This window comes from Hesperophylax consimilis, chromosome 8, assembly GCF_061612785.1.
Source record: "Hesperophylax consimilis isolate HC1 chromosome 8, BYU_Hcon_1.0, whole genome shotgun sequence".
Classification (NCBI taxonomy): Eukaryota; Metazoa; Arthropoda; class Insecta; order Trichoptera; family Limnephilidae; genus Hesperophylax; species Hesperophylax consimilis.
In genome coordinates, this window is record NC_142843.1 from 18,928,993 (window position 1) to 19,001,081 (window position 72,089).

The 72,089-nt window shown below is 33.1% G+C and overlaps 2 protein-coding genes across 2 annotated transcripts; both read left to right on the forward strand.

Moving 5' to 3' along the window:
* Window positions 1-34,951: 34,951 nt before the first annotated feature.
* On the forward strand, window positions 34,952-41,971 carry LOC149421679 (uncharacterized). The gene is made up of 2 exons (XM_089635005.1): window positions 34,952-38,901; window positions 39,878-41,971. Exons 1-2 carry the CDS (start codon window positions 35,769-35,771, stop codon window positions 39,955-39,957), a joined length of 3,213 nt encoding a protein of 1,070 aa, XP_089491131.1. The 5' UTR covers window positions 34,952-35,768; the 3' UTR covers window positions 39,958-41,971.
* A 20,128-nt stretch (window positions 41,972-62,099) lies between these two features.
* LOC149421680 (uncharacterized) lies at window positions 62,100-63,495 on the forward strand. Its single transcript, XM_089634482.1, has 2 exons — window positions 62,100-62,143; window positions 62,438-63,495. Exons 1-2 carry the CDS (start codon window positions 62,126-62,128, stop codon window positions 63,335-63,337), a joined length of 918 nt encoding a protein of 305 aa, XP_089490608.1. The 5' UTR covers window positions 62,100-62,125; the 3' UTR covers window positions 63,338-63,495.
* The last annotated feature ends 8,594 nt before the right edge of the window (window positions 63,496-72,089 follow it).

Below are 72,089 nucleotides of genomic sequence, written 5' to 3' on the forward strand. Positions count from 1 at the left end.
TATTAGTTACATAACAAGGAAGATAATAAAACCATCATTATTATTATATTCCTTATTTTTTAAACATCAATGTACATGTACCATTAAAATAAATATACTTACAACTACATAAGAAAATTAAACCAATACACATAAATACTTGTACCACTTAATCATAACCACGTAAACACCTCAGCACAGGTTCTCCTAGTGAGGCGTTCAAGAAACATATAACATTACCCATCACAGTGTCACCTACTCAAACCTACCTTACACCCAGCATAAAACAAACACCATATTAACAACAGTTTTAAATATATATATTATATACAAATATAAATAATTTGGTAGAAACTGTAATGTATGTATAGAAATAAACAAATATAAATTTATTATCAACAAGCAATAATATCAACATTTGTTTGTATAAATTGCTTAGTGAACTTCCCAGTGGGTTGGCACAATGTCACTAGAGTTCACTGACAAACTGATATTATTGCTTTTTAATTTGCTTCTGAAGTCTATGGCGTGAAATTTTCAAATTCAATGTGTTTTTATGTTGACCTTTTAAAATATTTTAAAGAGAGATCGAACCTGGATGCTAAAATGCCAGATGAAATACTGTCACATAGCTCATGTACCTGAAACATATTACTTTTCTAATATAAGGAAATCAATCGACTCAATATCAGATAAGTAATGAACCAACGAATGATTTATTCCACACGTGTTTTTGTCAGACGCCCACTGAACCTTGTCTATGACAAAATAATTGTGACATCACCGGTTGTGATTTCTCGTTTTGCAAATCATCGCGACGCAAATTCTTTACTAAACTTTCATCTCTCAAGAGGTGTTTGATTCATTAATTACGGCGTTCATTGGTTTATATACTTTACACACACCCACTGGCCATGGCCTTTTGTTTACGCCGCGCCTTGTGCGGTACTTTTGTGAGAGTTTGTATGAAATTTTGATAATAAGGCGATGCCATACGTAGTAATGCAAAATCATGTGTTTTTGGTTTGAAAATTTGGTCGCCTAGAAATGTTTCAGATGCTTTAATTAAATACTGCGAGTAGAATACAAAAAAAATAAAGTAGTTTGTTAAAATTCTTATTATTTGAAAAAATCGAGTATTTTTTAGATAAGTCTTTTTATAAGCCCAGAAAATAATAATAAATAGGCCTATTAAAACTGCTTTTAAGTTCAAAATATCCTACTTACAACCCATTTTCGGTTATGATTTTATTGTATAATGTGGCAAATTAATTTATTTATAAAATTATCGGAAAAAAATTTAATATTTATGCCTGAACATCCACAAAATAAAATAAAAGGCACTATTTGGCCATGTTTTTTTCTTGCATAAATCAAAACAGCTGCATGGTGTTAAGCGGGAATTTATGCCTTATCGTCATCTACGTAAGGGTTGTTATTAATAGCGGCTCAGTTTAAAATATTACACGACGTAGTGCATCGCCATAATACTATTTTGTTGTGACGATCATGTATTTATTTTAAAATGCTTTAGCTATCGTGTTTTTTTTATTATCTTTGAGTTTGAAAAAAGCATTAAGTTGTAATGTTAGATGTACATTTTTGACGAAAGAAAAATATTACACTGATGAAGTTTTGACAAAAATATTTTCCTTTTCTCAGTAAGGAAGTAGTTTTTGACGTTTAATGTGAACTGACTTCTTTGTATTTTTTTAAAACCTGAACATTTTAATAAATGTTTCTAAAACCAAAATGAAAGCATTATCAGCACAAAACTAAGTGTCGATCTTATAATATATTATTGCGCCCTTGAGGTGATTTTTCACAAAAACGATGCTGTACAAGTTATCCAATAATAATAATAATTAAACTAATTTGTGTATGTCATCGTCTCATGGATACTATCAATTATACTAACCCTTGACACGACTGTGTTGGATTTGTTGAACCGTGCTCTATTCACGGGCGTCCTGAAAAATTATATTCAGTTATGCGTCATACACTTCGTAGATAATCATTTCTTTCTTTATTAACTTTACGTGTCTCCGCGATTCTATAATGGTACAAATAACGGGAAAGGAATGAAGCAACTGCAAGCGGCGTTACGCGCCATTTGCGGTTGCTTCGTTTCTTCCCATAAGTTGAGTATCAGTTCGGAAGTTCGGCTCGTGGATGTATACGTAGCATAATACACTTGCATAGGCCTTACATCATTTCCGATATATTTATGCGATACAGTCACTCAGTGTTTTAATGCACATTCTCCTTAGTGATCTAATTTTGATTGCGTTCTACTTTCGCAATTGCTTTCTTATGCATCGATATCATGCATTTTGGTTAAAATCGTAACTTCATTTTGGACTTTAAGCCTCGCTGTTTGTTTCAAAGCGACATCTTTCAAATCTCGATTTTTCAACCAACCTTCAACCACCCTATTGAAGAACAAATTAACTCACTCAATATAAGATAATTCACAACAAAGAAAAATAATTTTAACAAAAATACAAAACAAGAATTGACAAACTGAATTTCAGGGTCTCAGTTTCAATTGCGTCACCGTACTGAATTCCATTCGCGCTTTCTCTTCATTGATACGAAAGCCGAACTGTTATTATTATCTTAATATCGCACATCGATCAAATACTGGTTTCATATGCATATAATTATGGTCACTTTATTGTTTTCTATTAGTTCCTCTGATCACGAACAAAAGATGCTTCTTTATGTGTTTTTACAGGGGGTCCCATCCCATCAATAAATATAAATATGATAAATACTCACATGAAATATATAAATTTAAAGAAAAAAATGTGTGACATTTTAATTTAATATATATGATATTTTTTTAATGTATTTTCATAGTTCTGACACCAACCGACTGTCTGAAAACGGGAGAGTTTTTTTTAGTTAGAAAACCACAAATAATAATATTTTTTAATATTAAAACAATTGATAAATAAATAAAACAAAAATACTCACTTTCGCCTTATCAATTAGAAAACATTTTTTTCTACTGTAATAAATTTTTGGCCACTATATTTTATATTGAAACCATAATATAAAATAATTTGTCCCGATGTTTAAAATAAATTATGCACGGCAGACTATTACATAATAACAGTACATCACAATAATAGATAAAAAAAAGAATGATGCTAAATGCATATTTAAAAAAAAGTAATTTATATAATTCAATAATGTTGTCATTAAGTTCTGCAGTATTTAAAATTTTAACTAAAACTAACCTTATAAACCCCATATTCGATATAATCCATTTATATATGTTTTATGTACTTTACTTTCTTGATTCAATATAATTGTAAAGTTGCTCATCTCGATACAGGAATTCCCTAGTGAGATAAGCGACGGAGGATTCTGTTGTAAATTGTAATGTACCATTTAATGAATTGATAAATAATAATAATAACGTACTTGCGGAGTTTAATAACAAAACTATATTTGCTTTAAATTTAAAAAATCAGTTCAACGAGTTAAAAAAAAATAACAATAAATAAAATAAATATAATAAAAAGCTATTTTTTATCTTCTTCATTCAACAGTACATCCTATAAATAGTAACCAGTGAGACCATTATTTTTGAAGAATTTCATTTCGTGAAGTGATAAAAAAATACAAATCGATAAATTTGTATCGTTTTATTGCAATTCTCGGTATGGATTCAATAAAGGTCAAAGTGTGCAATTATCATTTTATTATCGAACGCAATAGCGTTTCTCTGCAATAAAGGAATCTTGTAAAATTATAACTACGTTCTTTAATTTTAGTTCAACAGCAAAAGAAAAAGTCAAACAGTAATTCTCTTTGAAAAAATAAGTAACAATCATTAAATATTTGATTGTTCGTGTTTTCCGATGAACCTTCTGAAATAATGTATTTTATTCAATTTTTTTATCAGATTTCTTATCTGATCTCGAGTTGAGTGCAATGGAGGTCCTCACTCTTTATAAATTTTTCTTAATCCCCCGTATTACCAATTTCTAACGATTTATAACATGTTCTCTTTAACTCCGAGTTTTTAAGTTTCAAAAAAGTTATTTTTTAAAATAATATCTATACATTATTGATATGCCGAAACTGTAATTATATGAAATTCCCTTGGTACAAAAAAATCGCAAAGCAAGCTCCGAAAATTATTAAAAACACATTTTCTTCTGTTATTAGGACATGTTGTTTCCGAGAATTTGAACAATTCTTCAAATTTCAAGCTTAATTTTAAAGTTCTGTGATAGTTCTTTTCAAGTTCTGTTATTATTTCAATTAGTTCAAGTCACTGGCCTATAATGACTAAAAACAGAACTTGAATAGGACTTTCAAAAAACCCGAAAATGAATGTTGAGATTTGATGAATTGTTAAAATACTAGAAGGTCCTGTGAAGGTTTTTTCCAAGTTAAGTTACTGTTTTAGTTTTGTGAAGTAACTGGTCACTAATGATATAATAATAGAACATGAATAGAACCTTCACAGAACTTGAACATCACCTTTGAAATTTAATCAATTGTGGAAATTCTGTGAAACAACCCATCGTTAATTAGTTATGCATACTTATTATTATTTACCTTAATCGAGATCACACCACTCTTACTCTAAAAAAAATTATAATTTACGGCTCGTTTAAGTTTTATTGTTAAAAGTGAAGAAAAAACGTGTTAAAATTCCTTAAATAACCATCCCGAATTCTAAACGGTGTAAAACATAAAATATGTCCGGAAACTTTTACACGCATCAAATATTCAATGCTCTCCGGCCATAATAATTATGTGTAAAGGATGTCCAAAAATGTTCTCCCATAAAATTGTAAAATTGTAAACTAAGTGGAGGATGGTTAACATCTCCTTAAATAGGGGTGGGGAGGGTTAATAGGTACACGGTGGCTCATAAATATCCTTTCACTTCATACAACACGGTACCGGGTACACCTGAGCATCATTCTCGGCAAGTTTGCTTGAAAGTGTGTTAAGATGTTTTAAGAGCCAAAGTAGCAGAGCTGCGACGTCAGTGGGGTGCCTTATTTTTTTACCTTTTCAAAGTAAATATTCAAATACATTTTTAATAAAGGTTCCCTTATTATTAAATAGTCTTAAGTTGGAAGCTAAACAACTAATGGCGGTTTAGTATGTGTGTAGGTTAGGACAAAATATATTTGCAAATAGTAACATTGATTTTAGCAAATAGTCATTACTTGTAGATGGGAGGTTGTATTGGAGAAGAATTTTGGTTGTGGATTTATTATTTCGGCCATTTGATTTATTGTAAGGCGTCCTAGGGGATATTTTTCATGAAGAACTGCATTTTTTATTCGAACAGTTTATTATTCGGACATACCTATCATTCAATATTTTAAATATATTTTAAAATACCGTCAATACTTTCTGATCCAGAAATAAAATGAGAAAAACGTCTCAATAGATTAAGGAAACATAGTAGGTAATTTTTTTTCGGTGAAAAAAGAAACTATCTAAGAATCAAAAAATAGTAAGAACCACTTCGCAATATACAATTACTAAATGGTGAATTGGTAACAAAAGCCATTATTTTATTGGTTAATTTATCCCAAATTCAAATACTGTTTTTAAACATATCCCAAAATGAAATACGGTTTTTGAAAATATCCTAAAATGAAATACTGTTTTTGAACATATTCCATAAAAAATACTGTTTTTGAACATATCCCAAAATGAAATACTGTTTTTGAAAGTAAAACACATTTAATTAGAAAAACAAATTGATGTTATTGTCACTTCATCTTTTTCGTATTATATAAAAAAATATTATCTAAAAAAAATTGCCTTCATTGGGTAAACGTTTTCTGTTTTATACGGGAGCGTCAATCGTAAACTTTTAAACGCAAAGAAAAAGCTTCGTGTTTGCTTTTTCTAAATCCGTTTATATTTCGGACCATAATAAAAAAGGAGATAGAACGAGTTTAATGAGGATTTGGCATTTGGTGAAAGATTTAGCTCTATTGGTTTTGAATCACATAGGCATTTATTTAATTTATCAACTTGATAGTAAAAGCATCTAGCTTTATGGTATTTGTAACACGAGCCGGTGGCGGCGCGTCACTGGGCTCCAGTGCTGGGAGGCTTGGTTCGGGCGGTGTTAAAACATCGCAGAGGGGAACAAACGCAGACGGTCGCCTGTTAAATAACCAACCACCGCGTCGAGTGCCACCCCTGACGTCCTCACCTGAGGACAGGGGTGCGCAAATTGGGCTTCATTTAGATGTTTAGATGATCGGAACAGTGATTAGAAAAGGGTTTAAACTTGAGTATTATAAGTTAACAAACTTAAAAGTGCTGCAGCACAACGAAGTTAGCTTATCTGTAACAACGAACTCCCTATTTTTTCGATTTCTTTAATGGTTGCATTCAAACAGAAGGAAGGATTTGACTGTGTTGCTTTATTTACCTGTAACCTGAAATCCATCCAATATTTTTACTATTCAGATTGAATTAGAAAAACTTAAATACTTATTTAAAAATATTTATTTTTAAATAGATTACGCATTTGATATGTCAAATTAAGATAGTAAATTTGTTGCTAGCTTGGGCAGGGGAAGGAGAACCAATAAAGGCCAAAGCCATTTCAAACAACGTTTCAATTCTGAATTGTGGTCTTACACCAGGGTAATATGGGCATCTGGAAAATACATACTTATTTAAACATGCTATTGACAACACTCGTTATAATATCTCCGTAGCTTTGCAGGTTATGAATTATCCGTGGAATTATCAGTTGTCGTATTTAGTCAAGTGATAAATGTTTCGTTCTGCTTTCAATGCATAAGAACTAGAATAATTCTTTTATTATTAAAACATCCTTAAACTATATATTATTATTCATGTTCATGTGTAAGCAAAATGCCTATGTAGCAGCCCTCCTTTGCTTACACCACAGCTAAGGGCCCGTTCCCACTTCCGTTTTCAAATCGGAGGCGGGTCCCGTTTTAAAAACGGATGCCCTAGTGGCTGTAGTGGATGTATGGAGCTGTTCACACTTGTCCGACACGATTTGAAAACGGATCCGACATTTTTTGTCGGATGGCTCGCCTACGCAGCGCGTCCGTTTTCAAATCGTGTCGGAACACGCTCGCTCATAGTGCTGTATGGAGCTGTTCACACTTGTCGTCCAGTCGTTCCGGCAGAGTCCCCGCCAAACCCCGACCCCTCCCCGCCCGCTCCCTGTCGCAAGGAAGCAGGCACGCTGCGTGCTTGTATTTGGTTATTTTTTTAAGTAAATAAATCAAAACTACAATAATGGATAAGGAAATAAATCCCGAAAATTTAATACCACTGGTCGAAGAAAGAGTATGGTAATATTTTATCTTTAACCAAATAAAAACAAAACACTTGGTGTACACAACTTTTGTACATCAAAATTTTTATTTTTTTAAATTTTAAAGCTTTAATGAGATGCACGGAAGAGCTTATTATTTTAATAAACACATAATAAAAAATATTTGAGTTGTTATTGTTTTCTTACTTTAAAATATCGATAGCCTTTCTTCAGGACAAATGCACTTTCTCAATTTTGTATTTTGATATGTTAAGTTCTCTGAAACTCATTCCAGTAGATGGTTAAAGGAAGTGATAGACATTCTCTTAAGCCATTAAGCGCCCTTGAGGTGATTTTTCATGGTGAAAACGGCGCTATATAAATAATCCAATCATTATTATTCTAAAATAATTAAAGAACTTTAGTTCATCACTTCTCAACTCACCAATTAACACTTGGAAAATTCCTACAGAAAATCATTCGGCTATGATTGGGTGTACCCAAAATTTTCTTTTCACTTTTTTCCTTCTTTTTAATAAGTACAATATGACAACAAGAGCTTCATCGTCGTCCATTGCGCACCATTACTGAAGAATGAGCAAATAACATGTTTTTGTTGAATCGACAATTATTTTTTTTCGTAGAGTATGGTCCGTTTTTAAAACGGTAGTGTGAACAGGGCCATTGGCCATCCGTTTTTAAAACGGGACCCGCCTCCGATTTGAAAACGGAAGTGGGAACGGGCCCTAACTCCGCCTAACGCGTGCCACTCGTCAAACTAACTCACTTTGTCAGAACATTAGCCGCGTAAGTAACGGGAAGCTGTGCTGTGCCGCTGTATCTCTCTACAGCTGTACCTCTGAACCACCACCACGGAAAGGTGATCCACTCCACTTCTCCCAACAAACACTAGCTGTCTTCTTTTTCAACAACAAACAAACACTGCATACTGAATTACTAGAGTATGTTTGCAGTAGGAGCAGGCGTACCTACTGTATTGTATTGTATCGGAGATCAGAAGAAGACAGATGATGTCAAGTTACTCGAGCGCATTTTAAGTAGATTTTTTTATTAATACTAACCCCACAGAGGAGGTTCTGAGGAAAATGATTTCCCTCAGGGCCTATGTCATCTTTTGGGACCTTATGAAAGATATTAGGTAGAAATTAGGTAGTTTCCTAAATTTTCCGAAAATGAATTTCCTCACTAATTCGAATGAGAATTGAACATAGTTGCGTTCCCTCTCACTTTTTAAAATTCACGTGCATGAGTACTTTCTTTAGTCTAGAACTTTAGATCACATATTTTTTTGATTCACATAGAAAACTTACTGATAAAAAAAAATAGATAATTTATTAAATAATTGGTCGAATTATTCGTATTTCTATTAAAAATGGGCCTGGAGGCCTTTAAAGAATGAATTGACAGGTTTCCTAACAAATTGTTGGTAAAACACGAATGTGTTAAGGGGATGTTGGAACACGTGTTCATAAAAATTCTGATATTTTGTCGTTATATTTTTGGGGATCAGGAGAGAGGCACGAAATGAAAGAAAGTTGTGAAGATCACATGTGTTTATTGGTGAGTCAGTTGCCGTGACGAGGAGATGATGTAGGACAAATGTTGAATACTCCGGTTGCTGCGATGATGTGGTGGTCGAGCGCGGGTCAGTGAGTCGACGCCGGGCGCTGGTGACCGGGACTCGATGAAGGTCAGGCACTGGCGAAGAACGTAGGTCTTCAGGCACTCCAGTGCTGACGAGACGGCCGAAGGTGCGACGGACCTTGTAGGCAGTTGAACGGGAACGGCGTGACCAGTGAGGATGCTGCGTGTCCTCGTGGTGGTCATGGTAGCGTGGAAAAAGCGCTGGTCAGAGACACTGGAACCAGGGCGCTTGTAATCCGAGCAGCGCTTGCCAGGAACGGTGATCTGGACAAGGCGCTAAGATGATGTCCCGATAGAGTCCATGGTGGTACGGGCGAAGCCGGGTATATGTTGTCCTTCGCGGGGGGCGCGGGGGCGCACCGTCACTCGTGAGATTAGTACATCGTTGGCGGCAGGTTGATGAATGACTGACTGACTCGCTGCGTCGGGCATATTTATACTACACGGCCGACGGTAGCAGTAGGTAGATGGATGGCAACTAAATTCTAGGCACTCGCACAGACTGTATGTTTCAGGAACCTTCGATAGCGTGGCAATTATGCATAGGCGGCAGACTCGTTCCTTCTGGCGAGTTCTCGTACTGTGTAAGACGGCTCGTGACGTATTGTCACCTGGTAGACAAGTAGGTACTTGCAGTACGTTGGTTGCTTTGTTTACGTTGCGATTTGAATTGCAGGTACATAATTCGGGAGTAGGTACTAAGTAGGTCGAGCGGTTTATTATTAATTATTCAATGGATTATTCTCGACGCCACATATTTATTAGAATAAGCGAATTAACACGTATTCAGATATATTCAGAATGTACTGATAGTTTGTTAGGAAATGGCCTCCTACCACGTGTTAACAGGATTTTAATAAATCTACCAAACTCATTTTTTTCAGAGTGTCGCTCTCTAAACAAACATCTTCTTAACTACTAACTTAAATATCTTGATTAACTTGGTCGCGCCATGTCTTCCTCGGGCGTCCCCGACTTCTGCTACCATTCACATTTGCATCGTATATTCTTAATAGAAGAAGGTATCAAAACTGAAAATTTATTGTATATTTTGTCTAGCAAAATACCTACTTTATTCATATTTGAGTGTCAGGTGGAATGCTATTTATGCAACAGGCACTGTATCACCACTTTATGCTATAAAAATGTACCGAAAAGGTACTCGACTTCACTTAAGACCCGTATTTTTCCAACCACTATGTCAGGTGGAATGTTGCCTTACGTAATAGTCGTACTGTAAATGTTATCCGTTTGCCTAGCGCAGGGGTAGACGAACTTGGCTGGAGAGCCAAATAATGTACAGAGCAATGTTCTACAAGGTGTTTTTTAAGAGCCGGTAAGTATTGAAATTTGTTCCTCTTATTAAAAAGAATCTGAGATTTTAGTAATACTTTCAACAGAAATAATAAAAATAAACTCAACGCAATGATCAAATTTTCTAGGCCTGCTAGGGCAAATTCAACCGTACGCCCGTCCATTACGTCGGGCCGCGCACCGAATATTGTTTTTACACGACTTCAAAACATATGTCTTTAAGATACCCACTCTATTTTAGAGATTTTCTAGGTCAAAATCAACCGTAGGTGTGTGCAATACACAGGGCCGCGCGTCGGATATTTTTGTGCTTGGCCATTTACGTCGTTGCGTTTCCGACTTTATTTTAGCGTATTGTTTCGTCTTAACTAAATTAAGTGCCTATAAAAATATCAGATGAAGTATATCTCTCGCTATATTTTAAATGTCGACAATTGCCTACAGCTAAAAAAACACTAAATAAAAATAAAACATGACCTTCAATCCATTGTATCAGGTATTTTTAATTTTGCAGTTTTTCTGTAGGAAATAAGTTGTTTTTCAAAGGTTCACGGTTGAAGATGATTGATTGTAGGTTTAATGTATGTTAGCAAGTACCAACTTTCACCTATCGTGTTAATGTCCCGTCTTGATAGGATGAAGCCTCAGATATCTGGGAAGACACGTTGTGGATCCAAAACGGAGGATTATCCAAATGACAACCTCGGTGACCTTTATTAAAGGATCAGGGAAGTAAGATAACCATGGGAGATAGTACAAAGGGCCTGTAATCTGAGTTCTTATGGAAGTTGTGCAGACCGTCTGCGTGTGAACAACAAATGCATAGTAAGTCTTTCGAGATCTATACTTTCAAATGATTACCACATTAATTCAAATATATGTGGTTTGCCGACTCCTGGGATGGCGTATTACGGATACGGAGTTGATCATCTTAATGGTTCTAATGACCAGATGATTAAAATTCTTAGGAAGGAAATTTTAAGATTAGTGCGATTAGTGTGCCGGTACAATTAAGGCAGATTTGTAGGTGATGCAGTGAATTATTCATTACATGTTTTATCATATTCTTAAGTGGATATATTACGCAGTTACCTTTATTTGAAAGCATGGATAAGGTTCGTAAATCACTCGTTTGCTAAATTTGGTGTTCACCTAGTATACAGAAGAGATGATTCTATATGATTTTAGAAGGTAAAAAGATGATTTTTTTGCATGGAAAAATAAATATTCTTCTATTGGAAATATTTATGTATGGGAAAATGAACATTGGAATTTATTATTCATAACATTCGAAGTTTTTTTTTATACTTCTTCCATCATGCAGAATCACCTCCCGAAGTTAGCGCATTTTACCTCCAGACACCCTATATTAAAATAGGTGTTTTCGATTTTTTTTAAATTATTGTAAGTTTTAAAAAAAAATACAATTAGTAAAGATATTGCTATAAATGGGTGTGGGAACATCTGTGTCACTGTGGGTTCTTGGTTCAACGGAAATAATGCGTATGTTTTTCTATTGTTTCAAAATTTAATGGTAAAGTTTTTGAAAACGTGAACTATAGAAAAAAGTTAATTATTTAGTTTAGTTTATTTTGGAAATAACTTAGCATTTTACGTATCAGTAAATTACTATTTATGATATTTACTTCACGTATGTGATGATAACTGTAGAGATGGTAAGAAATGTGATAAAAAGCCTAATATTTAACAGCTAGATGATTCATTTTAAAACGTGATAAAGTGATTCACCCACCGAGTTACATTTTTTGCCTTTTACTTCTACCACAGCCACAAACCATTCAGGTTCATGATCACCCATGACAGTCATGACACTCGAAAAATTTGTTAGTTTTCTATACATTCTTTATACGTATCGTCAGCATTTCTTTGGCTATTGTGAGATCAATAGGTATGACAAACGCTTGCTCTGAGAGTAGATGGTAAAACTTGAAAGAATACGCAGTCATTTAAAAGTAATTTAACTATCGTTTATTGATTGGTAATTCAGCAATGCGGAATAACAGTGAAAATATGAAAACATATACCGATTCTGAATATATTGTGACTAGGTGTATATAGTATACGACGTATATGTGTTAGGTATTATCATAAGCATAATTAGGTATATCTAAGATTGAATAACCAGAATATCTAAGCGTTCCATGTTTGACTGGACTTTTACAGTATTACCGCACAAGAGTCCCAACTGCTCCCGTCTGGAGCCAGTGAGACTATGGCATCCCCAATTGGGGTATGTTGTGAGGCTGAGGGTATTGGGGAGGGGAGGGAGATGGGGAAGAGGAAGGTGGGGAAGTACCTGGCTATTCAGATCTGGTCACCAAACACGGCTAAAGCCATTTCAAGCAACGTTTCAATTCTGAATGGTGGTCTTACACCAGGGCGATACTGGTAGTATCTTCCACTCTGGAACGTGCCGCAAATATACTATATATTATTTTAATTAATTAATTGTGAAATAACACAAATCAATCAAATAAAATTTATTTGCGCACGCCGGGTTCGAACCCGCGACCTTCGGATCTGTAGTCAAAAGCGTATACCACTAGACCACGCCGGCCGTCCTGGACTGGACTGGTCATCAGAACCTACGCTGCTAGCTAACTACGATAGTAATAGTAATAACATAATAGCAGATTAAAAACCGCTGCCGCGGTTTTGAGAACTTGCATGGTTCTTTTTGAAAATAACAGAGGGCGCCATTTCCGTTTACAACAATCCTAAATTGTACAGTCATATAATTGTATTATTTTCATAATTAATCATGATTAGTAACGAAACGCACCACCTCCCCGCGTTTATCGCACCGAATTAGAACATTTTGGCTGAAATATTTTGAGGAGTGGTATTAATTAAATAATACGGTAAAGGTATATGACACCAATCGCTCCAGAGAATTTATACATGTCTCCAGCAAAGATATTAGAAGAACGAGATGTGCTATGAGCAGTTCATACTGTGTGGAATTGTTTTGCCGAGTGTCGCCGGTTTTGTTCACCAATACTACTGCAGACCTTCGCTTACGCTAAGGTATCCGCACTAATACATAGAACAGATTTCTGTGCGTACACGTCCCGATACCGTTCAAAGTACCCTAATTAGGTAGTACTCCGGCTACGGTCCGGCGGCCAACATAGCATATCTCGTTCTTCTAATATCTTTGGTCTCCAGTAATATTTCAATCATGGGTCTTATGAATTAGATATTACGACAGTGGATATCCATATAATTTGAAAGTTTGAATGAAATATGACAAGAAGCAAGATGACGACATGCACACAATACACCCACGATCACATTCTCCATATCAATATCCTTTCCAAATAAAGCAGCATAAAATGTTTAAAGTATGTCATTGATCAATAATAAATAACGAATTAAAGTTAATGTATAAAATTTGATATATTCTTGTGCATTATGTGAAGCGGTTCAATTGGCACAATGTTAGATCCACAACTGCATAAAGCCTTAGAATTTATTGTTCCCAAGATATTGACATTCTCAACTTTCTTAACCACATGATTTTAGCTGGTTTTAAAATGTTAAAATTTTTATAGTTAAATATTTCACACTAGGGAAAAATGAAATAAAAGTGTAAAACGTGTTTTAAGTTTAAATAACATTATGAAATCTCGTACAGGAAAGTATTCAAATTATACAGCAGTTAGAACCGAATATTTAATAATATGGAAGATGGCGACGTGTGACCAAAAACAAATTAAGTAATAAATTAACGCTTGAGGACCGGTCAGATTTATGAACGCGTCTTCTTTTATTCGGGAAAACCTGCTTCACTTTCTTTTATTGAAGATTCTTAACATAATGCGGACCTCTTCTCGTAATGTGAATTACTTATAACCAAACGCTAACGTTAGACTAAAAATGCGTAGAATTTGCAGCAAAAAGAAAAAATATACATGATCAAAATTAAAAGTGAAAGATTCTATTCCCAGTGTCGTCCTTGTGAGATGTCACTGTTCAGAAACGCAGCGTTACTTGTGAGATGTCACTGTTCAGAAACGCAGCGTTACTTGAATGGCTTTAACTTTATTAGAATATTTAGTGGGGAGATTTAGCTAGCCGGATTCATCTTCTATTCCACTTTTCACCCACCTTCCCACTTAAAGAAATCTCTAAATATAGTGCGAATGGGAATGCTATAGATTCATTGTTTCAAGGTAGTTGGAACGTTTTTTCTTAACTGCCTAAATATAACGCACCGTAAGTGTAAAACTGAATGAAATGCAAACTAAATTAGTAACAAGCTTGAAAGTGTGAAAGAGGAGTAAATGTGAGTTCAAAATTGAACATACAAATAAACAGTTAACAATCTGATTTTACAATATTCATTTTTTGTTAGTGTAAAATAAGTGATTTTGAATTCAACTCACTTTAAAATTATTTGTATTATGTAAAAATATATGTTATAATTTACTTATAAACAAAAAACCATTGCTTTATTAAAACATTCTATTCTTCCTATCAATGTGAAATCTTTAAACTCCAATATATTATGTTTAACAGACTGTATTTTACACTCATGGTGCGATACAACAAAACGCTAATCATCGAATAAACCAACATTAGTAAAAATAAATAAAAAAATTCTATATAATTGACTACATTATTAAAAAAAATCCTTTTTGTAAGGAACAATTAAATACATATTATTGTAAGAAGCGTCATATTGTGTTCAAAAGTGAGCAATTATGGATGTTAGTGTCTATATCACACCGGCATGAGGGGGTCAATGTTCTTGACCTCTTTGGGTGTCATTCATAACTTTTAATGGAATTGGCGTTGATTTTTTGATCACAAAAATACATGTTATCAATATAATGGTGATCCTTAAATAAAATTATTTAGAATATAGTTATGACGTAGGAGGTTTACATCGTGACGACGGCGTTTGTCTTTAATTGAATCACAATAACAACTTTCTGTTGGCATCACAACAACATAAAACCGTAAAAAGGTTAATTTTACCATAATACATGTAAAATGTATTTTAAACCTTAAAAAAAAATGTTTGTCAAATTTTTAAGGATTGAACCTTCCTCCCCAGGGAATGACTCAAATGAGTTGACCGCGCTATCACCTATAAATTAAATCCTGATTAGATGGTACCGAGCATTCTTTCGTATTATAATTCATAATTTCAGAGAAATGCGTGTGTGTGCATGGTTTGTAAAAATTGATAGAATGCATTGTTATCGACGAGTCCATCTAGCAATTTTCAGCGCGATCGGAAGTCGGTAAATTTCCACTTCATTCATTCAATCAAGAAAACAAAATCAAATTTCAAATAGACATATTTAAAAAGTTTTTTGTCTAGGAATAAATATCATAAACAATACGTCAGCTGGGCATGCCAATTTAACATATTCTACTAATATTATTTTGTCCCGGAGACTTTACGTTTCTTGCATCGTTACTGGTGGAACACAATCAAACTGGAATGTCCAACACATAAGCCGTAAGCATTCCACATGACGTATTATTATTGCTGTCTAGTGTCTGCTTCTTCCATTCTACGTATATTTTATTTGCGAAATTTAAATTAAATGCAAACTGTAAACATATGGTATATTTTAGGAGATATTTTTTTTATTATTATGCGTGCTTTATGTTCATTGAAATTTCTTTTATGTTTAGCATTTAAATAAACATATATTATTTTAAGTGCATTTTTAAAACGCTCTGCTACATAGATAATTTTCAAAGGAGATATTAATTTGTATCCGTATCCGAAAAAATGGTGCAATATCTCTAAAACGCAATAACGGTGGAAGGCGAAAAAAGCTGTCACGCGTAAAAAATAATGTTCTTAGGTTTTTTTAAATACGTAGATAATAACACACTGAAAGCTTAATCCTTTCAGACCTCGCATATATTTGAACATATATATATTTCAGATATTTTTTCCTCATTTTCTACAGCGAAGACAATTGCGGTTTTGTTTTCCAATTGGTGGTATAGCTGGCTTTGCGCTCCCATTTTACTATAGTTTAGGGACTAGTTCAGGCGGTAGCCATTTTCATAGTTTGAAAGGTGATTTTTGTGTGTAATCTCGACCAAATTTCACTTCATAATTTTTTATGGTGTGAGTTTTGCTGGTATTTTTTCTATGTATAATAACTATTTTTTTAAATTTATGAATTTTATGTTTTTGGTAAATACGATTTGTCATTTTATATGAAGCACGCAATGAAAGACAAAAAATACCTAATACCTTTTCATATGAAAGTAGCAATATCGTCTAAAATATTCAAGAAAACAAAAAGCTTTTATTTTTAAATATCAATTATCAAGCATTAAATATACTCTACCACCGCCAGTTTTAATACATATCTTAAAGGGTTCAAATATTCAATTCAATCTTAGCAACACATCACTTTAAAGTATTTTTTTAGATTTCTGTAATTATTACTTAGACATTTTGTGTAATTATTATTTAGACATCTTTCACGAAAAGTCAACTATTTTTTTTCTTGAATATAGGTTTTGTTATTCTCTAGTATTACTGAAAAGTAAAAAATATATTGATGGGGATTTTACTCTGAACCATGGAAAGTAAAAGTGTGATTAAAGCGATGCCATACGTAGTAATGCAAAATCATGTGTTTTTGGTTTGAAAATTTGGTCGCCTAGAAATGTTTCAGATGCTTTAATTAAATACTGCGAGTAGAATACATCTTCGCCTCTGAAATAATCGAGTATTTTTTAGATAAGCAGAGAAAAAAATAATGTAAAGGCCTATGAAAACTGCTTTAAAGTTCAAAATCTCCTACTTACGAACCCATTTTCGGTTATATTTTATTGTATAATGTGGCAAATTAAGTTATTTATGAAATAATCGAAAAAAAAATAAATGTTTATGCCTGAACATCCACAAAATAAAATAAAAGGCACTCTTTGGCCATGTTTTTTTCTTGCATAAATCAAAACAGGCGGATGATGTTAAGCGGGAATTTAAACCTTATCGCCATCTACGTAAGGGTTGTTATTAATAGCGGCTCAATTAAAAATATTACACGACGTAGTGCATCGCCTTAAATGAAACTCATGTTAAACGAAATGAACCTAGGTTAATTATCTGGTTTACTAATGTTTGGTACGTGCTTGTAATCATTTTGTATCGAGTGACTAGATCAGATTTATATTCCCATGCAATTGCTTTAGTTTTTGTGTTTCTTCGTGAGCGTTTTCGATTTGTTTTATTTAATTTTACTACACAAATTCAAATAGCCTAATTTAAAAAAATATATATGAACTTAAAATAGTGGTTTAATTACATACTAATGAGACGGGGATCAAATTCTTTACCTTTGCTTTGCAAATTCTGCATTGTGTATAATGTACGATCTGGCTCTCAAAAAAGATTCATAATATTTTTTTATTGACATTCTCTCAAGTCAATTTATTGTTATGGTACTTCCACTGAGAGTTCTGTTGTGCCCCTTTCTTCCGTTACATTTTTTATTTTTTGAGAAAGATGTAAGTTGAAATGGAAAAATTAAAAAAAATGATATTAATATTTAAGATCTATTTTTTATAAAACGGAGATCTACAAAACATACTCCAAAACAATAAAAAAACGCGAAGTTATAGCAGATTTATCAGTTATATTATTAAAAACTACTTCCCTTACCTTACTCTTCCCCATCTCCTTCCCATCCACACTAAATTTGAGCTCAGCCCAATTGTGGATGCCATAGTCATCACATAAAAAATGGAAGAATAATGTGAATCACATTTAATAGAGTGACAAAAAAAAAAGAACAGAAATTATTATATGAGATCGTATTTTTTACTATCCACCGTAGTGATTTTTTGGCATATTTTTGGCAATTTTTGAGAGATATCTTGTCATAATGTCCCACATTTATCAAACAACAAAAAAAATGGGATAAACAGAGAAATCTCAGTGGAATTACTGGCTTTAAACAACAGTAAGCATTTTCATATGTTTTCATTTCAATATTTTGAGGAATGGTATTTATTAAATAATATGGTAAAATGTACAATTATTGCTCCAGAGGATTTATACATGTTTCAATCATAGGTCTTACGAATTAGTTACTACGCCAATGGATGTTCATAAAATTTGAAAGTTTGAATGAAATATGATAAGAAGCAAGATGACGACATGCACACAATACACCCACGATCACATTCTCTGTATTGATATCCTTTCCAAATAAAACAGCATAAAATGTTTAAAGTTTGTCATTCATAATAACTAATAACGAATTAAAATTAATGTATAAAGTTTCATATTCTTGTGCATTATGTGAAGCGGTTCAATTGGCACAACGTTAGATCCACAACTGCATCTTAGCCTTAGAATTTATTGATCCTAAGATATTGACATTCTCAACTTTCTTAACCACATGATTTGTCATAGCTTTTACCGGAAAATCCACTCAATATGGATTTACAAAATGCTTAATATGATAAGAGTTCTAAAGATTATCTTTTGCCACTGTATTAAATAATTAGGTAGTTTTACAATTTCTCATATATATTTTAAATAATATTTAATACGTTTTTCCAATTGCGCATAAGGTATTTTTTATGGCAGGCTGTTATTACACACTCCAGACTCAGATAAAAAATATTACTTAAGAACACTGGAAAATATACGTTATAATGTATATATACGAATATATATATATATATATTTTTTGTATTATTTAATCTCAACTAAAATTAAATGATTAATATTAGGTATTATTTTTTTATCTTTTCATCAGTTACTACTGAACACGTACTGAAATTAAAGTACTAATTTTAATCAGTAATAATTATTTTTTTAAATATATTGTTAAAATATAACTGTAATTATAATGGCAAATATCTAGCTACATAAAAAGTACGTCAAATTATGACGAGTAGCTCAATAATAGGTCTTTTATCTCACAGTACTCCTTAATTGCTTAATTATATTTTTGATAATACTTGAGCCCAAGGCAGTCATTGTGAATAGAGCCCTCATCAGCTAAATGCCGCAGATTACCGAATTACAGACACCATCACGCAGCCTCCACTCTTTCATATCACATATACCTTGCGGTCGGTATTTCTGGATGCCGTAATCGAAATGCAGCCTGCCGGGTAATGAAAAGGCTGGTGAAAGTTTACGCGGATTTCGACCTTAGGTGACCAGTTCAGTATGGTAGTGAAAGCAAGCGGATTTTCGATCATTTTTGCTATTCACAATAAAACTCCTCATGACACACGCACATACTCACGAGAATTCCGCATTGTATTAAAAGGAACGTCCGGCTTCGGATAGCAATAACTTAGGCAACACATGGAGCTGCGGTCGTCCAATTATTATTGTTTATGTAAATGTGTTAAAGTAAATCGTAAGCTGACAAATAACATGCTATTTTGCTCACGGAAGATTCTATCTCGTCACCGTAGATGGGAAAACTTGGTCGTATATCGGCACCTCTCAGTATCCATGCAGATAAATACTGTAACTTGTAATAATGTGTGGCATAATTTGACTTTAAATATAAACATAATTGTACACAATTTGAAAGTAGATGAAATAGATTACTCATAGATTCGTCAACACTTTTACTACACAATTATCTTACTCAATTTGATGTTGTTTGTCATGTTTTTAATTTAAATATTTTGCAATAATCAACATCTAATCTAAAGAACCATATACATTACGATAATGATGTTTGGAATTATAAACTGTTTTCATTATATTTTTTAAGGAGAAAACGCAGATATATACAGTAATTACCAACAAAATTTGAAAACTGGACCATTCGTTTACATCCTAACTATTTTGTACAGATTAACATGAGCAGCAAATAAATTTATTTAAAAAAAAGATTGTGGAAAATATTAAAACGAAAAAAATGTATTACAAAGAAAAAAAGTAGAAACAGTGCATTTTGTCTGAACGGAGTAACAACAGATGATTGATTAATTAAACCTTTTAAAACATATTTTAGAAAATAAATAAAAAAGGAGACAAATCGCGTTGTTACAAGATACTTACATAATACGGAGAAATTAAGAAAAGTACAGAATGTTTAAACAAAGCATATCAAAGTTTTTATTTTTCATTAATGGGTCAACATCTTTCAAATTTCCTACTATAATTAGTGCACGTATCGAGGAATATATCAGAAACCTTCAGAGTTTGATGTTGTTTAAATAATTGGCAAATTCTTCTGATTAGACATGATATTTGTGCGCGTCTGGCAAATATGGAATAAGTTATCTTATCTTGTTAAAAAAATTAGCACATCAATTTAAAAAATCAAGAAGTTTTATTGAGTCAACATTGTTTATTTAATTCATAAATAATTCCTCTCCAATTTCACTTATTTCGCTATAAATTAGAAATCTCTCTTGTCCGGCACATTCGCCGAATATTCGACTGTCTCTTGAGTCTTGTATCTGGACTGGCCGTGTCTTGCCTAACTAACTCCGAGCACATAAATGAATGTAGCAGGGCACAGAAATTAAATTATTAGATCATTTGGATGTTACGCCGATCTCTGGACCGGTTTTTCATATTTGACCCAAAATTTCCTCTCTCCGCCAGAAGCCGCGCCGTGAGAAATATTTTTTATTCATTATGTGCGAAACAAATCAAATTTATGATAATCTATAATCAATGCTTGTTGTAAATCACTCAGATTATTTCGTGTATTTCTAAACGTCTTCTTGCATCGAAAGCATCCTCGGAATTCGCAAAAACATTTTATGAATACATTATTATAGAAAATTAGAATAGATTAAAGTGGCTAAATAAATATGTTTACCCTTTTTTCGGTTGTTTTTAAACGTTTCCTGGATTCAATTAAATTTGCTATGACACTAACATTCATTTACTATTTTTTGTATTAAAAATGAATACTATTGTGTCGCATGTACTGTATTAATATACTTTATTTTAAGTGATATAAAATAAGATAATATACATGTCACGAATAGATTAGGGCGATAAACTCTCAAGAATGAATTTAAGGTAAATTCTGGTAGGCAGCAGCTTCAATAATACTAAAAACAAGAAGACATCCGATAATAAATTCTGGTAGGCCGCAGCTTCAATATTACTAAAAATAAGAAGACATCCGTAAGTAGATTCTGGTAGGCCGCAGCTTCAATATTACAAAAATAAAGGAGATATCCGATGGTAAATTCAGGTAGGCAGCAGCTTAAATATTACTAAAAACAAGAAGATATCCAATAGTAGATTCTGGTAGGCCGCAGTTTCTATATTACTAAAAGAAAGACGATATCCGATGGTAGATTCTGGTAAGCAGCAGTTTCAATTTTACTAAAAACAAGAAGATATCCGATAGTATGTAGATTCTGGTAGGCCGCAGCTGCAATATTACTTAAAGAAAGAAGATATCCGATGGTAGATTCTGGTAAGCAGCAGTTTCAATTTTACTAAAAACAAGAAGATATCCAATGGTAGATTCTGGTAGGCAGCAGCTTCAATATTACAAAAAGAAAGAAGACATCCGATAGTAGATTCTGGAAGGCAGCAGCGTTAAATTATAATTAATTGTGCACTTGATGACACACATATCTAAGTATGTACATAATTATATGAGTTTTCTAATATACATTACTAGTATAAACATAAAATAAAGAAGAAAAGAAATTCGTTAGAGGAAAGGCAGTTGATTAATTGAATATATAGGTACTTATTGATTCGTTTATTAACAGGAAGATAATAATTTGCCTCCAGCAAAAATAGTTCCTACATTAATATCTCTGACATCATTATTCTTATTTTATATTATGCAAAGATATTATTTTTTAAGAGATGTGTTCTATGTTTTACTTACCAAACGTAATTTCACGTTATAGTTTATACTAGTGTCTTTACTTCAATCTGATCTCAGATTGGCGTCATATATACATGCATAAATTTATCATATTATTTGATTAATAACATTATCAAAATATTAAAATATGAAATTGCTTGAACTGTTTGAAGTCAATGAATTTATCCCATCTTTTTAGGTTCTCTAATGTTGGCACATTATGCAAGAGATCGCTCAAGACGTTTTTTAAAACTGCGCATAATATGCCAAAATCGTTCGAGTAGATATGACGTTGATAATCATTTAAAAAAAAATGATTATCAACGATGAAAGTTGCCAATTCATTTTTGAGGTGAAACATCTTTTGACCGGCATAGAGAGGTAAAACCGACTCCTGCGTAACAAGCGTGGCAAGACAGGACGACACTATAATATTAAAATCATTGTTTTATTATCAACAATATAAAGACTTGTTTACTTTCATTATCACTTCCTTCATTCAAAATCATTTTCACATCTGCCAGGCGTCCCGTTACGGCTATTTTTATGTTCGCTGAAATTGCCCTACTTAAAGATAGCACAGTGTTACGTCTACAGGTGGACTAATTGCCTATAATTGACATTGTATACTTGTCCCACTGATGGCATGCCAGCCTTACATCTCGGGGTCGGAGGTTCAAGGGGACATGCCGCTTGAAGGCAGACGGCACCATCCATTCATTAACTGTAGAGAGCATTAGCATCTCAGGCATGTAGGCAAACAAATCTGCTACCACTACTGCGAGAGTGAACTTGAAAAATATAGACAGTAAACTCTTCATTTAAAAATAAATTTTTCATTTAAAAAAATTATTTGTTTTAAAAGGTTAATTAGAAGTATTTAATAGCAGTTACTTAATCATTTACACCCACTGATTACCATGTCAAAATCCTTGCATCTTATCATTAATTAATTAATTTGAAAATTCATTGATTCATTTCTTTTTACTCACACGATGAGGTTAGTTTAAAATCGATATATTCTTGTGATTCCGAGACATCCTTGACTATTTTTGACAGGCACCATCTGCATTTTAGCAATTATGGTGAGATTGCGATAGTAAAACGTGCATAAATGATTTGGAGGTAGTATAAAAATACTCATAAAATAATATTACGATCGATGCAATTAAAATGCTTAGTTTGATAATAAGAATTGCCAAAGACTTTTGTAACAGGCATGTCTACTTTGAAAAAAATGATACTTCATTAGTCGGAAGCCAAATTGAGTACAACTCACCATTTTGATCACAAGCACAATTTTTTATGACATGTAAATTGTCAACTTAATACTCTTATCGAAAATATAAACCATAACTGTCTAGTGAAAAATCTAAAATTATTTAAGCTGTCTGACAGATGATTGGAATCTGATTTTATCACTATCATTCATCTTTTTTTAAATCATTAATTCCCACATTGATAGAGCTGGATTATTGCAATTGATTTCATTTCATGTTCCTTATAGAGTCACATGAAATAATCTTACGCTGCAACAATAATGTCAATACCAATTCGTTAATTAATAACCAATATTGAAATTTTTTTATTGTATTGTGTTTACACTGTATAAATGTTGTGTAAGCCTTTTTTGTTAAAAATGATTTATTCTGTATACAAAGGTATTTAAACTTAATATAAATAAAAAAAATATATTGTCAGTAGTGCATATTTCATCATCGATCAGTAACCATTTTTAATTCATGAAAGGCGATCTTTTCTGCCAATTTCTGACAAGTTAAACGACTTTGTTTTGCCTTCAGAAAGCTTTGCCAAGCTGTCTTGAGAAACCAATTCCAGAAGTTATTCACCTACATAAATATTCTTTTGCTTAATTAATAAGAATCCCATTTTTTGTATTCATAAAAAAAACGTGAGGTTCAATCTTCCGTATTCAATAAAACGGGCTTTTCTCAGGTGTGGAAAGATATATATTATGTGAAACCCCGCCAATAGGTGTCAAGTTATAATTCTACCCAATTAATTAAAAATTCTTCACACGTACTAAGCATCATGCAATATTTCCGTCTGTCTGCTCTATCTCATTATCCAGCATTGATGGGAATGCCGTAAACGTAAAAAACTGCTGAATTTGAACAAGTCAGATATGGCACGCATGCCATTAAATCTACCGTAGTTAGACATCATGTTTTATACGTCGTCTCAGATCCCACATCACTTACATACATATATGTCACTCATTATATGCAGTATATCGCATTTTCTTGTTTATTGACCGAAACATCAAGGGATAAGAGAAGAATAATAATCTTTTCAATGAGTTGTTTTAAGTGAATTTAAAAAATATTTTGCGACAGCACAAAACAACATATTAATGTGATCATTGAAGTAGTTTCAATTTTTTATTATCGTCTTAGTACATAGAAGAGGATAGTTAGGAAACAATTTCACTTATTTTCACTTTCTTTCCTATTTATTTCCCTTCCCTACTTCATTCAGCCCCACAATATAGTCAAAAATAAGGATGTTATAATCCTACTATCTCAGACAGTTGGGATTATTAAGTGACAATAACATAAAATTAATACTTCTGATTACATTAGTACAAATTATGATTTAGTTGAATTTTGTATGAAATAAAAAAAAACAGTTAAAAATTAAAAATGAAAATATTAAAAAAAAAACTCTTTTTAACATCTCCCAACCCTTTTGTCTATGTTTTTCACTTTGTAAGAAGAAAGTGGTGTTTAAGAAGATGGTATTAATTTGGTTTTATAAACATTTGAAAGAGGCTTCGAAAAATACGTGAATGGAACTGTTGCAGTTTTTTTTTCACGCCATGAAGGCTTTTACAAGTATGCAATGTTTAAGGTAAGCTGTTCAGGAGTACAAGTAAGCGTATTCATTACATAACATAATAGGCCGAGTACAAACAATATTCTTATAGGTACAATACAAGTTATCGTTGGGAGTTGTTGTACATTCAAGTAATAGTTATTCAATAGATTATAAATAATAATAAGAGTACAAGATAGGTACTTAAGGTACTATGAGAGTAGTAGCGGAAAAATTTTAAGTTACTTTGTCGATGTTAGTAAAATAAATATGAAATATTTATTGCTAAGCATGTTATTATTTGGCAAACTTTTATATTGCCAGATGAGGTCTTATACAAAACATAGCCTAACATTATTATAAGAATAAACATGAACGGTTTGTTGTATAGCCAATTTTTAATCAACAAACATTTATTACGCCCGATTGGGTGTTTTATGGAACATATAAATATTTATATAAAGATAATGAGTGCATGTAAGAAAAATGAATTTTGTTGATCAGTTACAAATATTCTTATATATTGATTTTTACTATGGCCACTAAGTGGTGGCGGTAAACATCGATTGAACTATACTTATTACCTGATTGCTGGGTTGTTCCAGGCTACAATCTTCAGAGTGAAGATTGCCTTGATGATAACTAACCTCAGCTTGGAGTTTGTTTAAGGATTCTAAAATATACTGTACCTTAGTCAGTTTTGGTTATAGTAAATTTACTGAAGGTTTTAAAAATAAGTTATAGAAAAAGTTAGTAAGCCCTTTAGGAAAGGAGCAATATGCAACCCGCCACCCGGGTACAAAAGTTTCACATTTCTGCACCTCTACCCATAGTTGACATAAGAAGAGGGAGAAATATTCCCAGGCACTATACAAAGATGTTCTACAATAGGATATGTTTATGTATAGTACATTTACCGCATCAGAGGTCTTGATTGCGCAAGACCATACGAGTATTACCAATTAATTGCGGAAAACCATTCGTGGAATTTACCAGAGTGTTATGAGTATGTATGGAAGGCTCATAGAACGGCACCTTTTTTCAGTCAGACCAACCGGTTGTTTGTCTTGCGAAAATTGTAAGAGTGGAATATCGTCCAAAGCGGTGTGATGTCATAACCTGATTTAGCCATCTGCAGTACTGTAATTACTTGCCACTCCCTATTATGCGCTGCCGGAACATCACTTTCGCCCATCTCGAGAATAATCTGGTTCTGGCCATTCACACACAATGAACTAGATTGGATGTTGACGAACATAAAATAACCACAAAATTTTAGTAACTTGAGCTGTACATACCTAAAACAAAGATTGTATTTATCTCCCACTAAAGAAACTCGTTAAAAGACTGGCGTCATGAAAATGGTTTAGCTTTCCACTTTAAAATGTGTTATTCTGCGAAAAAAATAGATTCTGCTTTTCACTTTAAAATGTGTTATTCTGCCTTAAAAAAGATCAGCTTTTCACTTTAAAATGTGTTACTGTGCAACAAAAATATAAAATCATGTAAAAGCCCCTCAGGGCGCTTATAATTAATAAACCAAAAATATTTTTCGCTTGCCCGTCATGAGCTATTGAGATTGAAAAAATATTTATTTATTTATTTTTTGTAGAGAGACAAACAGCTTTAACAGAGCAAACATAAATATATATATATATATATATATATTAACATATATATATATATATATTAACATATTAACATATATATATATATATATATATATATATATATATATATATATGTTAATTATAGTCAAGCCAAAAAAGTCTCCTATATTAGAATTGATTGGAGATGGAGTTTTATTGCATAAAAAAAATATATATATATAAATATATTATATGTGAGGATATGAATATATTTTACAGTAAACGAATAAAATAAAAAGAAACGCTTAGTTGATTTTTGCTACCGCTATAGGTATAAAGATGAAATATTTAAAGTATTTTAAAGTAATTACCACTATTTCCAGTAAATGTGATAAACTATGCCCCACTTGTTTTACTTCACTTTATTTTAAAATACAAAATAAGCCAGACTAGAGATTCGTTATTCTTTTACTCTTTTGCTACACGTAGAAAAATATTTCCGTTAAAAAAGCGATGGCATGCCAACTTCCTGTTAAAATATTAATTATTCAGAATATACATCAGTATATATCAGTATGTCAATATCAAAATCAGTATTTGTAAGAACACGTGTCTTATAAAACATACGCTTTTGACTGATACTCTATTACAAACTCTTTCCATTAATTCATTACAGGCCTACAGTCCCTTTTTAATGAATTAACTGTATTTCATATCACTGACTTGTTTAAAATTTTAACTGAATGGGGTTTTTCATAAGTGCATCTTACCGCAAAATAATTGTAGGAATGTACAAATTAATATGTACAAAAAGAACATTTTAGTGGAACAACATTCTCGTACGTTAACATGACTTGTATCGGTCAAAATTTTCCTAATAATTTTATGACTTGAGGGGTCTCCTAGAGTTTACAGAAGCAATTTGTTTTGAACCAATTCTTTATCATTAAACTTCTATTAATCTTTAAAAACAATCAATCTTCTGAATAATCTCCAGATTACAATTATGTTTCAGTGTCTGGTATAATTGGAAAGCACGTATGATGATATTTAGCATTTAATGTTCTTACGACAGCCATGTTTACTATATTTAAAAAAAAATCTTGTGAATAAATCGTGTGTAAAAACTTTTCTGAAATCATTAAAACCTACATAAACTGTCAATGATTAAATGTCAAAGGCCATGACCACAGTCACCCCAGTTTCATAATATTACTTTCCTGCAAATTTAAAATAATTTTTTTCACATTTTGTTTCTCTTAACGTGCCTCACAAGCCAGTGCTGAGGCAGTAATTTTTACAGTTTGTGTAATTAATTGACTGGGCTTAGTAATTTTCCGATTTAGCTCAACCGTTTTGCATTTGGTCTTTCTGTAAATTTATTTGTACATTCCGTTTTCGTTTCAAGATGGTGGCCATTTTGATGTTTCGTTAAAAAAAATAAAATTTAATTGTGAAATCGTCGTCTTTATTTGGAATTTCTTATTCGTACACCTACCCTCCCGAGAAAAGTTTGAGCCTGAATAGCATTGAGATAGCAACGTCTCTTTGGACAAATTGTGTTAGTTCTTATTTGAATTTGTAAAATGTCTTTTATTTTTTCTCAATTACTTAAATACCAGTGTTTATATATTTATTTTATTTTTTAAACCAGCGTATAAGAGTTTTTTAATCTGAAGATTACCCGCTTTTAACATCCTCTCGTCAATAATGTTATCGCATTGAATCAAAGTGATAAACATACCGGTGTTTAAAAACCTGTATAAAAGTATTTTCTTTGGTTCAAACCGATGAAAATACATCGGTGGCAACCAGAGTTGCCAATTTAAATTTAATGTACCCACAAAAAAGATTTTCTAATTCCCCACAAGTTCCCCAAAATGAAACAAAATTCTTTTGAAATTAGCATTGTTTTTTTTTATTATCTTTATATATATTTTTTTTTCCAATTCCTTAATAAGGTTGAGTATTTAAATACGTACTTACAAATCTTGGTTCGGAAGAAATTTTGATACAAAAAAATTATTTTAAATAAGAGAAAATTATAAACATACGTTTTCGGATGCCAGGCACATGCCGATTAGTAATAATTATTAATGATGTTTTATTTCCAAGTTTCCAGTTTTTTCCAGATCACAAAATCAAATAATTTTATCAATAGTCTATTTGTGACGTGAGTGACTTAATGAAATGCAAGATTTTTTACCAGGAAAACAAATAAACTTGATCGACATCCACAATCAATCAAAGAGTACAAAGCCTAAAATCGAACACCATTGTAAATAGGCATTATAATAATGAGCATTCTCACCATTATTTTATGTTGTAAAACACGAATTTGTTCTAATATCTTTCGGACGTAAGTTCAGATTGAAAATACCTTTGACCATAAAACTTTCAACATTGTATTAGCAATCGATGAGACTTGGAAGAATACATATAAAAAATAATTATATAATAATACAATAATAAGGTCGTAGAAAAACAAAAAAATGTATTTTCGAGAAAAGGAAAATTTTTATGCACATAATTTTCGAATTTCTTTGATTTTTCTGATGGTTACCTAAATTGGGCAAACGTTAAAAATTAATTAATGTTCACATGCACTGATGAGCTTCAAAGCGAATTTAATTAGCTGCCATGTCAATTGTCAAACACACGATGAATAAAACGTGTCCACTTGGGGGCGGGTGCTTCAAACGTGATTAAAAACGAGGAAATTTCGAGATGACACACAAATTTACGCTGACTTCACAAAAAGCGATCGGTAGATATTTTACTATGTAGCGATACATTGTTTCAAGCGGTGTAAAATTACATATATTATCCCTATTTTACATATTTTTCCATAACCGATTTTTTTTACTTATTTTTAAACTCAATAGTACAAAAAACAACGTTCAACTGCAAAACCTTTTCTTTCAGAAAATTGCCCAAAGTAACAGCATGCCACTTGCTTCTTTGATGATAATTTCGTAGGTTATAATTTCATATTGTAGAGTATGAACGTATGGGAATCTATCATACATTTCATCTTTAAATATATACTTGTATTATATATCATTATTATGTAACTAGATAGGTACTTGCACGTTTTCCACATAAAATTTTCTTCTTCTTTCAAATCAATTTCTTAGTTATTTTAAGCAATAATTGAAATACATAAATTGAAAAAATGTTCAGAGAAGAAATAAATGCCGTCGACGGGAATCGAACCCGCATCCTTCCGACTGCCAGTCGGGTGTACTAGCAACTATGCTACATCGACTTGTTTTAAACCGCCAAATAATTTAATAAACACGATTGTTTTATTCAACAATTATTGCTCATAAAAAAAAAAAAATAGTTCTCCTGGAAGATTTTTTCAATTCACATACCTAGTTATTTCAGGCAAATAATTATTGTTTATAATAATTTGTTATCCTTTCTGCTTTGCATGAAAACCTTGTCTAAGTTTAAAGTTTATCAATAAAAAAATAATATTTTTTTAGTGTTTAAAAAATCAAAAAGGCTTATTTTCTAGATACTTAAATATAATTATAAAAAAAATGTTAAATGTTTCATGAAATCGAAATAATTATTTTCCTTTTCTTAGATGCAGTATGATAATACAGATAAGTATTAAGTGTAATATTGTGTTCAGTACCTACTTATAAGTTAGTTATAACCCAACAGAAGCTTAGTGATTGCAAGTTGCAATCGCTGTCCAGAATGTCTATGACGAGATAATATTTTTATTCTTCATGCTTTGCTTTTTCAATATTCTGGGGAAGAATATACCTTATGATTGAAGCCTAAGAAACATTACGCTATACGCATCAACGCTTATTTGGGAGTGGCTTATACAGATTATATGTTGAGATGTCGGACTAATTACTATCTTCCTCGGGAGAGAGGGTCAGATCAATTGGGGTCAATCAATTCAATCAATCGATTTCTTTGTATGGGATAGGTCAACTTGACAGATGACAGCCGCGTGACACGGCGCTCCGTAAATTGATCAAATATCGCCTGCCTAGCAGATCACAGCTTATCATAGACGCTACGCCCACAGGTGTGACAGGTCTGTATAGGTCTATAGGATAGGATAGGATAGGTCTATGGGATCGTATGGCGATATGGTGTTATATAAAACGCTTGAATGCGTTTAGAGTAATGTGTCTCCACCCTGATAGTTCTCTGGCAGTATCAAGTCCGAAAGCAAATGTTTTTTTATCTCTTTAAGCATAAACTACCTGCCTACAAAGTTGAAAGATTAACATTTATTGACTGACAATTGAAAAACATGACTCGAACCGTGCAAATAAAGTTCATACAGCTTTCAGTGAACGGGAAAGATAAAATTGAACGAGGATAATGTGTTACTATGTTTGTCTACCAACAACATATTTTATTAAGGACGTTAAACGATAATAACACGTTTATTATCGGTAATCAAATACCGTTTTTGCAATGCTAGCTAAAATACAGTCATGTCGTCTTCAAAGAAAACTTTAGACACGTGAGAATTGCCATTTTATTATAGGTATCAGAAGATGGCACTATTTCTCAAAAAACACGAATCTTATATCTACTTGTTGTCAAACTTTCAGGCTAACTTATTTAAAAAAGAGCATTTTTGTACGAAAACGTATATTTGGGAGAGTTGGAAATTGTCTTATAACCCCGAACCTCGAAATAAATATACGAAGTTCTCAAAAAGAGTTAATTTTATCGTGGATTTAGAAGTATTCATACTATCGACAGTGGGTGCATTTTATTAATGTGTGTTTCTTTTATTATTCTTAGCCTTGTTCTGTAAAGGTCAGAGTTCAAGTGCCATTCCTCAATTTAATGACCATCAGGATTTTACTTTCTCTACAGATCTCAGCTTGCAGTTTCTTTTGATGTGTAGATACCAACCTGTCCAGTTTCAATGCATTTTTTTTCTTCTTGGAATAGTTTCTTTATTTTAGCACGAACCACTCACACAACTTACCAGCAGATAGACCTTCTCCGAATATCTAACATCTTTCTCCATCTGGTATCAAATAGAACATATTTTATGTAGGTAGGTATTTTTTAATGTGAATACCGCACGAGAGTCCCAACTGCTCCCAATCGTCTGGAGCCAATGAAATTATGGCATCCGCAATTGGAGTTTGTAATGAGGCTGAAGGTTGTGGAGAGGGTAAGGAGATTGGGAAGAGAAAGTTGGGAGACTACCTAGTAATTCAGATCTGGTCACCAAACACGGCTAACGCCATTTCAAGTGTCGTTTCAATTCTGAATAGCGGTCTTACACCTTACATCCTACTGAGATTGTTGCATAAAAATATAATATTGAGTACCTTTTGGTATTGTTTAGCATTTTCATTGTATATCAAGTGTTTTAAATTTGGAAATATTGGTAGGTCCACCAACCGTTAAACATTATACTGTTAATTCCTGATAATAAACAGAAACTAATGTAAATAATGTTTACACAATCGTAACAATGGTACTTAAGTTTTCACCCAAATACTATTTAGATTCATACAACTGATGACGTTTACAGATGCAACTAAGTCGAGATTAAAGAAAGCAACAACAACAACAAAAATCCTTGTTGATATATTATGGCTAGCAATGTATGTAATAGATAAATAAACAGTAAGCTAACTTCGTTCGTTGTTACATTGTTAGGAATGAATTCGTCATAAGCAATTTTATTGTCATGTTTTATCGATTTTCTGTAGGTACTCGCGTTGGCGTGCTGACCGAATGGCAGTAAATTTGCTTTAAAGATGTTTGTGTTTACTGCATAACGTTCACTTTCGGTTCATTCTTTCATTCGAGAGAAAACGAAAGTTCAATCAGTGAACACACGAGGCTGTATTATGCGTACTAATATGTGGGTGCCCTGATGATATTATAAATATTACTTACCGAAGTTGCCACCGGGTACTTGTCAGATAATTAATTATTGCTTGATCGTTTATTGCTATGGGTAACTACGAAAATATCTAATTAAATAAATGGATAGGTCATTTCGTTCACGATGATTTTTTTCTTGCTAATACCGCACAAGAGAATCAACACTACGAAGGCATTAGGAATGTCAGCCTCTACTAAGTTTTGAGGCTAAAAGCAAAGAAAATTTATTTTTGTTTAATCCTAATTTTACAGGAATTGTTCAAACTGCCTTTAAAAGGCGAGCTCTGTTACCACCATCAAAGTTGATATTCCAAGTATTTAAATTTATAATTACTGCTTACTTTTATTATTTAATCTAATAACTTATTAAAAACGCACTACAATGTACAATTTTTTGTAATGCTTTTAAAATAATAAACTTAATTGAATAGAATAAAATAAAGCAAATGATTTTAAATATTTCATGTTTTCCAAGTGTGTTCAAAAGTTGTGATGAAATCTAAAAATTGTAAAAACAAACGTCAGAAATATCAATAAAATAAAATCAATCTCCATTATTTCATGTATCTACACTTTCAAAAAAATTAAGCTCAATCTTGCCACTATACAACATAATACAATCAGAGTTTTTTTTTCGTGCTGTTGTTCATACAAAAGCTACATTCTTATTTCATTTGTTGGTAATGGTACTCGCATATCGCATACGGTCATCATCTAACAAACATAATGATATCTCTGTAATATGTATGTTCGAATGCAGCACGTTCCTAGCTTACTCGTACATACAGGTTTGTAATGGGCAGGTGTTTGCTCTCACTGAAAATAAAGAAGGTCTGTGTGAGAAAAAATACAGGTGAAAATGAACGTCATACATCCATTACAGCATATTGAACGATCAATCATGTAATTTCAATTCAATTAGGTATCCGAAAAAAAAACTTTTTAATCTTTTTTTAACTGCAAAAGGGTTCAGTTTATTCTCTAGAGCCAGTGAAACGCCAGTTCTTTAGGGGAAAGTGTGAGTCCGAGGTAAGCGGGAGAGGGAAAAGAGAAAGGGAGGATGAAGGTTAAAAAATACATGGCTATATAGATTTGGTCACTACATATAACTTTTTTCCAGTGGTGGCTCGTGACTGTGACAGAGTGCCGAGTTTGAAAAATTCGACATGATTGATTTTTTTTCGAAAAAAGGATATTTGTATGAAGATTTTCAGGCAATTTCAGTTTTACCGTACCCCATCCCGATTTCCCGAAAATCTTCTTACAAAAAACAAATTTTCAAAAAAAAAGAAGTCGTTTTCAGCTACAAATTATCAATAATGCCATTTTTCGCAATATTATCAATCTAATACACACAAAAGTCACGAGCCACCACTGCTTTTTTCCTTCTTTCTTTGATTGACGACTATGTAAATACCTATTAAAACCTGTTAATAATAAACAAATTATGGTGTAGATTTAAATATAACTTTAAAAATGTTTTATTCTTAGCTCTCTTCATAAGGGAGTCCTGTGTTGATGGAAGTTATTTAATTTAATTTAAGTGGACGCATCTTCTATGTCGTTTTTATCGCTATTTTTAAGGTTATTTCATTGACCTCTTTCAGTCAGACCTTATATTTCTATTAGTTTTAAATCTGCGGGAAGGATTGTTGTGGAGTTATGTCGCAAAATACATAAAGTTTCTTGGTCCAAAGGTGGTTTTAAAAATGGAATTATTTGAATTTAATATTGATAAATTAACATCATCAAGCAACGTTTTGACTTTAATGTGCGTGTATTATTATGGTGAATATAGAGAATATCATTAAATCATGAGTGAAGGTGAAGTCTAAAACATATTAGGCACATTTACTATATAATTAAATTGAAATTAGTTTGATTAAAAAGTGACATAATGAACTCCACTTCCGTAAGGTGCATATTAACTTCAATGTGTATGCTTATCACTACTAAATGGTCAAATTTGACGGAAAAGCACAATTAAGTTACAATAAACGTGACTCTATAATTCGTTGGCAGTTAAAATGATTCAAAAGTCACGATCATAAAAATCAAACGTAAAATGATCGACTGTACCCACCAAAGGCGATTGATCAATTTGTTATCTTCATCTAATAATACTTAATAAAATTTAACTCTTTTATATCACCGTGTTATATTGGTGTTGTGATGTAAGAAAACAGACAAACTTATATTAGAAAAAATGATCGCCTAAAAATAAATAATAATTGGCGTGGCAAAACTTTCGTTTTGGTGGTTTATGGTCAAAGTCTGTGGAGCTGTTTGTTGATTGTGCTCTGAAGACAAAACTGAATCTCGTCTAATGAGTGTGATTAACATGTTAGGCTTCAGTTGTCCCGACTCAAGGGAAAAGTAAGCAAAATACAACGAAGTGTTGGAAGTATAAAAATTTATTTGTCTTTGTCTGAGGTTAAAGCTAATTTTCGTAATTTACACACGATACATTATTATTTCGAAAGTTAAGTAAGCTCCATTTAAAAATTATCATTTACTTATCTAGGTTTATGTTTAAAATGTACAAGTTATTAGCTAAGTGCACAACCATTTATTTTACAGGGCACTGCCTAGCACCTAGCGGTCAGTAGTAAAACTAGGGCCTATGGATAAAATAGGTGTTTTAATTACCATTGGCTTCTATGACCGTATTTGTTTTGATATTTAGATTGTCAATGTGTGTGATTGATTGGGTTATAAAAAGCCTCGCCGAGTGGATTTTTTGACTTCTTCTCTCCAAAAAATAGTAACAGTCAGGAATTATGGTCAACTGACCACCTGTAAAAGTGTTTTGCCCGGGTCGGGAATAAATTTAAACTCGTAACATTAAATAAAGTACAAATGCAGTTTTGTGCAGTAAAAACAAAAAACCATGCTTCTGTTATTTTGAAGACTCCATCAAGCCCCAAACTATTCTCAACATGGTCCTAACGAGCGGATGGATATAATCAGAGGATTTATCGGAAAAATGAACCAGCACCAAACAAAAGGCTTTTGATGGAAAAAATTGATGCCAATTCCAGAAGAAATTCAGATGAGTAACCTTGTGCCTTCCTATCTTTTTAATCATTTCCAAGTTCAAACAAGCTATGTTTTACTGTGTATTTTGCTAATATAATAATTTGAAAAGAAAAAAACGGCTACCTACAGCATAGATGCAAGTCATTGTGTATTATTATTGTTGGTTTTTTAAGGTTAGGTAGCTCAAACATATTATTTGTAAGAATTTGTCAAGGTACGGCTGGATTTGGTTATTTCATTATTTGTGGTTTCAATTATAATACGATTGCGCAGAAAATATTTTAAAGGGAACATTTTTTTTTTGGTTTTTACGCAATTAAGATGGATAATATGAAATCGCTAATCGCCAAACGAGGAGTTTTAAAAGGTAAACTCACGAGGTTCGGGGATTCAATAAATAGTTTATCGGTAAACGAGATCCAAATTAGGTATGAAAAAATTGAAAACGTATTAAACCAGTTTGAATTAATTCAAGATCAAATAGAATCTCTACCAGATTCTGACGACATCGAGAATAATTCCCAAAGGGAAAGTTTTGAGAATCAATATTATTCGATTTTAGCGAAAGCAAAAGAAATGTTACAATCCGTTGAGCAAAACAAGGTAGCAATAAAACTTCCTAACCTCCAATTAAGGGAATTCAATGGTGATCAAAAAACATGGGTAAACTTCTTAGAGACATTCAAGACACTGGTGCATAATAATCAAACGTTAAATAATGTGCAAAAATTCTATTATCTGCAATCCTGCTTAAAGGGGAATGCAGCGAAAGTGATCGCCAATTTCGAAGTATCAGATTTAAATTACGTGTCAGCCTGGGAATTGTTGCAACAAAGATTTGCAAATTTACGAACTACCGTTCATAAGCATATACAAGCTTTGTTTCAACTTAAAGAAATGAAACAAGAGGATCCGGTAGCCATGCGCTATTTAATTGATGAGACTAATGTGAACCTAAAGGCTCTGCAAAATTTAGGCTTAAAAATTGATCAATGGGATGCATTAATTATTTATATAGTTTCTAATAAATTAGACGCAATATCGCGAAAGCATTGGGAACAAACAACATTACAGGAAGAATTACCAACGTTAGGAGAATTTCTCAAGTGTCTAACGTCGAGGGCGCAAGTTTTAGAATTAATGTTACATACAGAATCGAAAAAAAATGTTACCTACCCGAAAATAAATGGCGGCAACAATAACATTCCTAGAAAGGAATCAGTTTTCTTAGCAGCCGCCCACAATAATTGTATATGTTGTCACGATAAAGGACATAAAATTTATTATTGTAAAAAGTTTTTAAAGTTAACTTCAGGAGAGAGAAGCGAAATGATAAAGAGGTCTAGGGCCTGCTTCAAATGTTTGAGGTTAGGGCATACGGCCTCATATTGTAAAATTAATATACAATGCAAGTTATGTGGTAGCGATAGCCACAACACGTTATTGCATAAAGGGAATCACCCGAGTAATGATTCCGATAAAAATGGTGAAGCCTGCCCTGGAGGTAGCGACCATATGGAAACTGAACGAGTTTCAGTGTCCAACCACTCCGCCTTGGTGAAGGCGGAAAAAACTGTGTTATTATCGACAGCAATCATAGGAGTGTTAGATCGCAATAATGAAATGCATAAAGCAAGGGTATTAATTGATTCAGGAGCCCAATCAAATTTTATGTGCGAAAAGTTCGCAATAAAATTGAATTTGAAGTGTGAAAGCATAAACAAACCCGTGTCGGGTATACATAACAACGTGACCCATATAAAGAAACGGGTTGCAATTAAAATGAAATCTTTAAAAACAAATTATAAACAAGATATCACATGTCTAATATTGCAGGAAATAACTACAAATTTACCACAAGCAACGGTGGCCAGGAAGGATTTCAAGCTTCCGCCAGGATTGGAATTGGCGGATCCAAACTTCAACATAGCAGCACCAATTGATATACTGTTGGGCGCTGAGAGTTTTTGGGAGATCTTGAAGAATGATCGGCTAAGATTGGATACCGGACCTACTCTCCAAAGGACAGAATTAGGATGGATCATCTCGGGCCCGATCAACGCTCACCATAAAAAAAGGCCAGTACCAGAAATCTGTAGTTTATCAATAAATACATTGTCAAATCAAGTTGAAAAATTTTGGAAAATGGAAGAGGTGATGCCTCCAAGTTTTTATAACCACGAGGAGAAAGCTTGTGAAGCCGACTTTGTAGCCACGCACACCCGAGAGAGCGATGGTAGATACGTAGTGAGTTTGCCGCGCCGGCCGTGTGTCAACCAACTTGGTGACTCATTAGGCACAGCGGAAAAAAGATTCAAAGGTTTGGAAAGAAAATTTTTAATGAATCCTGAACTGAAATCTCAGTATGCTCAATTTATGAAAGAATATGAGCAATTAAATCACATGGAGCTATGTGAGAAAACAAAGGACCATTCCTATTTTTTGCCGCATCATGCGGTAATAAAGGAAGCGAGCAGCACTACTAAAGTGCGTGTAGTATTTGACGGATCGGCTAAAACGTCGACCGGTATTTCCCTGAATGATGCATTAATGGTAGGAGCTGTTATTCAAAAAGATTTATACACTCATCTTTTACGTTTTAGGAAACATAGATACGTCATGACGGCGGACATAGAAAAAATGTACCGTCAAATCAACGTACGCCCAGAGGATCGCAGCCTGCAGAAGATTTTATGGCGCGACTCTCCAGAAGAGGAACTCAGGCATTATAAATTGAAGACAATCACCTACGGTTTGGGACCTTCCTCTTTCCTGGCAACTAGATGTCTACGGCAAATCGGTATGGACAATCGCATTAAATTTCCCGTAGCAAGCCAGGTCATAGAAAACGATTTCTACATGGACGATCTGTTGACCGGAGAGGACGACTTGGACGCATGCGTCAGGTTGAAGCAACAGGTACATGATATTTTACTGTCCGCCGGAATGACCCTGCGGAAGTGGAGATCGAATATTTCGGAATTGTCATCTGGGTCGGGCCAGGGTGAAATTGCTGGGAAAAGCAATGGTGAACAAATGATCACTAACAATTCCAAAATTGAAAAGATCCTAGGTTTGATCTGGGATAATGAATCAGATTGTTTATCATATGAAATTAAAAGACCGTCAAGTAAGACGGAAAGTAAGCGTCAGATATTGTCGTGCATAGCTTCAACTTTTGACCCATTGGGTCTCCTAGGCCCCATAATAGTGGTGGCCAAATTAATTATGCAGAAATTATGGCAATCAAAAGCAGCATGGGACGACACACTACCTGATGAAATTTTACTACCCTGGAGGGCCTATCTAGGTGAACTATCACAACTAAATGTATTGAAAATCCCGAGGGGAATTAACCACGGAGCGCCAAGGAATATACAATTACACGGTTTCTGCGACGCTTCGGAAAAAGCATATGGAGCCTGCGCTTACGTCGTCTCAACTGATCAAGAGGGTAAGCGACATGCACATCTACTTACTTCTAAGTCTAGAGTAGCACCACTGAAATGTATTTCACTGCCCAAGTTGGAACTATGCAGTGCTGTGCTACTAGCCAAACTGATTAGAAATATCAAGTTGGAGTTAAGTATAGAGGAATCGGCCACTCATTACTGGTGCGATTCAACTATAGCATTATGCTGGTTGAGGGGTCAACCAGCGCGGTGGAACACTTTTGTGGCTAACCGGGTAGCGGAAATACAGGATATCAGCGATCCAAACCAGTGGCGACACGTATCATCGGCCGAAAATGCAGCGGATATACTGTCCAGAGGTACCACAGCTGAAAGGTTAGTCAACGCTTCAATTTGGTGGAAGGGACCAAGCTGGTTGACAGAAGAGATCAGCGCTTGGCCACTATCCAAGGTGTCCTGTTTGAATCCCCCTGAGGTTAAGAGTAAAAATGTATTACTGGCAGCTAATGTTCAAGAATGGGAGATTTTCGAAAAATTTTCATCGCTAACCAAATTGAAGAGAATTACCGCTTTGGCGTTGAGATTTATAAATAATTGTCGGAATCCTAAAGATAAAATCGGAGGCAATATAACTGTCACCGAACTAGAAGCAGCCTTAAAATGTCTGCTGAAATCATCTCAAGAACATTCCTTTAAAAGAGAATTAAAGGACTTGAAAAATCACAGGATGGTAAACAAAAATAGTAGATTGAAAGCCCTCAATCCTTGTTTATTAGATGGTTTAATTTGTGCAAATGGTAGACTAAAACTAGCTACGTACTTATCACATCAACAAAGGCAACCTGTAATATTATCGCCTACACACAAATTAACCGAATTAATCATAAGACATTATCATTATGTGCATTTACATGCCGGGCCACAAGCGCTGTTAGCAGAAATACGCTTGAAATACTGGCCCATACTAGGAAAAAATACTGTTAAACGAGTCTTACATAACTGTATTATATGTTTTAGATACCAACCTCGAGTTTGCCAGCAGATTATGGGAAACTTACCTGTTGAAAGAATCACTCCCAGTCGACCATTTGCGGTGACGGGGCTTGATTATGCTGGACCTATTGACATGAAGAGTGGAGCGCTGAGGAAGTCTCCACTTATCAAATCGTATCTTTGCATATTTGTTTGTTTTTCTACTAAAGCTGTTCATTTAGAACTTGTAACGGATTTGTCAAGCGATACTTTTTTAAATTGCTTAAAGAGATTTATCGCCCGGCGGGGTCAACCTGAAAAAATATTTTCTGACAATGCAACTAGCTTCAGAGGAGCTTCCAACAAGCTTCAAGAGTTGTATGCCAGTCTAAAGCTGAACAATGACAAAATTCATAGGTTTTTAGCAGATAAAGGTATAGTTTGGAACTTCATTCCTCCTAGGGCGCCAAATCACGGCGGGCTGTGGGAAGCAGCAGTTAAATCTACCAAGTTTCATTTATATAGAATTACCAAAAATAATCCATTACAGTTTGAATTATTATATACTTTACTTTGTCAGATAGAGGCTTGTTTGAACTCCCGTCCTTTAACTTCCTTGTCTGATGACGTCAACGACCTACTCCCCCTCACCCCCAACCACTTCCTTATGGGCACTGAGGCTTCTATCATCCCTGAAGTAGACGTCCGCGAGCTACCAGAGAACAGACTAAGCCAATATCAAAAATTAAATGCCTTAATTCAAACTTTCTGGTGTAGATGGAAACGAGATTACCTTGCTGAACTACAAAAACGGACCAAATGGCAGGCCAGCAGCCAAGAAGTCATAAAAAAGGATGATCTGGTCATCTTGAAGGAGGACAATCTGCCTCCTGCATTATGGAGAATGGCGCGCATAACAGCAACTCATCCAGGACCTGATGGCGTAGTGAGGGTGGTTACCCTCAAGACGTCCCAAGGCATTTTTGTGCGACCTATCACAAAAATATGTTTGATGCCTATAGAATCAAACCAGGATCTGCATCTCCCGACCCGGCAAACTACAGACCTTCCCAAGGTCACAGCCTAATGTAACCAAGGCTGAACCGATGCTACCACACAGGACTACTGACCATAGAGCATCGCTGTGGTTGACCAACCTATATCCAGAAGCCACTGGGGCTTCCAGTCAACCAGGACCAGGGGTATTCGCTGCCTACCAGGACAGGGCACCCTTAATATGAGACTCAACCCCCTGAGTTAACATGTACCACCCTTGACAGGATGATCACCACTGGACCGAATGCAGAGTGAACGGTCTACACAGTGCAGTGATTACAGTGTTTTGTGTTCTATTAAAAGAAAAGAGTCAAGTATGAACTCATATAAAAAAAAACAGACTTCAGTTTTTGAACTGCTCTATACGGGAGCTAGAATATTAGTTAATTAAGTGATCTAAATGTGTAAATGTTATTAATTTTATGAATTTTTATCAATCTTATGAATTATCAGGTTATGGATTTATTAATTTTATGGAATAATGTGATTAATTTTATGGATTATGTATTTGTATGAGGGTTATTATATTTTTGATTGTTTTAAGTTATATTCCCGATCCCTTCAGGTTTAGGTAGTTTAGTTATAATGAACTATTTTGATATTTGTTGAAAGTTTTTTTTGTATTGATATCGAAAAAAAAACCCACCAGTTTTTTTTTCTCATCCCGGCGGTGGCAATATGTTTAAAATGTACAAGTTATTAGCTAAGTGCACAACCATTTATTTTACAGGGCACTGCCTAGCACCTAGCGGTCAGTAGTAAAACTAGGGCCTATGGATAAAATAGGTGTTTTAATTACCATTGGCTTCTATGACCGTATTTGTTTTGATATTTAGATTGTCAATGTGTGTGATTGATTGGGTTATAAAAAGCCTCGCCGAGTGGATTTTTTGACTTCTTCTCTCCAAAAAATAGTAACAGTCAGGAATTATGGTCAACTGACCACCTGTAAAAGTGTTTTGCCCGGGTCGGGAATAAATTTAAACTCGTAACATTAAATAAAGTACAAATGCAGTTTTGTGCAGTAAAAACAAAAAACCATGCTTCTGTTATTTTGAAGACTCCATCAAGCCCCAAACTATTCTCAACAGTTTAATTTTTTTAACCTCTTTTATGAGAACTTTTAGCAGAACATTTTTTTAATGTCTGTGGACTAAATTTTACTGAGCACTTACTTCGTGGATTCAGTTAATTATTTAATGGTAAAACACTCAGTTTCTTACACGTTTTGTGCCACTTATGGTACTATTATGTCTGTATGCGTTCCGGATTCGCCCAATCACGAAGTCTTAAGTGATTGGCAATTGTTTTAGTAATGTTCGTACATATTACATTTTAGAAAGAATATTAAGTTTAGTTTTGTAATGTGAACATTGAAATTGGTCACTTAATGTCATTTAATGAAAAAAAGTAGACTTGACACCCCCCGTAAGTGGTTTTGGAGGTGAATGTTTTAGTAGAGCCAGGAGCCAAAAGTTTGAACTTCAATAAAATAATGATCGCTGGCGAAATTGAAGTCACGAGAAGAAGAGGAAGGTCTGATGATAGAGAATATTAAGCGCACGGAAAATTAGTGTTTACATCTAATGCACATTATTCAGTTGAATTAGCGTGAGTCATGATCTCAGCATTGAGGGAATGAATGAAGAAATTTCAACAATGTTCTTATACGACCTTTGAAGGACCATTATCTATTTTTCATGCGGTAGTTTATTCCAGGTATTATGGATTAACGTCATGATTTTACAAATGGCATATTTAGTGTAAATTTGGATCTTAAGTTACATCACACATAATAATATTCCTCTGTATTATTATCACGTACTAGATCAACAATCTTACAATGATGGCATCTTACTATAGAATTATTTAGGTTAGGATTATGAAATTAACCAATCTAAATGATTACATTGAAAACTACATACCAAAGGCTGGTGCAATACTGTTGAAATGTACAAGTACCAAAAATCAACAATGGCCATATCGGGAGTAGAAACAATGTAGTTTAAAAAATGTATTATCTAGTAAACACGTTGCATATTGTCAGTATTCTATAGTTAGTATTTGAGTCATATTCGCTATTCAAGAATGGCTTTTTAAATCACTACATAGTTACTGTCATTCATATTATAACAGTAAGAACAAGTTGATTCAGAGAATATGAACAATTCTTCAAATTTCAAAGTAAATTTCTGTGAAAGATTTAAGTGGTTTTGGTATATATTATGATTTCAGTTCTGACAAGCAACTAGTCTATAATGATATATGAACAGAACTTGAATAGTACTTTCACAGAACACGAAAATGAACGTTGAAATATGATGAATTGTTCAAATCTGTGAAACGTTAATCACAGCTATGTATATTTATGCACGCTTAGCTAAACTGTTGAGCATGAAAGCTACAACATCATCTAGATGAGACTTTTGTTAGCGTCCATAACCAAAAAATATTGAGCCCAACGATAAAATATATTTCATACGACAGTACACAGTGATATTGATTAACATTCAATTTTAAGACATTTGATCCAGAGCTTGAGGTCAAAAAGTGTTTCGGTCAAGGGAATAAGGGAAGGGAAAATATCTTGGTAATGCAATTTTGAAATATCATGAAGTTTCAGAAATATCGAAGTGAGCCCATTAATTTCTGTAATGTAAAACAAAATATTTTTTTATTTATTCTTAAGGTATTTGGAAAGTTATGAGTGATTTCCGTTTAAATAGATAACTGACATTCGAGGTACAGGATGTTCGCTGACTTACAGAAAGGAGGAAGCAGTTTTGTATATTTATTTGGTTCCACTTTCCTGCTCACAGCAAATCTGTTCTCTACTTGTAGAATTACATTATGGCTGATTGATCACGGAGTCAAAAGCCACTGAATTTAATTAATATGTATCATTTGACAGAACCTGATTTTATTTCCATAATATTAAATGCAATACTGGAAAGTGAAACGACGGATGTTCAATAATGAACGTTCCGAGACTGACTAGCAAAGCAATAGAAATATACCTAAAGAAGAACATCTATTGATGATAAACGCTAACCTATTACAAATTTCAAGAAAGAATATTGTTGCAAAATTTCATAATACCCCAGAGACGCCAATGAAATTGATTATTTGTTCAAGAAAGAATTTCAATATTTAAAAATATTTGATCAATTTCACGAAAAGTATCCAAGTTTAAATTGAGTTAACTTCTGGCACACGGATACGCACAAAACACACTTGGCTTGTAAATGTATTCACTGTAAAATGCCGACTGCCAATTCAACTGATATTTGCTCGGTATTAAATTCAACATACAGTTTTATTTTCCATAAAAAAACATGCACACGAATAATTAGCCGTGGGATTTTCCGCTTCACTTGCTCCGGAACATCCGTTACTTTCTTGTTTGCATATTAGTTGAACTACATCCACTACTCATTGCGTCATTGTGAGTGTTTACTGTCTTATGCAACGATACTCCATAAACGCCTCTACGGACATATTACCGTAGACAGTAAAAGTAGTAACCGTAAAAAAACTACAATTAAACTATACTCGCTGCTGTCTCGAGATATACGTTAGAAAGTACATGGCTCAGACAATAGGATGGACCTACATAGAAAAAAATATAGTGAGAGAAGAAAAGAAAAACCACTGCTGATTACCATTGCTGAAATTATGTGAGTTTTTTGTGGTAAAAAAATTGTGCAGTGTTCTTTGAATACATTTCGTGCATTTTTTCAATGATTTTTTAACATAATAAACTCGCTCACAGTCAGGTGTCGTAAAAAGACAGTGATCTTGACTTTCAGCCAAAAATTTACATGGAAAGGAGTAATTTTGTTTGTTTGCATTATTCATCGGCATTACTTAACCCTTTCGCATGCAGTTATTTTCAAGCAAAAAATAATTTCAATTTTACACTATTAACTTTATATATATATATAAAGTTAATAATGGGTTCAAGTCCTAGATGCGACCGTATGTTTGTCTGATTTTTCTGTTTCCAATTTTTTTATTTTAAGAATCGCTAATGTTGTCTTCAATAATGAAAAAAATAATGTTATTTCATTTTTCTAACGGCCTTCGTGGTCGAGGGGTAAGGCTCTCGACTAGCAAGCCGGAGGGCGCGGGGTCAAATCCCGGCATGTGCAAGTAAATTGCTTTTGATTCATTTGTGTTATTCCCACAATTTACTCATTGAAATAATACATAAGTATTCGTAAATAGTAATCATTTTTGTGCCAGTAGTCAACTTATAGATTATATGCCTAGATAAAATTCAATGTACCTGCGCGTTCAACACGTTCTTCTGTCCTGTTCAGGGTGGATCAATGCAAAACGAACTCTACGCAAAATTCTTGCCTCAACAAACTATGCAATAATTACAATAGCTTATTATCCAAGATGGATATTTTCAGTTGCGAACATACCAAATGCAAGAGGTCCACAAAAGAATATTTCTCTGATGGTTTGTGAATAATGTTATGTCTCTATTGTTTATATTGATATTATGATTTGATTTATATCTTCAACCTCTCTCCATGGCTATACATGTATTGATAAATGTTTTGTTTTGTGAATGTTTCGTTTTATATAATCTTTTGTTTTGTATAATTTTTTTATTCATATTCTGTCTCAGTGAGGTAAAATCACAAGGAGGAAATCCATAATTGGTTTTATTTTGACTAAACAATACTTATGTATAAACTGAAATAAATGTAAACTGTCGATTTACCGAAAATTAAAAAATAAATAAATATTCTTGCGCCATTAGTCATAAGTTTAAGGTTAAACGCAACGCTCGTTGTATTCTACGTGTTCACAGATGGCGTTAATTAATTATTGTTTAAATACGCTTTTGCAAGGTATTGCTTTACAATATTAAGACAAATCATTTGTTTGCGCTCGTATATAAGCAATATGAATATGAATCAATAGTTTTGTTCGCTTAAAGACTTAATTCTTTCGAGAAAGGCACACAAATACAATATTTTACCGATGATTCAATCCAATATTGTATTTGTATGCCTTTCTCGATAGAGTTGAGTTTTTATATGGACAAAACTATTTATTCACATTCATATTGCGTATATGAGGGCGCAAACAAATAATTTGTCTTAATACTGTAAAGCAATACCTTGCAAAAGCGTATTTAAACAAAATTAATTAATTAACGCCATCTGTGAACACGTAGAATACAACGAGCGTTGCGTTTAACCTTATGCTTCTATGTCTAGATATTTGGAATCTTCGTCCTAGTTTTTTGTTTTTCTTTGTTAATTTAACTATTTGTGAAACGTGTTTGAGATCATTTTTCAAAAAATGGCACTTTTTAATACTATAATTTATTAATAAACAGGGAATTATATCTAGCTTTCTTTGGTGTATTGTGGCAGTGGAATTCTGCCGAATTTTTAACATTCCTAAAACGAATAAATAATTCGATTTTTAATTCAGGTCCAAATTTTATGTAACGAAATATGCATTGAATAATTGTGAGTACCCATATAACATTTGGGTCACCAAACAATCTAACTACGACCCCCAAAACATAATTGCATTAGATTCCATTAATATTGAACTGCTTGAGACGATTGTGGATTGTACCAGTCGCGTGTGAATGTGACGCAAGGTACAACGTTTATTAACAATGGCACAAAAGATAAGTGAAGTGACGTCATACAGAACACCATTCATTGTTAATGAATATATGCAATTCATATAACGCTGTGATTGACCGAGAGATTTTTTTTTAATTTTCATATGTTAACCAAATTATAATCAGCTATCGGGCATGACTTTTCTGCTTGACGGCTGATTAAAAAATGATCAAACGTTGAAACGGGTCGGAGATCGGTGATTTACGGTAACTATTAGAATTTAAACAAATTAGTGGTCTAATCGTCGGTTTGATTGTCCCTAACATGTGACGGAAGAAAATTTGACATTAGATCTCTTTAAGGCGATGCCATACGTAGTAATGCAAAATCATGTGTATTTGGTTTGAAAATTTGGTCGCCTAGAAATGTTTCAGATGCTTTAATTAAGTACTGCGAGTAGAATACATCTTTGCCTTTGAAATAATCGGGTATTTTTTAGATAAGTTTTTTTATAAGTCCAGAAAAAAATAATGTATAAGGCCTATGAAAACTGCTTTAAAGTTAAAAATTTCCTACTTAAGAACCCATTTTCAGTTATGATTTTATTGTATAATGTGGAAAATTAAGTTATTTATAAAATGATCGAAAAAAAAAAATAGTTATGCCTGAACATCCACAAAATAAAATAAAAGGCACTTTTCGGACATGTTTTTTTCTTGCATAAATCAAAACAGGCGGATGGTGTTAAGCGGGAATTTAAACCTTATCGCCATCTACGTAAGGGTTGTTATTGATAGCGGCTCAATTTAAAATATTACACGACGTAGTGCATCGCCTTAAGCTAATCAGTATCTACCTACGACCTAACATTAGCATTACAATCCATTTAGGCTGTAAAGAAATGAAATATTAAGTTAGATTAGTCATTTTGTCTTATTTTCCTAGGGAATTTTCAGCTTCATTTGCCGCACATATTGTACGCCTTTTCTTAGCAACAACTTATCGCCTGTAGTAATAATGCCACTTTAAAATCTAAATGATCTGATCTACTCTTGAGAAGATAAGCACAGGCCTTATCACCATCGATATTGATCGATGCATGTCACACGCCAAACTTCGCGATTAATAATAATATGTTTAACTTTCAGTCAAACTTACTCGAGTCTTTTTAGTGAACGGGCAAAGATATAACTGATAAATGATAGTACTTGCAAAATAACCTGTTCAAATACATTCATTATAGTTCATTAATGTTCATAAATTAAGGTGCGCATTTAATGTATTTCATGTTAATCACGCTACTAAATCGGCCTGTGTAATTACATAATATTTCTTTTATAGGTTATAAATAATGAACTTTATATATACACTGAAAGAAATCAAGGCATTCATGTATGGGGACTTGATCTTATACGTAAATAGGTATGTATTTTAATTTAATTTAATTATATAAAGGAAACAAATAGTTATTTATAAGACAACTAAATTGTAAAAATGATCAAGAAAATTATCTATCAATATAAACAATTTATCCATAGGAACTCGTCGATATTGCAATATAAATTAATTTAAACAAGATCATTGAGAAATTAAAAATGAGTTCCTATCAACTTTTGCATCACGAGATAGATTTAGCCAGTTTGATTTTATGTTTTCAAAGAACAGTTGAAAATTTTTACATCTCTATACGTCCCATTAATGAATTTTGCGGATACTGATATACAATAAATGTGGCAAACTGAATAAATTCTTCGATTTGGTGTAGCGGTCCAGGCAATGAAATGCATTCCTTTTTAACGAATAAATCATCACAATGATAATTCAACACATCTTTAAAAAGTTATATAAAGTCATGGAAGGTGATGAAACAAAAACTTTATTAACTGGGTTAAGTAGGTTAGGTTAGGTGGGGTAGGGTTAGGTAAGGTTAAAAAAAAAATTTCATCGTTTCTAATGACTTTATATCACTTTTTAAAAGTGTGTTGAATTGTCACTGTGTTGAGTTATCATGGAACCGTTAAAGGATATGCAATGATTTGAAATAAAAATAGGCATACATTTAAAAAAAACCAGATAAATTCATTCTCTCGGATTTTCCCAAATACATGAAAGGTTTTATCGGACTTGTAACAGAATATTCTTTGTAAATGAACGGAATGTATATATATATATATTAATATTTTGCAGTGAAACTTATTTATTTATTTTATTTATTTATTAGACAATTTGTATAGCGCCGCTTTTTTGAGATATCACCTCAGAAATCTGTAAAACCTTTATCTCTATTTATATGCCCGAACTCAATTCTGAAGAAAATAATAACAAATTCCGTATGACTACTTGTTCTATGTCTTTAACACCCTTGACAACCACCATGACGCAGTTTTGTCAACAGAACCGTCCTTGACATCGATCTAGTACGGTGTTGTCAACGCAACTGCTCAAAGCTCACTGTGTTTACCTTCCACGGTTGTTTATCATGTTACAATCTTTTCTAATAAACTTACTGTTCAAATTTGACAACTTGTAAATAAACCGTGAGAATCTAATATGCTCTGCCATGTAGAGAATCTGTGCAATGCGGTAGGGCATTTTGGGCAATGTCATGTTTAATATTATGGGTATTTGGTACATAAAGTAACAAGTTGTTTTGTGAACACTAAACTTCGCGTAATTTCGATTACTCCGACTAGATAGCTGGCGACAGTCGCAACGCTCATACGCTCAGGTGGAATACAAATGTACTATCTAACACGGCTACCATCTTGGCTGGATTGACCGGACACAGAACACATAAACAAATTTACAGGCAGATGAAATCCAATGTGGTCGACTTGGTCGCTATGCTGAGTCAATAAAATTACAAATTATGTAACATAGTCATACGTACATATTGAGATACGGCAGGTTTAGGTTGAGAATATATTGTGGTTTCTTCTGCGTTACATTATCCACGAGTAATAAAACGGTAAGTGAAAATAATTATAGTTCACAGAACTGGTGCATTTAAGCCAGTGACTAAATAAAATACATTAAGAGCTTTTCAATGCTTTAAGCAGACCGGGAAAACTGAATTCCTGATTTATTTTGCGAGAGAAATATGTTTCTCAACAATGAGTGAACTACTACAAAAAAATTGAATGGTTCGACCATATCTTACATAGTCCATGAAAATCACAGCAAATACTTGGTTTCATTAATAATTTTTGCAGGATGGTAAGTCATTTTCAAAATTTGGACTTTAATTATTTGGAGAATTCAGATAATATATAATACCTGTAATATAATATTTAAAAAATTTTTATTTGAATTGCCATTTTCAAAATTATGAACTGATTTGTCGAGAATTCAGACAGAGTGATTTTTGACGGGTCTATGCTAGTAACTAATAACAATTGAGAATACATATTTCATACAACTGAAAATATTTTAAATTTTTACGATGCTATGATGCTAGTCCTCTAATGGCCCGTCCAGACGTGTGCATTGCAACAACGCATCGTTTGAACGGCAATACGAACAAGCAACGCAATGTACCGTACAAACAATTCATGTTGCGTTATATGTTGGATTGCACGCATCTGGACGTGACTTAATACGACACAACCCAGATTTCTGCTTAGTATGATAGTAGTAGGAGCTTCAAATGTTTATTAGGGTTTTTCGTAAACTGGGAATGTTTGTTTCTCTTTTAAAAAATATATTTAAAATCAATAAAAAAATAAGTGAACATTCATGAATGCAGACGACAAACTTCAACTGGCTCTGGATATATTGAATTTCAACTGGCTCTGGATATATATATAATTCTAGTAGATACCCACAAAACTCTAAATAAACATTGCAGCTCAAATAAGTCACCAGTCATCAAGGGAAATTGATTTATTAGGCAGGTAGGTACTGACGGAAAATCTGCAGAACGAAATCTACGTTGCTTTCTATAAGTAGTACCTTCGTGATGGCTCATATTAGGTACGGTCCTAATAAATATTATATCAAAGTACCTACCTCTGTTTACGAATTCAACATGCTTCAGGTATGTAAAATTTTCTCATTTAAAATCAAACTAATCATTCATTTTACGGCATAGTTCCGGCGCGCTATTGTAATCCAAATTCGACTACCAACGGTTGTAGGTTGTGGTTACGTAGATTATTAAGAGAACCGCCCACAAGGACGAACAGTATCACTTTCAAATCAATTCTATTGAGCTCCTTCACTTTCATATTCAAAAGATGGAGTTAATGAAATAAAATAAACCATTAAATAATGCTGAAATACATACCTACATAAAGTTTTAGTGTTTTCATGATTTAATTTTTTTTGTTTGTTGATGTTGTCATGCTTAATTTGTGCTCTCTGGATCAATGTATCCTTTTTAGGCACTGCATATTATTATTCATTTTTTTAAATCGGATATTGGGATAAAATTAGTTCGGCTGACCAGTCGGGTTATGTTGCATTTTGTGGTTAAGATTAAATTAGAGCAAATATTGGTATTTTGGCTGCACGTTTATCCACATTGAATGCTATTTATAACATTTCTCTGTATCTTGTTATTGCAGTATTAGTTGCATGATATTATATTTATCAACGGTTTTTGAATTACCTTTCTACACATACAAAATACCTTTATAATGTATTTTGTGGTTTGAAAAAAATAATAAGAAAGGGGTACGAGCCAAGACAGGGTTGTATAAGGCATTATTTATCATCTGCCGGCTGTGAAGCCGCTAATAGTTTGTAATTTATTTAAAAGCGTAAAAAACTATTTTTATTAAATATCCTTTATTGTAAATATCTTCAATCATTCCTATACTAACTTTATGCATTGTGAAATAAAAATACAACACCTGTTAATAATTTGTTACATTTTTTATTGTGCACTAAATGCAATTGAATTAATCTCGCTTGTTAGTTAACTACAAGTGACTTTATTCTTGCCAGTCAGCCTCTTGGCAATATAATGATAGTAGAGTGTTTTTTTGATCTCCAGCTGTGCTGCAACCTCGGATTGAATCACATAATATACACCACCATAGAAATAGTTATGAAGGTCGTCTGAAAAAATCATAAAAATGAGATTAACAAAGAGTGCAACACTTAATAACAGATAATAAACCACTCTTGGAAATATTTCAATCAAGTTTTAAGAAAGATAGATAATCGGAATTTGACATTCATGCAATGAATCATCATTTTCACCTGCTCCAACGATCAAACAAAACTTTACAATAAATTTACAAACAAAAGCAATACGGTGATCGAAGTCTCGGGAGAACACTTCTTTTGTTACATTTAACTGACCGTATACAACACACTTGCACATGTATGTCATCAGTTTGACTGGCCACTAATAACAAAATAAGAAAACCAATTAAGAATATGATTTAAACAAGTCAAAATAAAAAAAATTAAAGATTTGCATACTTTGAATAGAATTTATTTCCTCTGGTGTACACTAGGAAACGTAACTTGTAACCCTCTCGACGATAGCGTTTGAATTGAGTTGCTTTCTGTGTTGTATTGATCCGTCGCGTCATCCCGCAATATAAGATCAGTTGATCCGTTACGTCGTTATTTTGTTTCAGCCATTCAGTGGGGGATTGATCAATCCAAACTTACCAGATAGTAAATAGCGATTTCATCAATCGTTATACACTGTTGCGATTCGTATCAGTTCATGAATGTATAATGAAGATCTACGGGCCACCTGAGATTTTGATTTAACGAATAGCAAATAATATTTCCATGCGATGGAGTCACTCACAAAAATCTCATTTAAAATTAGAGATGGTCACCGATAAAAGTTATATAAAATCTATAACCGCAAAAAATCTTATTTTAAATTTGGTTTATCAAGTAAAATCACTTTCACGATTACGAATAAATAAATATTTTTATGATTTTAAACGATGATGATAAACTTTAAGCGGTGCTCTTCAACCTTGGCTTACTTCCTCCAAAAAAGCTAGTACTTAAATAATCTAAAAGGGTATACTTTAAAAATTCAAGTAAGGGCCTCGTATTCTTCGCGTCGGCTATCATTCTTTCAAAATTTATTGTCAATTGATGAATGTTCTTCACCCATTAATATCAACCGCCTCCTTCACCCCTTCCACTATCCTCTCGTCTCCATTCCTCAGTATCATGTCTAGAAATTCACATTCACCACGACCTTTCATATTTCTGACTGGGTTGGGAAAGCAGAATAAAGGAGGACACAAACCCTACAAACAACAAATTGCAACATACATTCAACATCTGTTTTGTGTCGAAATTTTGCCGAAGGATCCATTGTGCACTTGTACAAAAAAATAAAAGGTCAAGTGAAAATGTTTAATCGTACAAATGTTGGATTATAGATAAACCCTTTTTTTCAGAATATATTGGTACAATTAGCAAAAAATGCGCTCGTCTTTCAATGATGGTATCAAGCACATATTTTTTTTCCAAAACTGCTGGACAAATTATTACATTGTATTATCGACAACCCCACTGCATAAGCAAGTATAAATATGTGTTTTTGTATCAGATTTTTTTTTTTATTTTTTTTAATTTGCTATCCATACCACATGTTATACCATGAAAACGTTTTCTATTACGTGTTTTTCGATTGATAAAACTTTCAATCATTTCTATCACATAATTTGTTTTAATTATATCAAACAGTATAAAACATTGCAGGCTGCTAAAATTTTCGAGCTGCTTGCGGCGAGAACATCATAGTACTGCTGACATTACAAAAGCAAATGTTGTTGGCTAATGGCTGGGAGGTTTTTCTTCATTGGCTCTTTTCCTTAACTTTTATTTTTTTAAAGCGAAGTGCTCTTCAGATACCAGTCAGTGTACAGGAGGAATCATTCCACAATGACTGGATTATTGCGGGAGTTGTCAGACTTGATGCTTCCGAACGAGTCAGGTTTTTTTGTCACACATTTAACTACAATTTCACGATGAACAGGTTGGAAAAGACTTTTGGACAAGGTATTAAAATGGTAAAATTCTACCTCTGAGGCTGAATTAAAAGATATTACCATTCAGAAAGGAGTTTGGTCCAAGCATTTGGGCCTGCTACTACAAAAGCTCGGTCTCCAAAATTACGCGTAGGTACTGAGAGTCCTCCTATGGCTGTTGAAGATGCTGATCAAAAAGTTGCTTGTCTATAAGTTATAGGTTAAATACAATTAGTTAAAAATATTCTTAAAAATTTTAAAATCTTTGATCTAATCATGCATAATAAAATATAAAAATTTGGAAAGACGGGTAGCTAAGTGCTTAAGCTAATCCTTTGGAGATTTTATTAGTCTTATTAGAAAATTTCTTTAAAATCTTTTGTTCACTCTCGGAGTTATATAAATTGTTGTTTTATATTCATATTCTTAATTGTCGTTAATGGTTAATCAATAAGAGCATGCATTTTTATTTTTAAATGTAATGAACTCACATTTAAAAAAATGTCCATACAGTCATCAATTAAATGAATTGCTTTAAAGGTTTTTTTGCTTTGTTGGCAATAGATTCTTGGATGGGAATTTACAAATAATAATACTCACTCCGTTTCGTCACCAAGGATAAATTATGCATTTTATTACGATAGAAGGCTCAATTACTAAATATTTTAATCACGTAGTATTGCAATAAATCGAAGGTATACTCGTATTACATATATAATATAGAAATGATTTTATTAATAAATCGTATCAATTCCGTCTTAACAATGTAACAAGATCCGACGTACATTTCAAATTATTTAGTCGACTTTTGTTGGTGACCTCAATACTAGTATATTTGCATTGAATTATTAAATTAAGTATCACTTAATAATAGATTTGATACATTGTGAATAAAATTTCAGGTTTGATTATTTTGAAAAAAAAAAGTTTTTTTTTTATTCAAGTGATTTTTTTTTCTAAATCGATTTCAAATTTAAACACTACAGCTTGAAAACTGAAATTTGCAGTCGTCCAAAGGAGAAACTAACGAAACAATGGAATTTTTATTTTTTTCTCGTTATTCCGTACTTTTGATTGGATATAAAAGTGTATGTATTTACCTTTATATGTACATGGCTGTAACGTTGTTAAACATAGCAGATTAACTGTTGTATAGCTCTTTTTTTACGAAATGTGTGGAGAACCGACTTCGGGAAACAAAGTTACGGTAGTTCAATCTAATCGCATAGACTGTATAAAAAAATATAATATGAGCTGAAAAAATATCACTGCATCAATAGTTGAGATATACTGGGTATCTTAGGTTTAGTTAGTTTAGCAAAGCCACTCAAGCGATTTGAGTCATAGATATATATTTACCATATTATTTAACTAAAACGATTCCTGAAAATATTAATATTGAAATATTTAAAACTGCTAAGTGCCGTGTAAAGCTAATAGTATCACATAAATTTCATCGTTTATCTCATATTTTTAGGTTCTATATATGGCACATTATGGCAAGCGATTGCTCAAAATGTTTGTGCAATTTGGCATAATATGCCAAAAATCGCTCTAGTGGTTGAAGTTCTATTTATTATTTCGAATTATTTTATCTTCACATATAATACATTATGGAGTCAATGAGTTAAATAAGACGATTATTAAAAATACAAATTTCAAACACACTTTGGAAAAAAACTAAAACACGTCATTTGAAAGAATGTGAGAAACATTACACCGATTGTTAAAATGACCTACCTGTATAGTTATTCGCAGTGATTTTGCACAATCTTTGATTATTATTTAAAATTACTTTCTTGATTGCGATTTAGGTAGGTACCTACGCGATTTTTTCGAATGTGGCGCTTTAATATAACCTGACGTGATGATGGCTACATATTTCATAAACAAACCTACCTTTTGATGACAAAATATTCATCCATTATGTTTTGAAGTGTCAATTTGCTGCTGAAAATGTATATTTAATTAAGAACGTGAATTTTGTACATATGTTTAAGTACCATATTAAAGACTGGTCTACTATTTTTTCAATGAATTCGGTCAAAAATACCAAATCTGTTTTAATTTTAAACGAAACAAAATGTGTCTTTTCAATAATTTCCATAATCCAAATAAGGATACTCCGATTGCAAACAAAATACCTACCTACTTTATTATCTTCTTTCGAAAATGTAAATCTGAATACAAACGTTTATTTGTAAAAAAGCAAATCCAATATATACGAGAACGGATACAAAATGACACGAACTAAAGATGAAAAGATATATAAACATGTAAAAACCCAGCTGGGCGTAAAAATTTAATAATTTAAAAAAATGTATTTTTGAAATGTGCAAGATATACAATTTTACAAAAAAAATGTGTCTTTTCAATAATTTCCATAATCCAAATAAGAATACTTCGATTGCAAACACAATACCTACCTACTTTATTGTCTTCTTTCGAAAATGTAAATCTGAATACAAACGATTATATGTAAAAAAGCAAATCCAATATATACGAGAACGGTTACAAAATGACACGAACTAAAGATGAAAAGATAGATAAACATGTAAAAGCCCAGCTGGGCGTAAAACCAAATATCTTTTAAATAAAATTTAATAATTTAAAAAAAAAATGTTTGAAATGTGCAAATTTTACATCCTTATTGTGTTATTTTAAAATGATTTAGATAAAACATTCTTCTGAAATTGATCCTGAGATTGACATGGCCTCCTCAACAAAAGTGATGACTCTTCAGATTTCCATCGTCATTGTGTGTCTACCTGTCAGCTGTCAACAGATTGAGTGAATGATTAATTAATAGAACCCCACTAAACGCTTCTCTGTCAGTGTTTTATGGATATTGAACTTGGTCATGGTTTGTTTGTACACTATTTTTTATACAACGATACTTTTCTTTTCTTGAAAATAAAATTTCTTCGTTTCCCACGTGGTTTAATAAAATTTAATTGATGCATCATTCGAAAACATTGAAAAAAACTGCTACCAAATTATGATGTCTACTTTACTATCTATGTGAAATATGTCAAAAACATTAATGTTTCTACAAAATGTTAGCATTGCGAAAGATTTTGTTTTTTAAAGAACAAAATTTTTATTAAACTTTCTTTCAGAATAGATTATTTTGTATAGTTTTTTGGAGTAGGATTACATCTTAAAGATTTAGAAGATAGTTTAAAAAATTATTATTGTGGCTAATGCAGCAGATTAGCGAATCAAAATGGGTAATCTTATTCCAATAGGCGTAATAAAAATAAGAAGTTTTTGTACTACAGTGAGAAACTGAATCAGTTGTTTTTGACTCTCGGTATATTTTCTCTTACGTTTTCAAGTACAAAGAGTCAATAATTAAGTTAATAATGTAATATATATTTTACTTCGCGATCGGTCAAAAAATTTCTTAAACTTTTTCACTCATAAATTGAGCTGCAACATTGCTAAATACCTGTCTGATATTCTGATAGCCGGTAATTTTCGGATTATAAAGAAACTGGCTGAAAAGTTAATACAAGATTCAAGCGCATTAGATCACATTCCGAGGTCAGCAAATTGAAAAAAAAGCATTTCTAAAATTGTGCAATAAATTGCGTAAAATTTTAGCAAAATACACCCGGCTCATATCCCCCGATGGTCAGAGTGAGGTAATAAAAAAATTCCAATAAATGGTATAGTGCAGTTATTTTTATATTAAGGAGTGGTAAATATTAGCAATTGCCAATAACATAACAATCATATTATAAATACATTGTAATTCGTGATGAAAACCATACTTACTCATCCCACTTTCATGTACGAAATTGGATAATTTATTTGAGATGTCATTCCACTAATTTATGAGTTAACATTATTGACAAGACATATTATTTATTATAGACGTATGTAGAGCGATTTATTGAATGTTGAATAATGATCCCAATGTTCAAATGAAGAGTTTAGACATAGTCAAATATTAAAGAGGCGTAGATTGTATGTTATTTTTGCATAAATAATTTACTATTAATTTAATTTCAGTATTAATTTCCTTCCTCTCAAACGGAAAATGGTATGGGAAAAAAAATAAACGATGTATGTCATGCAAGTTTTTGTATACCAAGGAGTGGTAGGTAATCAAAAATCCTCTTCCACGCCTTATTCTTGGCAATGCCATAGTCCCACTCACTCCAGGCTGTTGTAATTATAAAATAAAATAAAATGTATGGTTTTCACATTTAAATATTTTTTGGGTCCATTGCATATTCATTTCATAAAAGAGGCATAATTATTATTACACTTGAATATTATTTATTAAAGTAAAAAATTCTAGCCGACTAAATTATTTTTATGATCCCAACTGACATCTCAATCAACTCAGTCTCTTCTGTTGAGGAAAAAAATTCCATCGTCTTAACATCATTCCCATACGAATCCGAGATTACAATCACCCAAACCACTCTTATGCGATTCAATTATTCATCTCTTTGTACAAGCTGTGAATAATTTCTCTTTCCTTCGGCACAAGGTTAATATTTGTAACTGTATTCATCATCCGATCATTGCAACATCATCCGCAGAACACACTCCTTTCTCTTACCTTTTAACTGGCTAGACTGGGGAAAGAACTCAACGTAAACTTGAATCATGTTAAATCCACCGATTTTAACCATTACCCAAAAACACATACGACAGATTTAAAATGGAAATCAATTAAAAATACACGATTTATGCCAAAAATTAGATTACTGAAAGAAATATTTCACTTTCGGCCATAAAATTAAAATGAAATATGTGAAATGAGCATGCCTATAAGATCGTCTACACGTCGATATATTGATAACCTACACTTATGTATTTCGATGTTCGTTGTTATATTAAATTAAAAAGTCGAGTTAATGTATTTTTGTGGTCACCGGTGTCCAAAATCAAATACGTGCACCATCTCTGCGTCACTGATTACTCTATGGAGGCCTAACACTTTTAAGAATCTTTAAAAAAATAATGCGTATTTTATTAAATTAATGTGTCAATGGGAAAGCCGAAGAGATGAGGAAAATATAGAAACAGTGCCCATCTTTCTGTAGTGAATAATCAGTGATGTGACTCAGGTGAAAGACAACCACTCTGATTCGAACGTTGCTCGAAATGATTCCAGACACGTTCAGTAACCAGATCTGAATATATGGTACTTCCCAACCCTCCTTTTCTCTATCCCCTCCCACACTCTCTTCAACTTCACAACTTGGCCGAATTAGGTTACCATTGGCACTGGACAGTGCAGTATTAAATTTATTTGTAAAAACAAACCTACCCATGGATATAATACCATAATAGCTATCTTCATAACACGTAATATGTTTAAATTCTTAACTAGCTGGTATTGATTATTAATTGAATTTTAGTCTGAGCATGATCTTTTAATTTTCCAGTAAAAAATCAGTTCATAAGTTGTGCAAACACCCTACTCACGAATGCCATAATTTTTAATTGAAAAAAAGGTTAATAAAGTAATCATGTAAAATTGCTGGTGGCATGTGTAATATGCTTACTCATCGATACATATTACAAATATAAGATAAATTGATTTGAACAATGAAATTGGTATTTAATTATCTGATTAAAATTATGTAACTCGTAAAAATAGAATGAAAAATAATAGTGTTAAAACGAATGTTATGGTCTCTAAAGATTGAAATTGTTCAAATATGAATAGATTTAGGAACCAAAGTATTATTTAATTTTGTAAACTTAGTTTGTTTTTCACAATTTAATAGGAAAAACCGGATTAATACATTAAAAAAAACTTATAATTATGGACATAGATGATCAATTTTATCTAGGCTTGTTTTTGGCGTACATTTCTCCCTGGATCGCTGCCTTTTAAAAGACGATCAGAAATTGAACTTAAAAATGAACACTGTTAGTAAAGTTTAAAAATAACGACATTCGCAAAAATTTATACAAAATAAATATAAGTGCATTTTTTAAAAACAGAAAAAAAAATTCTTAGCTACTTTATCGCTTGTTATAATCATTCCCAAAATCAGTTTCAACTTTTAAAACCAATTCAAAACCCAGTTCTAGAGGTCATTGAACCGGAGTTACACAGAGATACACTACCGAAATTATTAGTTATAATAATATCCAACCAAATACAACCACTGCTTTAAGATCTGTGGCAAAGACTAGTGTTTTACATGCAGGTTGTCATGTAGGGTTGATTATATATTTTATTGTATTAACAGCATTTAGGGTGACTACATTTCCATGGGTATTGCGTCTGAAAAACATGTTACGTAATGTTTTCATATTTTTCAAAATGGCTCACAAGGCCATGGAACGTAGACCACTTATTTTTAACTTATTTAAGGAGAAGATATACATAATAACGTCACGAATTTGTTTGACAATTTCTTTTAAAGCCGAAACAGCTGTAACCTATCATAAAACCGTATACAAAAATATTATCTATCTAATTCTGTGAAAATATACAATACCATATACATAACCTTCTAATATTCCTATTACAAAAAAAATTTTCATCCAAATGGATAAATGAAATTTTATCTGCTTGTTAAATCTTATTATTTCGCTACTCTGATTATCTTTAACGTTAAAGTGATGAAAGTCGACATGGGAAAAACGTGAACAATGATTTCATGACCACAGTTGACATTATAACAATTTGATCCAATTCGGATACCATCGAATCGATATCGTTATTCTACCGTAATACTTATTTTCTTCTATTGTTCGACAATCGCTCTGATTATATAGCACTATTTGAGAACTGAATAATGCGTAGTTATAAGATTTATGGTTATTTTTGCACGAATTTCTAGATAAGTATCATCTTTGGGAGTAATCACGGTATGATCAATGTGAAGCGATGTGATTTATATTCGAATTGAATGTTTATGATGATTTATGTATTTTTAACACTGACTACGACGTAAAATAAAATTGTTCCAAATTTTTTACATTTATCTATAAATTTATTTCCCTTCAAGCCTAGGAAGGATATTACAAGCCCCAAACATCATATTCCATTAGAGGCTCTGAAGGACAAATCTGACCGGTGCGTCCATACATTATAAAAGAATTTTTTTCATTTTTTCTATAATGCCTCGGATGCGTCATTTATTCGTCATTGAAAAGATAAATAATTATTCTTCTCAGTTTGTCTCAAATATTTATAAATGATTAAATGGATAGAATCCAAAAATAAGTCGAAATGTATTATTACAAATTGGCGGGATTTTTTCATTGACAAAAAGATAAAAATGATTATTGTGATATTTATCTTCTTCAACAAATTCTTTACAAAAAGAAATGTGTTTTGCGAATATCGAAGTTTTTCAAAATTAAGGACGTTTTGAGTCAAAGTTTTTTTGTTCACTTTTTCATGTTTGATATCAAAATTGTATTTTTTAGAAATATCAAAGTTTATTTTAAATACTGACATTTCAAAGATAATTTTATCTAGATATAAAATGGTGTTTTTTTACAACAACTTCAAAAATAAAAAGAAATATGTGGCATATTTTAAATACCTCGGGAGCTTTCCAAAATTCTATGAAATTTCACCGTGTCCTTGGGTAAAATTATTTTAAAACCCGATGGGTTAAAAGAACCAAGTTATCTACAATTTGAAATTTCACCGTGTCCTTGAGTTAAATTATTATAAAACCTGATGTGTTAAAAGAATCAAATTATCTTCAAATTGAAAACAGTTTTGTTTCTTGATTCGGTTTTTTCACCGATGGTCTAAAATAACGTTTTAGATGTTTTAGTATTTCTTAAAGGTCGTGAGTAAACATATTATATAGGTACTTCGAATGGTGTAGGCTTAGTAAGAATGTACGTAGACGTACGTAACCTCGTGGTACACCTGCCAATTACTGTTTTAGTTTTAATGAAGAAGACTTTTTCATCCATAATTAATTATGGCTCATTCATTAGTACGGGACGCGTTGGTCAGATTTTATGAGCGAGATGGATAAAATATGCTTAGAAACAATTAGAAGTCCTATTTTAACTCAACCGTTTGGCATTTTATCTGTTCGGTTCCAGTTCAAGATGGTGGCCATGTTTTGGATACTACCTTTTTGTACTGTCAGAGATCGCATACTACGAGATATCAAATCGGAATAATATATATTATGGTACCTACAGGCCTGAACAAAGTTTTAAAAAAGAATTAAGATGGTGAAATTTCTTTGAACAAATTGTATTATTCCTTTTTTGAAATAAAAAAAGTGTTACGTAATATAATTAGGGAATTTTGGATTTGTTTTAGTAAATTTCAATAAGAGAAAATTAGAAACATACTTTTTTGGACGCGTGGTTATAGAACTACTAGTAAGATATTTATTTACTCTCTGTTCTATTCTTTCAGTTTAAAAACTTTATGGATTTATGTATTTTTTTGTGTGAAAGCCTTTTGAGATTTCGGGGTTCAACATTTAGCCTTTCGAGCTTGTTGCGTAAATCGAGATGATAACCGCCCGTAAAAAGAAGTCCATGTAAAAGTGGCGGTAATACTAATAGATCTGCCTCACAAAGAGTGTGATGTGCCCGAAGTAAAAGTTGTCGGGCATCTCGGGTCCCCTCCGCTGCGGCCGCTTTCAGCCCACTATAAATACGGGGGGCGATTTTTCGGAAGTCACACTGCCTCCGAGTCTTCGTGCAAATAATCAAGTATGGCTAAGCTGTCCATTGTAAGTCGTCCAGTCATATTACGCTATCATGCTTTCAATTAACTCCGGGTTAAAGTGGGCTAAAGTGAACATATAATCCAGTGCTTTTATGCGGCGAGATCGCGTGTGCTATAGTTTCAATAAATTTATTTTGTGAAAAAATCATTTTAAGAAAAAAGAGTGAATTCTTTTTTTCGCTGTGAATTACTCGAAGTTTAGTTTTTGCAACAATTACAGATATTGTTTTTGTGTGTTACAATTTATCAAATTGGATTATGCTAATTTGTGAGTGATATATCTTTTTTTTTCTTTCAGTTGGCGCTCGCAGCGTTCGTTGCTGTAGTAGTAGCGGAAGCCCCGGGAGGCTATTCATACTCACAGCCCGCACCCCTTGTGCTGCTGGGCGGTGGAGGCGGTCATGGTGGCATCTCACTGGGTGGAGGAGGACACGGAGGAGGAATCTCCCTGGGAGGCGGCGGATACTCTCTAGGCGGAGGCGGAGGCGGCGGATACTCCCTGGGCGGAGGCGGAGGCGGATACTCCCTGGGCGGAGGATACAGTCATGGAAGCAGCGGTGGCTACAGGGCCGTGCACTCCGGTTATCAGACTTCCGAAGGACAATACGTTGACCCCCATCTCCTCGAGGAGATCAAAAACATCCTGCTGAAGGATGAAATCCAGAACGCGCAGTACCAGTCATCTTCTCACGGAGGCGGATTCTCATCTGGCGGACATGGACTCTCCGGATCTTACGGCCCTCCCTCTCCCGTGTATGGCGTGCCACACTACCAGGAGCAGGTTGTCGGTATCGAGCTCGGCCATGTCAAGCAAGGTATCCAGGTAGCTCAGTATGAACAGGACGGAGGCTACTCTGGAGGCGGCGGCTATGCCGGCGGCTTCTCTGGCGGATACTCAAGCGGAGGTTACTCAAGCGGAGGTTACTCTAGCGGTGGACACTCTAGCGGAGGCTTCTCCAGCGGTGGATTCAGCGGAGGGCATGGCGGAGAATCATTCAGCTCCATCGGATCTATCGGTTCCATCGGTCACGGATCCTCCATCGGATCTTCCATTGGATCTTCCATCGGCCACGGCTCTTCCCTTTCCCTGTCTTCCGGCTACTCCGCCCCATCAGGAAGTGGATACAACACAATCGCCGTCCCCGCCGGTTCCTACGGAGTCCCCCTGCAGCCCCGTTACGCATCACCCCATCATTAAGTCATCAGTCTATCCTGCTAAAGGATATGCTAAGTCTTCATAAAAACCAAGTCATCGCTCGTTTGTGATCATCAAATGCTTATCACATCTAATCATCACCCATCCTGTCGATATCATTTGTATTATACGATGCTTTCTGTAAATAAATCTCTTTATGTTTCACGTTAAAATGATGTTTCATTTGAAAGCTTGTCAAACATCGCAACAAGCCGTTTTACAGTAATTTTAAGTAAGACTTTGAGTAGACAATAGTTGTATTGTTAGCTATTAGTATGCTCGCGAGAATGGGAAAGAACAGCGAAGCAATGTCACTGCGAACTGCGAATGTGTGAAAACGTATTCAAAACACAGACAATGAGATCAGTGTGGTCGGCCGAATGCGGGAAAAAATGAAAGGCGACCTGTAGATTTTGCCCGATGAGATTGAAATAATAACATCCGCGATTTAATTCGGTCGAGAGAGTGGAAACAGGTTGGTCGCGGGCGGCTACTTTTTGTCCGGCGCGTTCACCTATGAAAGTGAACGGGAGTGGCGGAAGTACGTACAGCGGATAATTGCTCAGCAGCCGGGTGATGAATGCGTCCAGCCCGGGGCAGGCTGGCGGATGTGTGTCACGGGAGTTTCACTTTTAGTTGCTTTTAGCCACCGCAGTTCGGTGACCGGCTGGGGGCGGGCGTCCACCTGGCTGCCTGAGCCGGGCGGCGTACCCACTGTCCGGAGCTCCCCTGGTCACGAGTTCATCGGAGCACCTCTCTCGCGTGCCCGCTCTTCGCCTCGCCCGTCTCTCCTCGCCTGTCGGGCATATTGGTAAAAGCTCAGACCTCTCTCTGATGCGTCATCGCATGATCGTTGCAATAATATTAATCCACACAATCTTTATTCTAATCGAATACTCACTTTCAAAAATGTTTTATACTAAGCAGTTCTAAAAACCGTTATTACTTTATGTAGCTGGTATAAAACAAAAAGTACGAGATTACAAAGCTTCTACTTACAGGTACAAAGGAAATAATACAAAAAAACATGTCATCTAGATAATGATATTTATTGGTTTGAAAGTTGAAAGCGAGGATTAACATAATATCCAGTTTTATTATTGGAAGTTAATATTTATCCCATAACAATGCTGTGGATAATAGACAAGAAAAAAATAAGATTCATGAGAGAGAGAAAGAGAGAGATGCTCCGACTAAAAATCGAGAGTGAGGTCTAAAAAACGATAAAATCGCATCAAATGCAACTTGATAATAATAATCAGCCAGCAAAACATCTCCTTTCGGAGATTGTTAAATTCGCCAACTGCTGATTAATAATTAATTCTGTGAAAATTTCACTTTTCGATTCACTCGGTTATTCAATTACTCGTGTGGGCAGACTTTCATTGGATTCATCACTCATTCTATTGGATTTCCACAAAAAAATAACATTCACTTTTATCTTCAATTCAGACGAACAAATCTCTTATGAAGAAAGGCGTTAACTTTTAATATGCGGTTTATGCAGTCATAAAAAGTTACGCGTACTCCTGTACTTGAATTAATACTCGCAGGCCATTGTGTCTTCAAGGTCATTACTTATTCAACTAATGGTTAGTTCGTGACTGCAAGTGTTGGAGAGATTCTCGTGAGATGTGATTTATTAAATGATGTTCTTTGACGTATCTGACAAGATGAAAACCGCTGTAAATACACTTTACGTGTTGGAATATATTTATTATATTAATATAACGGAAACAAATTTACATAGAACTGTGACGAGATAGTTTTTGGAGAGGAAACAAATGGATATGTGTTCTCAGTCTCAATTTTAATAAAATTTCTTTTTGAGCTGTTTGCATTGCGTGTGTAACATAACATGATACATATATATTACGTGTACAATGTGCAATGACAAGCAGTGTAAGTAAATCGAACCACATGGCAGCTCAACAAAATAATATTCGATGACTATCTCTTATTTGAAGATTCGTACTTTCTCTCTGATAATATTATATGCATTAATATTTTTGCTCACCCTTTCAGTACTGGGCTTTTATTTACACATTTTAAGCTTGATAATACCTTAAACATTTATTTGAAAAAAAATTGTGTTATTTTTTATTGCTTACTAAAATTGATTTTTTTCTAATTTGATTTGATTATTTCAGGTCTCAAAAGTTTATATTTTATTAGTTATAAAACAAACCTATCCCACTAACAATTTTTTGATTTCAAACATTTTAATTTACACTGTAACATGCATAAATTTAAGGATAACATAAAAAAATGATAGTTGATCCCAGTTCATTGGAGGTTGTTCACCACTTTCCCACGGCGTTCTAAGGAAACAGATAGTTTCCTTCTTCACCGTACATCTCAATAATATAATGTTTTATTTTTAAAAGAAGTTACTTTTAATAAAAATCACTCTAGACCCCTAATGTCCAGGCATACAATGTTAGTAGTGGCGAGTACGAGTTTCGTACATGTTGTTAGTTATATAACTGGATTAAATCTCGTACCTATTCGTCAATTGGTGTTGCTGCCAAAATTTTAGTAAGATAAACGGAAAAAAGTTACAAGAATTATAAGAGAAATATTAAGATGAGATTGTGACTTGACCAAAGCAGCTAAGTTACAGTTATTTGGCAGTCCTGTGGAGAATGAGCAAGCGAGACTCGGCGTCCGCACCCCTTAGCTAGCTTCCCGAGAAGGCCCTCAAATAATGTATTGGGATTGAGGGAGAAAGAACCCGAAGACCCTAGGGATAGAAGTGAGTATCGGGTCACCAGAGACAGGGAGGATGGGCTCCAGTCCCCCACAGTCAATCCTCAGGCCCGTTCATAGCGACGGGGGAGAAGCAGGCGGGTTATGCAGCAGTCCAAGCAAAATAGCCAAAAAGGGATCTGTAATTATATTTAAAGTATTTGTTGCTCAAATAAAAGTTGCAATCTAGCATAAAAAGAGACGTCACGAGGAATATCCTTCATAAACGAAACGCATAATACGGGGAGATTTGTTTGACAAAATATTTTTCATGTTCCTCAGGTGGAATTCTGGTATTTAAATGATTAAGAGGAACGGCTGCGATGCCCTTTTCATACAAAACTTAAATTTGGGTTTGTGGCAGAAATACCCAAACACACTCAATTTTTTTAAATTAATATATCAAAGTATGCGTACAAAAACGCCTTTCGACGATTTTTTAATTTTATTTTTCATATTATCAACACAATGGGCATGGCAAGATTATTTTTTTATAATGACATTAACTCGTAAAAAAATGCCAAAGTTGCTTCTAAAATCATGCAAAATTGAATTCTTGATATCATAATTTAAATCACAAATAAGTAAAATAAAACCAACATATTGATTGTACCTTTTGACTAAAAAAAATTATTCAGTATGTTTGGGTATTTTGGCGTCAAATTTAGTAAAACTGGCTGTGAAAAGTCGCTAATATAAAGGTGGCAATGAAGTTTGGGACCAGAAGAAGAATGATGAAAGTAGATTCTAAAATTCATCTGAGTAGATAGATAAAATCCCAAAATTTAACACTAAGCTCATTCAAAATACCTATCTTTATCTAGGCATAATTCATTTTAATAACCTTCCATTAAATTTAAAAAATATCGAAAACATTCAGGAATTTCACCTTAAATTAAAAAATTACCTTAAACTATTATAAGTCCAAAATACGTTCACTACTTACATCTAGAAGTAATATTTTTTAAATCTTGTGTTGTTTCTTAATAATTTATTTACTTTAATACTAACATGTACATAATTGAACCAAAATTTCTCTCACCAAACACAAGAGCTTATTCATTGTCTCTTTATGGTGAGGAAAGGCTATAATTTCTATTGTTTTATATCTCGTTAATATCCTGTATTTATGTATGTAAAAAAAATATTTTTTCTAATATTAAATAAAAAAAAATAAAAAAGAAAAAAAAAGATTGAATATATTAAACTGGAGATCCCTGCGGCCCATGTGTGCTAATGCATGTTTAACTAAATTTCGAGAGATCTCAAAATAAAGCAAGAGGGAGCTAAGAGTGATGAATAAGATTTTGTCTATTTTTATTTTATTGACGCCATGAAAGCTTTAACACGCTCACATTATTATAGGTAAGTTGTACAAAGGAGTGTAAAAGTGAGTTGAGCATGGCATAATAAAATGAGTATGAAAGATGTAAGTAGGTAAAATACACGTTTGTAGTTATATTATTATAGAAAGTTGTTCAAAGGAGTACAATAGGTGTACAATATAATAACAAGAGTACAAAAGTAGTAAGTAGGTAATATGTAAGTACCTAGTTACAGCGCAATGTGTATTTATTTATTTATTTATGTTGGGTTTTCACAGACGATCTCACTTACGTGAGAACAATCCAGTTATGAAAACTCAGTTAATATACAAATAGGTACAACAATTACCAAAATCTTCTCAACCATAGGAAACATTGATTTTCATATACCTAAATAAAGATTAAAATATTAAATAAATAAAAATAAAAATTCAAAATTAAAAATGTATATGAAACACAAATATTAGAGAAAAGTAAGAGACGCAAGTAATAGATTATAATAATATAATCAGTGCAACATATTTTTTTAACAACAGCAGAATTTTTTTTCTGAATCCATATAAATTATCGACGAAAATATCTACTTCAGCACACTCAATCTTATTTTACAGTCGTCACATTTGGGTCAGAGGGCTAAAATAGGCGATATTATTTATGAAAATATTCAGATAAAAAATGCTATGGTGTCTTAAACAATGGGAATTGGGGAATCAAGATGGCCGTGGATAATTATGCATATTTATGCATAGTTTGGATATTATGCAAACATATTAGGTCAGTCAATTGCCTTCTTATTTTAAGTGTATTAATCTTAAAGTATTCACGACGTGCGTCGAATGATCTAAGATGGTCATGTAGTCCAAATTTAAAAGATAATAGTCTAAGAATTTTTTTTAACCGATTAATAATGTGGATTCCAAATAGTGCTTCTATATTCAAGTTTACTTCTAATTAAGGTATAGTAAAGGGTTAGAATTGATTGAGGATCTTTGAAAGGTTTAGTTATTTTGTGAATACATCCCATCATTTAAGTGATCTGGATTTAATGTCATTAATGTGTAAATCAAATATGAATTTAGAATCAAGAGTAATTCCTAGATTTCTTAAAGAAGAAACTTTTTTAAGAATAATCTTAAATGACATAGAAAAAATTCTTTATAAACTTATTTCGAGTAAAGTTTAAAATGTATCATTTAAGTGCATATCATCGACAGTACACCAGTTATTTAGTGTATCGAGATCCTTTTGAGGCACTAGATGATCGATAACAGACTTAATTTAACGAAAAATTTTAAGATCATCAGTGTAGCTTGTTATTTTTATAAAAATAAATTTGAACGGTTTATTTTAAATCTCGTATGCAATATTAGCAAACCCTTGTTACGTCTAATTGGGTGTTTTAAAGGAAAGAGTTAAATTAATACAAAAATGGAAGCTGTACATTTTTCAGTTTATTTAATTATTTATTTATCCACGCCTTCAAGGCTTTTACATGTGTACGTTTTCAGTAGTACAGTAATAAGTGTATAGTACAAAATTTAATAAACTGAGTATGAACGATATAAGCAGGTACAATACAAGTTGTCATAGAGAGTGCTGTGGACAAGGGAGTTCAATAATTGTACGTAATAACAGAATAAATAATAATATATAAGTTTAGACACAGTGTCGTGGCGGTAAGAAATGATTGAATAATACTTATTAACAAGTCTGCGCAGCCTCTGAATGGGCGAATTTAAAGACGTTTTGGTGGTTTGAACATTTAGAGATTTGTTTTTACATTAACCCCACAGGTTATATGTCATATTTTGGGATGTTGTGTGGATAGCCTTTTAAGGAAAGGAACGAGAGGCAGTTTTGGTAAGGTTAAAGAGATAAGGGGTTGGGTAGGAATCTAGGGATCAGTATGTCCAGAAGTGACAAAGTTACGAACATATCCCTCTACATGGATCTATAGACTAGTTGGAGAGATCAAAGTTTCTCCCCAAACCAGCCTCTCCCGATCTGCTGGTGGGTAGGCGCATCCTGAACACATCTCACGCGATGAACGAGGGCACCCTTCTAAATTACCGAATGTAGCGAATCACTTGGGATGACCTATGGCAGAGGTGTTGGCTATGCAATAATTGTTAGCTTGGGCGGCGGTACCCAAAACCGCTTTCCAAATTGAAAAGGATATGCAGAAAAATAAGTGATAATGGATGTGTGATGCGTTGGTTGAAGTGATCGGGGTCGTCCTACGTAGCACGATCATGAGTGGGAATAACAGAAGAAACTGTTTATACTATGAGTATGTAGATTAAGTAAATTGTGAGCCTAGAAATAGTGTGGTGTTCCACACTCACTGCTCGCGTGAAACGGCATAGCTGATAGTTGGCTAGTTCTTTTTTAATGGTAGCAATTTTTAATTTATTTTTACCATGAAAATGGAAATATTGGTCATCTTTATGAAATGTGATACAACACTTCCAAGTAGGTACTCAAAATGTTTACTGCCTATTCGTACCATAGTGCCCAGCTATAAATAGCTTTTATTAGATTAGGTTTCACGGTGAAAGCACAACTGAGGTGCCTCCAATCAACTTGCAACGTGTAACGTTTAACAACAGCAGTTGGTACATGATATCATCAAAATACAAATTTCGATTGTGAGTCTGTCTGAACTCAGAATTCAATGAACCACATTTCTCAAATTTTCTTTGAATTTAAGTGTCATTTTCAAATTTTTATCTGATTGTGTTAAAAATTTAGACAAGCAATGTATTATTTTAACAGAAAATTATTTTATTTAGTATTATACAAAATTATCGTGTCTGCACTAGTACAGTTAATAATTGCAGTGTTTTACTCTCACGATACTTACATTAATTGGATTATTGTATGACTCGACATAAGCAAGGGAATCACCGTAATGGTTATTGTTAATAAAAAAAAATAGATTGCTTTTATTTTTAATAGAGCGTTGAGCTACTTTCAATTCACCTTAACAATAATTGTTTTCACACTGATTCGTGCAAATTTATTGATTAGCCGAAAAAAATTTTCTACGAAGATGTGTTCATGTAATTCGGATCTCACACTAATCCTGAGTAGTTTATTTATTAAATACATTTATGATATAATAATATTTTTCTAAACTAAGTTATAAATAAGTGCACAAATTTAGCAAAGCTTTTAGTTTATTTATAGGTAGGTAAGTATGCATCAAATGAAAAAAATATAGAATGTTTGTATGTGTAATTTTATGCTTGGATCAAATATGAGTTTCTTTTACATAAAATGAAAGCAATGATGAAGTCGATAATTTCTATTATAACAAAGTTTTTATCATAATAATAAAAAAAGTTACAAAATCGTACGCGTAAAAATAATTCCAAAGAATATTTTTTATTGCGATGATCTAAACACATGTCTCAAAGTCATAATCATCATTAAGTTGGTAAAATGTTGAATTATAACAGATAGTTTTGTATGAAAAAATAAGAGAAACTCCGAACACGTAACATACTAACGAGAAGTAAAGCATTTTGTAACGGTCAAGGTTTTTTTGCTGGTTGCTTACGAAATTTTTTTATGTTTACGAACGTCTCTTAATTAATGAATAATTTTTATTTTTTTATTACGTTTATTCAGTTTTTTTACAATATTGCATTTTACATAAATTTTACAAAACTGAGCAATCAGTTTCATATTTGTTTGTTTACATTTACATATATCTAAATACATATTATTTTGGAGTACTGGATTCGTATGTATTTCATAGTTATTTCAGGTTAGATAGTTTATTAAAAATAATTTGGAAGAGCTTGCGGGTTAAAAATTTGCGAACGCAAATATAATAAAAAATCTTTTGCATTTTTTTTATATTTGCGTAACTTTTTTTTATTTTTCACAATTTGTATTTGAGGCATGTTACAGATTTAATAACTCTCAGAATCATCCCTGTGAAAGACTGCCATTCAAAATCGAAACATCTTCTTCATTTTCTTCTTTTAAATATGCTCCTCAGGCCCATTATCATAGTTCCACTTGCTCTGGGCAATTGAAACTTTCCTACGGTATTCATAAAAATAAAAAAGTAATTTAATTTTAGTTTCTAAACAAAATAGTGATTGATATACCGCGAACCAATGGAATGTTGCCATAAATTAAGCAAAAGAAATGCCGATATGAAATGCCAAACTGCCTATTGTTCATTGAACTCTTCTTCCACCTGTCTAAAGCGTTTGGTTTTATGTTCGTCATATTGGTATAATATTACCGATTTGCCTAGAGCCATGCATACCTAACACGTGGTGAATCGGCATTTTTGATATAAGTGTGCTATGAAATTAGTAAGCGATATGGTACGTAATTTTAATCACCACTAGGCAGTCGCCGGGCTAAGGCAGCAGAATAGAGGCTATATTTTCGTTTGAAAATAGATTTTACGTAATATGTTAACATGTGTTAATATGTGTTAAATATTTTATTTCTGGCTAGAACTCTAGGCAATACTGTGCTGAACTTCTTGTGATAAACATACCTTTGATAATTACCCGCCATACATCATTATTCTACATACTTAATAACAAAAAATCGCGGCAGAATATTTGCAAATTAACTGTGCTCTTTAAACTATTTAATTTGTTAATAATACTAGCAGTTAAAAACCCGCTCCGCGGGTTTTTTTCTACTAGGCC

Bases quoted from the DNA above. Each gene is read 5' to 3' on its own strand.
- LOC149421679 (XM_089635005.1), top strand. From the start codon at position 35,769: ATGGATAATATGAAATCGCTAATCGCCAAACGAGGAGTTTTAAAAGGT. The intron at 38,902-39,877 runs GTAAGCGACATG...TATATGTTTTAG, and splicing joins CGTCTCAACTGATCAAGAGG to ATACCAACCTCGAGTTTGCC.